The 54962-nt window shown below is 38.2% G+C and overlaps 1 pseudogene; it reads right to left on the reverse strand.

The window, feature by feature from the left end:
• Window positions 1-1792: 1792 nt before the first annotated feature.
• On the reverse strand, window positions 1793-48940 carry LOC124096656 (HLA class I histocompatibility antigen, A alpha chain-like; annotated as a pseudogene).
• Between the last annotated feature and the right edge of the window lie 6022 nt (window positions 48941-54962).

Genomic DNA, 54962 nt, shown 5'->3' on the forward strand with positions numbered 1-54962 from the left:
TTGTAATCCAAACAGCATCCAAACCGGTCTATTTTTCAATGGACATGTTGCTTTTTAAATGTGTAAGGAAAAGTTTAATACCTATGTGTTTGTCAGTATTCCATAATTGTGACTAATGTCTGGATTTATATTATTAATATATATTATGAGGGGGGAAAGCTTTATTTGTTATGGGAAATTATGGCAATAGAGAGGGACAAATGGCACTTTGAGATACAGAAGAGCAAGGTTTATGAAGCACATTTGCAGACTCACTGCAGTCTTTTCCAAAGGCTGAGCCCATCCCTTTGTTCTCAGTATCTTTTATACAGTACAGAAATCTAGGTTTCAAGTCTTTCTCATACAAGTATCCTTATCTTCCCCCTTTCCTGCCATAGCTGCTGAGCCAACATGATTACAGAATCCTAAACTAGCAGTTTGTACCTATTAACAGAGAGAAAAAGAAGCATCTCAGGAAGGAGTTGCTCTTCAATTTGGCCTTGGAAGTTTCATTATTTTCATCCATTGCTTTGGGACCTGTAGCAAAACAAATGCCATGGTGGTGATATGGCTCCCTGGCTGTCAAGCCACACAGCCAACCTAGTAGTACCACCCAGAAGAGGCAGTAAAGAGGTAGAGTGTCAGAGAGGTTGCTGGGAGGATTGGAGCCCAGACATCAAGCATGGCAGGCAGCCCTGTGGAGCCACCATGCAGGGATGGTGGTCCTGAGCCACTCTGAGCTATGATAGGACAACCTGCCATCCTTGGGAAGACAGGTTGGAACATGGTACTGTTGCCTGCTACAGAAGGCCACTTCATGCAGTGCTGCAGCCTGGAACCACAATCATATGCCATCCACAACTCCATCTCCTGCTTCCTGACCTGCAATAAGAAAATGAAAGTGGGGCAGACAAGAATGAAAGCAGCCTTAGTATGGTTCCAAACCCTAATTAGCATAAGTTTGGACCAAAAGTATTAGTACTTTTCCAAACACTAATTAGCATGAGTTTGAACCAATAACAGTATAGTTTTTTTTTTAAAAAAAATCTTAATTAGCATAAGTTTAGGCCAATAGCAGTGACACAAGTGCTATATAAACCCTTAGACTAGCACACTATGAGAAGGGAAAAATGTGTTATGGGGTTCTCTCTTGTGCTATAAGAGTTCTATTATTGTTTCTATTCTTTAATTAATCCTATTCTTACACCACTCATCTTAGTCCGTGGATTTCATTCTTGAAATCAGGAGACTCTATCTCAAAATAGATAAAAAGAGCTGAGGATATGAATCAGTGGTTAAGTGCTCCTGGGTTCAATCCCCAGTACCCCAAAAAAAAATCTGGAAAGAAGGAGAAATTGACTGTGAGCTGCTCTAGTCTGCTTTATCACTGGAAGACACAGCTCACTATTAAGAGCTGAAACACTTCTCACCTGCAGAGACCTGCAACCTTCTGCAGCCCACTCACCAGCATAAGTAAAAAAACTCTGGTTTCACCTGTCAACAGAAGTGAGTAATCAAGTTTCATCTCAAAAGGTGGGTTTCAATGGGACTTCACAGAAGAGGAAATCATTCACATCATAGAAGCCATTTATCAGTTACAGAAGCAAGAATGGGCTGGGTTCCCAATAACCCCTCCAAGGGCACAGCCCCCAGGAACCTAACTTCCATCCATTAGGCCCAAATCCTAAATGTTCCAGCACCTCCCAATAGAATCATGGTTTGGGGATCAAGCCAATGTGTGGGGGACACTCAAGATCAATGTTATAGCACCCTAAAATATATAAATCATTTTGAAAATTAAGAACGAAATTGGAAAGCTTAAAATAGTTTATTCTAAAACTAATGAAATCACAGTAATGAGCAAAACATGGCATTGATGTAAGAACAGACACATAGATCACATTTTTGAAAAAATTGCCAAGATAATTCAATGGAGAAAACGTAGGGTTTCAACACATGTTACAGGAACACCTGGACATCCATATGGGAAAAGGAAATGAACTCAATCATTTTGTCACATCATAATCAAGATTTAAATCACAACATATCTAATGCAATAAAGCTACTGAACATCATTTTACAAACATAGAGGAAAAATTATTGAAATTGTGTTAACAAAATTTTGACTACATAAAGTATAAAGCAAAAGGTACAAAATATAAAACAAAAGTGATGAAATGGATTGAATCATGCTTAATGCCAACTTTTAATAACCATAGTAAAGGAGATGAAAACACAAACCACAGAAAAGAAGAAAAACTTTTTGCAGGAAATATATTTGTTATACAGCCAGTATCCATAATATAAGGAGAACATTTCCAATTCAATAATGAGACAACCAGCCCTTACCTCCATGGACAAGAAATGTCAAGAAGAGTTCAGAGGCTAAGCTAGACAAGTCCCTAATAATTATTGAAAAGATGCTCACCATCAATAGTCTCCAAAGATGTACAAATTAAAATCACAATGAGATACCACCTCACCTCAACTAGAATGGATAATGTTAAAGAGAGTTGTGACAATACCAAACAATAACTATTATTTCAGTAATATCCAGTATTAAAAATGAATGAAATATTAATGCACACACAATAACATAACAAAGCTTAAAATAACTGTTATAGCAAAGATTATATACTATATGGTTGCATGTACATGAAATTTCAGCATATTCAAAATTCTATTCAGAAAGCAGATTGGTGATCACCTGGAGCTGGAGTAGAGGAGAGGGTCACACAAGAAAGCAGAAGAGTTCAGAGTTTGGGACAAGGGTACATAAGAACATATTCTGGTCATAGTGGTGGTAAATGATTCAAAACAACTTTACACCCCAAATTAGTGAATTTTATTTCACATCAATCTCTTCATAGACAAAAAGAGCAAAACAAGGTATTTATCTGATGAATAAAATTTGGCAGGATTCCTTGCTAGCAGTCTTTCACCACATGTAATTTGAAATGAAGAAAAGCCTAAAGTTTAATAGTCAAAGATGGTAACTAATTTGTACAGAAAGGAATAACTAGCAATAGAACATGACAATATTTTACATATATTATTTTTTAATATGTAAAAGGACAGATGACTTTTATAGCACAATGCATTACACTGTCTGGCTAGGTTTACAATGAACACTGATGTAGTATACATAGTGATATTACAGAAGGGTGGTTAACTGGAAACATGCTGCTATAAATTTCCTGTATTTTACTGAGTGTAAGTGTTACCTAAAGTAGGTTCTAAAAAATTAAAGATGTAGTTTTCAATTTCTAAACCACAATTAGAATGAATGCAAATAGATACAACTAATAGCTAGAAGGAGCATTAAATTCCATAACTGTTTTTGCATATTTTAGATGTTATTGAGAAAGAATTGTGGCCAGGGTACTCTGAGGTGTCCTGCTTATCTGTTTTCATGAACCCATGAACCTTACTCACTACAGAAGTCAATAGGGATGTTTAATTTATTTTTGTAATGTCTGCTGAATATGCATGTCTCTTGTGACAATGCAGGTGAAATAAATTATTGTTAATATATTTTTTCAATTTGTGCCTTTCTTCTTTACCAAGTTGTATGCTGATATTCTTATTCATTTTGATTAGGAATGTAGGCACTACAGAATATTGAATTTAAGAAAGAAGAAAATCAGATCCTGACATATTGAAACTGCTCTGGCACTTAGAGCTAGGGGTCAGAGTTGTTAAGAGCTATTGTGGTGCATATAGTGAGGCCATGCTATTCCCTGTTGGACAAAATGCATACTAAGAAGCAATGTCAGACAAGTTCATTCTGAAACACACAAAATAAGGTAAAACAAAAGTAGTACATAACAACTTTTTCTAAGCACCTTAAAAAGTTTAGGAATTGTGCAATTAACAGAACACTAGCCAGCTTCCTATATAGGTGGATATGAATAATAGCAACTTTTTTATTCTAATTTGTCTTATGTTATGGCAGAATGCGATTCATTTCATATTACACATATAGAGCACAATTTTTCAAGTTACTGATTGTACACAAATTATTTTCACTCCATCGCGTCTTATTTGGGTACTTAGGTAATGATGTCTAACTCATTCCACCATCATTCTAACCCCCTGCCCCCTCCCTCCCCTTTGCTCTACCTAAAGTTCCTCCGTTCTTCTCATGCTCCTTCCCCCACCCCAGCCCATCACCATTATGAGTCAGCATCCTCATATCAAAGCAAATATTTGGCCTTTGGTTTTTTTGGGGATTGGCTTGCTTCACTTAGCATTATATTCTCTAACTTCATCCATTCACATGCAAATGTCATGAGTAATGTTCCTTTGTGTATATATACCAAAGTTTCTCTATCCATTTATCTACCAAAGAGCATCAAGGTTGGTTCCATAATTTAGCTACTGTGAATTGGTGACAGCACCTTCTTTACAAATTTATTCCTGCTCAAGTCTGTACTTACTATGGCTAAGATTTACTTATTCATTTCATCCCATAATCTCCCTCTTCTGGACACCACCCAATCTAGAGTGAAATCCTACTTCCTTATTCATCCCCCATATCATCCAACCAAAGCCCCAGTTTTTATATAAGGATATTTTAACTGACTTCCATCCAGGAGTCAAGTGTATCTTTGTGGGTAGGAGACTGAATATTAAGAATACACTAGATATGCACTGTCATCAATAGTAACAGTGAACTAGACATAGTTATTTATGTTTCAATTCACAAAAAAAATTAAAATTCAACTGTTTAGTTGGCCAGCCACATTTAAATGCTAAATAGACACATGCAAGTAGTGGCTACCTTATTAGAAGGTGCAGAGATACAACAATTTCATCACTACGTAGTATTCTTACCAACAGTACTGCTGCCAGACTAAGCTTAGGTCCCTTCTAAATACATATAAAGGCTGATTATAATTAGTCATGACTCTCATGATAATTAGTAATGACCCTCATGACTAGAATTAGGACCTCCTAAAGCAGAATCCAGAGAGCTGCTGTGGCCAGTAGCCCTCTGAGGATGTAGTGAGAAGATGGCTGTCTATGACGAAGTTTCTCTCACTAGGAATGAAGTGTTAGCACCTCCATCTTGGATTTTTCAGTCTCCAGATCTGTGAGAAACAAATATCTGTTGTTAATAAGCCACCCGGTTTGTTGCATTTTTGATACAGCAACCTCACAGACTACAGTAACTGCACCACTACACCCACTTAAAATGAAAAGAGCCAATATTATTTCTCATGAAGACTGGTGTGCCCTGATATGGACACAGGCTTCCATAAGAGGTTATGAGTGATTATCTCTCTGGTGCCTTCACCCACAAACTGTTACCAATAGCAAAGAGAAACATGTCCCTTCATCTCTGTTCCCAGAAAAAGGACAGTTGTGGCATCAAATATTTAGGGGGTGGCTTGTCCTCCAGGGCAGAGCACCAGAGAATACAGCTCAGGAGATGATCTGGACATAATGAAGAGGCAAAGAGGATGGGGACAGTTGGGAACTCTCCTGGGTTTTCCGAGCAGCAGTGCTCAAAGTGGTCTGTGGAATATTTGGGTGTGCTTAGATACTCACTGTCACACTGTCACAAGAGTCACAAGCCAATTTTATAATGCTACCCAGACATTATTTGCATGAAAGTAAAACTTGCAGAATGGAAGCTAACACAGTTATTGTTCTCTACATCACCTCTTAGTTGCAGAAGACAAAAAAGTCAGTTGCAATTAAACATGTCCTGGTGAGATTGTTCGAAATTGTTAACTTTATCAATTATTTATTCTAGGGTCCTCATTTTCAAAATATCTCATGATTAAATGGAAAGCCCATGTGTATCACTTTCAGTGCATTCCAAATAGAATGTTTGTGTCAGCAAAACCATTTTATGAGCTGTATTGACTGCTTTTTTAGGGACTACCATTTTACTTGAAAGAATGCATGACACAGAAAGTGTGATTTCTAAAATTGTTGCCTGACACTGTCTCAAAACTAAGTGTGAGCTTGTTCCTTCAAGATAATGCACTGGCAGTATATTTGACAGTGATAGAATAGAAGCTCTGAAGAGAAAGAATTTTGAAGGACTTCTACCCACCACCCTAAATCTGACAGTTTCTGAATATGTACATCCTTTTCTGAGGCCTCTGTAATAATATTATCAAATATGGCTTTTGATCATCTGCTCTTAAGTATGCAACACTGTAAAAAGAATATAATTTGAGAAAACAATATATTTCTTTTTCTATACTCATATATTAGCACGAGATCTATTCAATGTGAAAGATAGATATATATATATTTTAACATGACAGAATATGAGCTATTGGTGAGTGTTTCAAGTTCCATATTTCAAAGAACCTTTAAGTGTTGGGGGCCACCCTGAATAGGAGCTGAGCTTGCCCCCTTAGCCTTGAATAATGAAGGTGTTGAAGTGGCATTGCATGCAGTGTGAAGCCAGTGGGCCTTACCTTCACTGGACAAGGAAGTGCAGCTCTGGGATTGGGCGTCACCCAATGGGACTGGCTACACCCCCTGTTTGTTGTAACACAATCCCTTGCCTTATTTGGATGGAATATTCTATGGAATGTCTTTTCTCTAACAAATAGAAGGGCTCAGGGTATGCTGGCTCTCTCGGGCCTTCTTTGCTCCTCTTGCTCTCCAGTGTGGGAGCTGACACCTGAGGTCTCAGAGCCATCCCTAAGCCCCACGAAGGGTATTTCTGTGTTTCTGTGGTCTTTTAGTTGCCAGCCAGCCCAATTAACACAGAGTGACCCTGAGTCCATCGCCTACAGGGGACGTGGGAAATATTAAAGTTAACACATGTGTCATTTTAATGTAATAGCCACGTTGCATAGTCAGTTATCTGACAAAGTTATTAAAACATTCCTCCTACAAAATGTGTGAGGCCAGATTTTTTTCCACTCACTTCAGTTTGCACAGATTAAGTGCAGAAGTATGTATAACAATCCAGGGGTCGTCTAATGAGACAGGCAAAAAATGACTTGCAAAATGTGTAAAAAAAAAAAAAACTGTTGACAAGCAGTGGGTTATTATTCTAAATGCATTAAAATCTTTTAAATGGTTTCTTTTCATATACTGTAAGCATACAGATATAATTCACAAAAGCAATATTACCTTTGCAGTTCACACTAATTTCAAGGAGAGTATAGAGGTCCAAAGCCAAAATGTTGACAATGGCTGAATTAGCCCCTGGGTAAGGATTCAAAAAGACAGTGTGACAAACAGCACTGGACCCAAGAGGATCAGTGTCAAGGTAAAGCTCCAATACCCAGGACATGAATCTTAGGTTCTAGACCAGAGGGATTCTGGGGTGGGAACCCTAGTATTGGAGATTCCTCATCTCCTCAAAGTTTCACTTCCCCTCTCCCAACATTAGTCAGATCCTTCTGCCTGGACACTCAGGGTGTGGACCCATTTCTCATTCCCTTTGAGTGCTGGGATTTTAGAGAGGCCAATCAGCATCACAGTGGTTCTCCTTGCTGAAGTCCTCAGACACACACCTGGCCTAAGATTATCCTCAGCTTCCACATGTCCCCAGGGTTCCACTCCCCAAGGTATTTCTACACCATGGTGACTTAGCCATGATATCAGGGGCATCACCACTGTCAACTACCTGGACAGAAAATGGCTCCTAACACTTGATTTTCCTGCCCCAAATCCTAGTAGTCCTCCTGCTGGCTCCTATCCAGATCCATAGATGTATGAATCAGAGTCTAATTATTTTTTTGTTTGACTGAGAAACAGGATGAGCCTAGGTTTAGGCAGGGTTGAAGAGGGGAGGACAAGCATCATTGGAGAGAAAAGCCCAGGCAAACCAGACCCTCAGTGTGAGAGACCTTGTTCTGCAGCTGCCACAGAGAAGCCTTTGTTCTGAGATTCCATTAATGAAGATATTGTCACTAGGTTAGGGAGGTGCTTTTGAGTGCTGTCATATATTGTGTATATGACAAACAATTTTTGCATTTCTGACCTATCTTGGAACTAAAACAGTAAAATTTCTATTTTTGTGGAGTCTGAGTTTTACTGGTAACAGGCAGATGATATACACTAAGCAGAGTAAGGAAAGTGTTCATGTTAGGAGGTGGTCAGTGTTACAGGGAATGTGATCCAGAGTGCTGGTGTGTGGGCACAGGGAAGATGACTATTTCTCTAGGGTTGCAGTGGGCCTTTGGGGAAGTTGGCAGATTAGAAGAACAGGAAGATTCTGGGAATGGTTTTCTAGGCAGGGGGAGCTATCAGTGGTAATGCACTAGAGCAAGCTCATGTCTATGCATTCTGGAAGAACAAGGAGGCTTGAGTGACTGGACCAGAGTCATTATGAGGAAGTTATCAGTACAGAACCTGTGGACCTGAGGTTTTGGAAGGACTCCTACTGCGAGTGAGGCAGCATGGGGCAAAGACAGACAGTGGGAAACTTCTTTCAAGAGCTCACTCTGGCTGCTCTGCTGAGAACAGTATGGAGAGTACAGGGGCAGGTGAGGAGGTGGGAAAGTGTAGGAACTAGTGAGTCCTCCAGAACAGACATGTCCCTAACATCACCTGGGTTGTGAAAGTGACTGGTTTCTACAGAACATTGAAGGTGGACTTGACAGCATTTCCTGATGGACTAAATCTGAGGTATGGCAAAGAGGAGTTGAGCAAGACACAAGTGAGTTTGGTCTGTGAAAGAATGATGGAGCTGCTCTTCACAGATACAGGGAGAACTCCGCAGGGGCACAGGTGTGGATAACTGAATGCAGAGCAGGCTCTCAGTGTAGGAGAAGCTGTGCTGTGAGGAGCACTAGAAATGCAGGTGAGGGGGCCAGTTGGCAGAGGAACAGATGAATGTGGAAATATTTAGACGAGGGAATGATATCTAGGAAGTATTGCCATTTAAATGATAGCTAAAGCCTTGAGAACTGATGAGGTCATCAAGGGAGAGATTGGCAGCAGAGGAGAAAGGGAAGAAGGACTGAGCCTGGAGCTCAGTGTAAGTGACCTGATCAGGCCCCAGCAGACTGCAGAGTTCTGGCCCCACAACTAGAAGCTGGTTGAACAGGGAGTCCCAGACTTTCCTGCATTGGGATCCCCTGTATGTCACTTTAAGGAGCAGATGTTCTGGAGTTGAGCAGGAGATTGCATATTTAAGAGAAGGTGGTGCTGGTTCTGCTGCTCTGCAGATCACACTTCTTACTGCAGTGGTAAGAAGGTAGAGCAGGATTCCAGACTGTGCATTGATAAGTGTCATTTTGTGTCCCAGCAGGTACAGGCAGATGGAAGATTTAAGAGGTGACTCTCAGCTCAGCGTAATGTAAATCTCCCAATAATGCTCTCTGAAATCACTCCCAGACCTGATTTACCTGTCACTTCTTTCAGAAAAAAAAAAAGTGCCAGTTTTTCTAGTTTAAGCATAAAGGAAATTATATATGTGTTTGGAGAGCTAATTTAGTTTTGAATAAAGTCAGAGAACCAGGCTTGACACCACAGCACCAGAAACAATCCATGATCCTTCCCTCAGTTAAGAAGCATTGATCCTGGTGCTCGACTCAGATGCCACTGAGACCTGATGCTGCCCTCTGGAATCTACAGCAAGGACTCCTGTCACTGATGCTCATGGATGGAATCTGGACATAACTGTTGCCACTAATGCTACCTTTGAAAGTCATTCTGCACAGTGCCAGCTTCTTGTGTCTGTACAGGTTGTGGGCCTGGTACATGTGGTCACCTGACTAGTAGAGCCCAAGCCTGGCAAATGCTCAAATGCAATAATGTTGAGAAAAGTGAATGTTCCTCTTTTATGCAAGGAAAAAAATTATGCCTTCTTCTGATATTTTATAAGTATGGAATTTCCCTACAGTATTAAGAGAGTTCAAGTGCTGGAGCAGAGGGTGAACAATGGAATTGCTAACATCAGTTTCTAGAACAGTGAACCAAAGGAACTTGATCCAGCCTATCACAGGCACCTGAGATCCACTGAATGAATTCTAAATAACATGTATCAAATTATCTGATAGTTCAATTTGGAGTCCAGCTTTCCTCTACTCCAATTTATGTTCTCAGATGAGCAGAGTGGCAAAGTCATATGATAAAATGATGATCTCATCAGTTTTCTTCCTATCTTTGTCTCTTGCTAGGATTAAGAACCCCAGATCTCTAAGATGTCTTTGGATCCACAAATGGTGTGACATTAATGTTAATTTTATATTTTGTAGTACATGCACATAGGGAGAGTGTCCTTGACATTCATCAGTTGTTTATCTTTGAATTCTCACAAATTCAAACACCCTGCCAGTGTAGCTGCCTTGCTACTCAAACTGATGTATAACTATCTGATACCCAAACTGTTCCTAGCAGATGCAAGGGCTCAACATATGGGCACATCTTTACTGGAATGCTCCCCATGTGGACAAGGTAAGGTAGAAGCTTACTTGCTTATTACCATATCTGTATGTATTTTGTTGTGTCTGGTAAGGAAGAAGGTAGAGAATTTAGCATCAAAATATAAAGTTTATTCTAAATCCCCTAAAAGAGGAGCTGTGCAGCTTTGGCTGGTTTAATAGGTATCTATTGTTTGTTTGAAGGCTTTATTTGAAATAAAGAAATAAAATAAAAGGAAGAAGAAGGAAGGGTGGGGGGGAGGAGGAGGAGGAGGAGGAGGAATGTTAGCAGTCAGTTGAAGAGACAGCAGTTTCTTCCCTGCAAATACAGGTGCTGCCCTAAAAGAGCCTCCCAAGCAGCAAACACCACAATGGAAGGAAAAGAAAAACATATTTATTCTCACACCTTAAACACAAAAATATATGCAAAAGTAGATAGTTCTTCAGATTGCACAACAAGGCCCCCAAAGACTGCAGTCTCTAAGAAAAAGGGATTGACAAGGTGAGGCCTGTTTAATGTTAATCTTTTCTTCCTGCTCTTCCTCCCTGCTCTGTTCTTAGTTGCTCTCATTATATCAAAGAAGACATTTGGTATTTGTTTTTTAGGGATTGGCTAGCTTCACTAAGCATAATCTGCTCTAGTGCCATCCATTTCCCTGCAAATTCTATGATTTTGTCATTTTTTAGTGCTGCGTAATACTCCATGGTGCATAAATGCCACATTTTTTTTATCCATTCATCTATTGAAGGGCATCTGGGTTGGTTCCACAGTCTAGCAATTGTGAATTGTGCTGCTATGAACATCGATGTAGCAGTATCCCTGTAGTACGCTCTTTTAAGGTCTTCAGGGAAAAGTCCAAGAAGGGCAAAAGGGAAATTGCATGGTAATGGAGGGAGACCCTCATTGTTATACAAAATTACATATAAGAGGTTGTGAGGGGAATGGGAAAATAAACAAGGAGAGATATGAATTACAGTGGATGGGGTAGAGAGAGAAGATGGGAGGGGAGGGAGGGGGGATGGTAGAGGATAGGAAAGGTAGCAGAATACAACAGTTACTAATAGGGCATTATGTAAAAATGTGGATGTGTAACCGATGTGATTCTGCAATCTGTATTTGGGGTAAAATTGGGAGTTCATAACCAACTTGAATCTAATGTATGAAATATGATATGTCAAGAGCTTTATAATGTTTTGAACAACCAATAAAAAAAATTAAAAAAAAAAAAAACAAGGTGAGGCCTGCCATTGTCCATCTGTCTTCCTCCAGAGTGTCCAGGACACAGTGCAGGGAGGAGGAGCTCTAGCAGGCCAGCTCTCTCAGTGAGTTGAGGTGAGAAATTTGTTAATTCCAGGAGTTCAGGGCAGCGAGAATGTGAAATGAAGGCACCTAGAGAAGGTCATTGAAAATAAAAGCAATGGAGTTCAGCAGGAGGCTCCCCTCAGTCCTCAGCTCCTCAGTAAAGGCACATTAGAAAATTATCCAAGGAGAGGGAAAGAATGACCCAAAATGACAAGAGGGAAAAATGGTACCTGGGGATACACAGAGCCAATGACAGTGTCTGTTTCCACTAGCAATATTGAGAAGGCTCATCGTTTTCTGGGCATTGGATAGAATACTCAGAAGGGTCTCCTGTCTGTAGTGGTGAATACTCAGCCTACACTAAACACTTTCTGATTTACTTAAGAAATTCTAAAAGACAGAACAAAAAAGATGAAATAGGTTCTGAATAACTCAATTTGCTAAAAGAAGTTATGGCGTAAATAAATGTCTAGTACTAACTTGGTTAACTCATAATGTCTGGCATCAGATTAAAAGTAACCCAGAAAAAAATGAGAGCAAGAAAATGCAATCAATCTGTATTTGGGGTAAAATTGGGAGTTCATAACCAACTTGAATCCAATGTATGAAATATGATATGTCAAGAGCTTTGTAATGTTTTGAACAACCAATAAAAAAAATATTCATTGTAAAAAAAAAAAAAGAAGCGATACCATTGGGAAATAAAAAATAAATAAATAAAACATGGCCAGAACCAAGTGAAAATAAAGAAATACAACAAAAATACCTGGTCTTAAATAAATTCCCCATTTATAGTTATAAATTAAGAAAATAAACTAATAAAAACTCAAAAAAATGCAATTTAGAAGACAGAGAAAAGCATCAATCAGAACTAACCTGGAACTGACAGTAAGGTTAAGATTAAAAGCTGATGATTTTAAAAATGCTTATGGTAAGTGTATGACATACATTCAATAAGTTACATAAAAGGCATGAAAGATACATAAGATATCAAAATAAAACTTCCAAGGAATAAAATGTCTGAGATATAAAATACACTGAATATGAGAAGGGATTAATGATAGACTGTATTGTAGAAAAGATCAGAGTCTTTGAAGGCATATAAACAAAAATTTTCCTTAACTATATAAAGGTATAATTTTATAATATAAATGAGGGGGGCTGGGATTGTGGCTTAGTGGTAGAGTGCTCAACTAGCATGGATGGGGCCTGAGTTCGATCCTCAGCACCACATAAAAATAAAGTTATTGTGTTGTGTCCATCTACACCTAATAAATAAATGAATAAATAAATAAATAAATAATATTTTTTAAAAATATACATGAGGTGTCTGACATATTCAGGTAGGATATGTTTAGTACTAATCATTGAAAGAGGAAGAAGAGAAAACAGAGGTATAGAGGTCGCATTGCTATGCTCCTATACAGTAGTTTCCAAAGTGGTTTCTAGTAAGACCAGATGTATCTGGTAAGTCCTCCAAGTGAACATTGAGAAAACTCTAGGGAAAAACAATTAAGGGAATTAGTATACTATAAAATATTCACTTGATGCATGCAGAATAAATACAGGAAGAATTTAGGAACTAAAAAATGAGACACATAGAAAATAGGAGTAAAATGACTGACAAATTCAACAGAGTAGATATTGACAATTTTTCCTTCTTTCTTTTCCTTTTTGTGTGTGTGGTTAAAATTCTTAAGATTTCCCCTCTTAGCATATTTCAAGTAAATAATGGAGTATTATTAACTAGAGTGACAATGCTGTATGTTCATAGATTGCATCCCCAGCACTTTTTCATCTTGCGTAACTTAAAGCTAGTTCTCTTTGACCAATACCTTGCCCCACACCAGATTCCACATAGGGTGAGGTCATGCAGTCTTTCTGGATCTGGCTTATTTCATTTAGCATAACATCTCCTGATTCATCCATGTTATTATCAATGAGATTTCTTTTTTTTAAAAGACTGAATGAATATTTTGTACCATTTGTTCCACAACAGACATTAGCACTTGAAATAGGTACTGCCCTAACAAAACTTCAAAAGGATGGAGTAGCTTGGAATTGGTCAATCAGGAGACTTAGAAGAACTTTGAAAGGATGCTTTAGGAGAACTAAAGTAAAAGAAAGACTGTGACTTTTTTAATGCATGGGACGGAGGCAGTATGAAATGAAAAGAAACTTAGAGAGCCACCAAGATCTATTAGCAAGAAGCAGTCAAGTGCCGCAGTCTGGCTGGGCACAAAATCACGAGCCACTCAAGCAGGAACAAACTTTATTTTTTTGAAACTGCCGGCAATGTCCGGTATGCACCCGGGAAGATTTCCGATCCACCCACGCGGCCTCCTCCTGGAACTGCCAGAGTTTCTCCCCTGGAACTCCCTCCTACTGTACTTCCCCAACTAATGGGAACTCTCCAGGAGTCCGTAGCAGGCCTAGGTGAACAGCAGGAGTCCAATATCCATATGAATGTAAATCTTAACATAATCATATCATCTCAATGGCTAGCTGGCATCACCTTTCAACCAAAAATGCCATGCATCATATACTTGGCTCTTAGCAGTCAAGAAGCTATATAACTGCATATTCATTTTTTTAAGTGCATCACCAAGAGTGACATAGAGCCAAGAACCAGAAACTACTGTCAGGAAAAAATAACACTTAGACCTAATTAAGAAACCTCCAACATTTACCTGGCTGTGTTTGAACAATGCTGAAGATCTGGGGCTCCTTTGTGCCTCTCAATTACCCTGAATTAAAAAGTCAAGAATGATTTTCTATGTCCTAGTATTGTGTATTGTGTATGCTAGGGTGCAGAGAGTACACTTTCATGAACCACATGTGAAGAGCTGCACTCACATCAATTCATTTAAGGAGCAGCATTTGTACCTGGACCTGGTTCAGAGGACGAGAATCTAGACTTTACATTGAGTATGTGATGAAATGAGATTTTTAGAGCCTTTGTATAACACAGTTTATTGTACCTGTGGTAAGAATACATAAAGTTTGTGGTCATAAGGATGATTAGAGGTAGGTGTGTTGGCACATACCTGTAAACCCAGAGGCTTGGGAGGCTAAGGCAGGCTGATTATGAGTTCAAAGCCTGCCTCAGCAACTTGGTGAGGTTCTGAACAACTAGGTGAGAAACTGTCTCAAAATAAAAACTTTTTTTAAAAGACTGGGGATATGGTGCAGTGATTATGTGCCTCTGGGTTCAATCCCCAGTACCAAGAAGAAAGAGAAGAAACAAGGATGACCATGGTGGTTTTCAAAAACTGAACACAGATTCCTTGATACTCAAGAGCAAGAAATAATTCCCTTCCTCAGGAATGACACTGGACTTACTAACCTCATTTTTATCAGAGATAATAAACCAGAAATGATGGTATGCATCCACAGAGAATGAACTGGGACTTCCTGTTGGCTCTGTTATCTCTTGGATCAGCCCTTCCTGGGTAAGCACATGTTAGTGGCTCATCATTTCAGGAGATTCCCACATGGTCAGGAGGTATGAGCTATGAAGGAGGTCCTTACATGCTAATCAAGCCTGCCAGTTCTGGCCAGTATCTTAATTGCAAATTCATGAGATACTCAGAGGTAGACACACCCAGCTAAGCCAATTATTGAACATCATTCACATAAAAGAAAGATAATAAATGCCTGTAAGTTTAAGTTGCTATGTTTTGTAATGATTTGTTACAAACCAACACCTATAACAAATACCCAGGAAACAACAGTTTGATCAACAGCATAATACTTGTTAGAAACAATGTAGTCCAGAAAAAATTGGGATGATATACCTCAATAACTAACAGAAAAAGGCTGATAAGTAAAAGCAATCTATCCACAAATACTGTCCTTCAAAATAAAAATGATTTCTTAAATTATTTAAATTGTTTTTAGAAACCCGTTTTAATTTTCTTGTTAGCAATATTGTTTTGCATTATATTCATACAAATTTTACTTAAGATTATGTATTCATCATAACATTTCATTCTACGTTCATTTAACAGTGCATTCATTCACATGAATATAGAAATCTTGCAAGTCTTCAACCTTCCCTCTGTACCCAATTTTAATATTATTAATTTATATTTAATATACCTATGCAAGTTTCAATGTCCACAAAAATGTTACAATTTAGTTTATTACACTAAAAACATATATATATATATATATATATATATATATATATATATATATATATATTTCTTACATAAATGGAAAAGGGTATAAAAAGGAAATAGTCCTTTGCATTTAGCCAGATAAATGGCACATCTGCTGCTCTTTGCTTTTCTGAATATTTGAGTTTGATTTGGCATCATTTGCCTTCAAATCAAAGAATTCATTTACAAATTTCACTTAGTCACTTAGTAACTGATTCTTTTATTTTAGGCTTATCTGGAAATCTGTTTATTTACTTTTCATTCTTAAAGGACACTTTTCATTGAAATATGCTTATGGATTGAATCTTTTGTTTGTTTAGAGCTTTAAAGATTTGCCCCACTTTCTTCTTGCTTATGCCTTTGCTTCTTCCAAGACAGGCAAAGACATCACAAGGAAGAGAACAGCAGCCAAAATGCATCATGAACCTAGTCTCAGAGATCTGCACAGAATACTAGGAAATCAACTGCAAAAACACAGAAAGCAATCTATATCTCTTCACACTGGTTTTATCCCTCGTGGGAAATCAAGGTTGGTCTAATGTTTGGGAAATTAACAGAAAGAAAGTCAACAGCCACATGTTCATTACAAAGTATCCAAAAAAAAGAATTCATCTGAATTCAGCTTCATTCTCTGATAAAATCTCTAGTCTATTAGCAATTGAAAATAACTTTCATTGAAGTTTTTAGAGAAAACTTGAAAATGTTGCTCATTTATTTGAGAAAGTGAGACTTGAAGCAGAAAAGAGGAAGACATTATTCAAAGGCAGAGCAGAAGGAAAGGAACCAGCAGGAACCACATGAGCAAGAGCAGTTCAGGAGGGATGGTGAGGTGGCTTAGTCTAAGATGTCCAGATTGATGGATGTGAACATGCAGACTGCAGAATGGTTTTGGACAGGGAAGACGTGCAGGGAGGGCCTGCTGTGTTACAGGCTGAGAATCTGGCAGAGCAATGACTTCTGTAGGAAGGTTGTGAACCGAAATCTGCAAACATAAAACAGCAAAAATCAATTCTTCGCAACCTAGCATTGCTATGATTTGAGTATCTCCCAACTGTCCAGGTAGATTGGAGGCTTGCTCCCCAGGGTGGTGGTGTTGAAAGGTGTTATGGAACCATCAAGAGTTGGGGCCTAGTTGAAAAGCTTGTGTCACTGGTGACTGGTGACCATTAGTAGTTTTCATGTGACTCCTTTGTAAGAAGTTGTTTTAAAAGGAACAAGCCTGGCCCACCCACCCCAGCCCTCTCTTTCTTTCTTCTTCTTGGCTTGAGAAGTTACCACTAGCTTTGACATAGGTTCCTATCACTGCCATCCACTACCTGCCAAGTGCTATGGGGACTTGGCCAGAGCTTAGGCAATATAGGCACTGTGCCCTTGATTCTCCAAAAATATGAGCTAAATAAACCTCCTTTTCCCCTAAGTAGCCTGTGTCAGGACTATCATTACAAAAATGGAAAGCTGACCAGTACTAGTACAGGTGTCACATAAGTATAAAAAGAGCATTAAGAGTAGAGTTAGGGGTGATGGTGAGTTACTGGTAAGTCTGGTAGTGCTGAAACCCTTGTACCCTTCCAAATACGTGCAAAGTATCACTATTGAATTAGTTGGTTTAACCCTTAACCTCAACTTATTTATCTCTTCTGGACCCTGCTCTTTTCTTCAGATGGAAGCAGGTAAATTTTCTGGACAAAAGCACAATATAAACATCTCTATGATTTGTCTGTTTCCTTCCTACACAACCAATATTTGAAGTCATTTAATCATCTCCAGCAAATAATAGTATTATAATAACCCCAGGATGTCTGGTTTCAAGCCTGTGAGAATGTGGTGTAGGGGTGGGTTATGAGTTATGCAGCGAGAGGAAGAGCCAATATATGGAGTTTGTGGAAAGGAACAGGATATGGCTATGTGAGTACCAAAACTCCTCTTCATTTTTAAGCATGGTTTGGATATCTGTAAAATGCTAGAATCAGTTTATTTGTTCTTTTGGGGGCATACTTGGAAAACCCCTATCCAGAATTAAATGGCAGGCAAATTATTATGATGCTAGTATCTCATTACTGGTAGAAAATTGAATTCTTGGTGGTGAGAAGTCTTAAACAAAAGAGAGATTGATTGAGGACCATCTCCCACCTGCAGGTTACCGGAAGGAAGTGTAGGGCCAATACTGAAAAGTGAAATCAACAGTTGCTGGTCCTGGTTAGATATTTTCCAATTATGTCATTTGATCTTTATAACAACTCTTCAAATAACATTCTATGCCATTTGGGGAAGTGATAATAAAAAAATGAAGATTGCATCCTGAGGTCAAAAAGAAAAACACATTTTTTTTTCTCTTTGGAGAATATAAACTTATTTTTAAATGTATTAGTGCTATAATCATACAAAGCATCCTTCAAGGTGATACATTACATGTATGAATGGGATCTGTAGATCTCATTTCCTAGCAGTTTAGAGCCAATATAAACTTACTATAATACAATGCAGCAAGTATTGTAATAAAATTGTTTAAAAGGCAACATGGAGCACAAATTGGTGGGACAATAAGTTTCCAAAGTTTGACAAAATTATTTAAATGTTTTACAATCCCATAATAACATTAAAAATTAAAATTTGAGTTTTCTGTGTATGTGAGAGATAGTTTCAATCATTAAAAGAGGAATTTTTTCATGGTGATTAAGGGAATAGAAGGGGCAAAGAAGAGATAATGAAATTATATCACAGGAGCAACAAAGGATGAATGATGCACCTCAGGAGAGGAGTCCTGTGTTCTTTAAGGAATGAGAGGGAATGTACAGACTAGAACTACCCACAAAGGCAAATGAGTTGTCTATCAGCAGATAAGATGGAAAAGCAATCAGGATGTCATTTTGGCAATCCCAGTGTAGCCATAAGGTAGGAAGTGACACTAGAATGGAGGATTTGGATTTACTGATCACTAATATTCTCATAATTATACCAGAAAATATCACTTGAGGAAGTGGGAAAGATTGATCCCTTTAGAAGAAATGTGCCTTCTCTTTTTTTCAGAGACAGCACCTGCGGGCTCAATCCTCAAACCTAGAATGTGCCTCATATGTCTCATTTCAGGCTAATTCCTATTTGGGAAGGCATTACAGCTTTTTGCATTGATGCATTTTGAGAAATACAAGCTTTCTGAGAATCCAAATTTCTTCATCAGCCTTTCTGTTCAACAAATAAGGATGGAGAGTGGAGCAGCATCACTTGTCTTCTGCAGACATAGTTGCCACAATGTTCTGATCTCAGCCCAGGACTTGAGGAGAAAGAGTATAAGGAGCAGGACAGCTTATGGCAATGAAATTTTGTGGAAAGAAATAAATTATGCCAGGCAGAGAGCCAAGGAGTCACATTTTGAGGTTGCAAAGCTGAGTGAAGAATAAGGATCCAAGTAATTGGTGTTAGCTGAGGGATGTCTTGCATGCATCTGTGGGAGTACCTTGTCAGCTTTAAAAGAGAAGGAAATGACTCTAATGCTATAATTCTGGTGCTAGATTCTCCCTGCTAGTGATGCATTAGTACCTGTGATGCACGAGATGGAAACTGAAAAAATCCATGATCACACCTGCTGATTGTCACAGTACAATTTTAGGGAAAGCCATATTACCATACTGATTATTTTGCTCTGGCAAAGCAGCACCTCCAGGAGCAATTAATTTTGATAATAGATTTGCATTTTGAATAACTGCTGAGTCTGCAGCACCTATGATAGTTATATGCACTCAATAAATATTTGTCAAACTAATTAATAAGTGTGTAGTACACTAAGAATTAATAACCTTAATCAATCCAAGAGATTTTTAGGATTCAAACCTAGTTCTGCCTAAGTGCTAAGACCAGGAATTAAAAATATTTGTTTATCTGAAATCATCAGAGTATCTGAATTAAAGTTTAGTGGACCTTCACTCTATGAATTCCAAACACTTCAATGCAATATTTTCCCTTCCAATACCCCTCCAAGGGAAAAAAAAATCCAATCAGAGTTACACTGGAGCTCAACTAGTTAAATAGAGTTATATAGTGGGATGTTCATAGCCAAGAGATCAGAAGTTTGGCCTAATCCATGCTTTGGTCAAGTGTTTACTCTTTTGATCTTCTATTTCTTCATCACCAAATTGGAGAAGTTGAAGACTCCAATGTGAGTACTTAGCCATTTCCTGGAACATGATAAATATTAATCAGCATTAATTTTTATTTTACTAAAATGGGCCACATGCCCATTTTAGTAAAATAATCAACAGACAAATGGATAAAGAAAAAGTGTTATATATACACATATATACATACATATAGTATATATGTGTACATATATGTACACATATATAAACACACACATACACACACACACACACAATGGAGTTTAACTCAGCCATCATGATGAATGAAACAATTAGATTTGCTGGTAAATGGATGGAAATGGAGAACATCAGGCTAAGTGAAAAATGCCAGACCCAGAAAGTCAAAAGTCAAATGTTTTCTCTCATATATGGAAACTAGAGCAAGACAAGTGGAGAAAGCAGGGGGAAGTCCCCTGAGAATAGAAAAGAGATCAGTGGAGTAAAGGAAGGAGACTGAGAGGGAGGGAAGAGACACAGGAAATGGAACCGTGGAGTGAATCTGACCAAACTTTCCTATGTTCATATACGAATATGCCACAGTGAATTTATCCTTGTGTATATCCACAAGGCACTAATTTAAAAAAAACATAAATAGAAGAAATTTCAGGAGAGGAAAAGGCACAGGGGGATGAGAGTAGAAGGAAGGGAAAGGAGAAAAACTGAGGAATGAATTGGAGAAGATTATATTTCATGTTTGTATAATTTTGTTAAAATTAACCTTAATATTCTATATAACTATAATGCATGAATAAAAAACACAGAAAGTAAAATAAAATGTTTTAAAAACTACCAATTTCACCAAAAATATAAATAAAAACATTTAACTATCCCAGAGAACAATAATTTCTCAATATGACTAAGCAATATTAACTTTAAAAAAATAGCCTGCTTATGGATTCTTTTCCAATTATCTATTGGAAGCAAGGCAAAGCCATTATTTGTTGAAGTTATTCTTGCATAAGTAAGTCACTGGATCAGGAGCTTGCCAATACACTGTTAGTGCTCTTCTACTCTTTGGGTAGAAAGTACAAGTTCTAGAAATTAGACTATAAATCCTATAGTTAGTTTTCATCACTGTGTATTCACTAACTGTTTCCCCCATGCCCTGATTAATGACCATATATGTGACATTATGAGTCAGCCCCCTGATAGCACCAGGCAAACACTTCACTGAAAGCCTGGCATGGTGCCTGTGCCCCTAATACAGGTGGACAACTTTGAAATAATCTAGACTTGCCAATTCCCAGGTAAGGGCAGAAAAGTAGAAATCCTTGTTTTGCATATGAATCAGGAGTAGGGAGAGTGAGTCATTCCTTATGTAGACAGGAACAATTCTACATAAGATTTATTGAAGTTTTTTATAGATATCCTTAGAATATAGAAATACCCATTAAGGGAGGAAAAAATAGACTAAGTGATCTTCCATCTTCAACACTGGAAATAAAACATTAGTAGCTAAGTGATAAAGTTCTATTTTACAACTTAAGTCTTGACCCAGGATAAAATCTTCATATACATTCCATGTAACCAGGAACTAGTGGTGCCTCCTTGGAATGACTTATTGTGTACAATAGTTGTCAACAACCCGCTACCTCTCCCTGAGAATACTGGATATTGGAGTATTGTATCTCATAAAATCCAAGGCCAGGAAAAGTACAGTGAGCCACATTTTTTTAATTTAAAAAAAATCACACTACTTTTTTTGCAGGTCAATGAAAATGATGGGAAGTCTTCATTATGAGACAATCATTGAGGCCACTTTAATGCATATTTCACTCTTTTTTTCTAAAGCAGCCATCTCTGGCTTTTATAAAAAGTGAACTTATTACAAGTTTAAATTTTAAAATTTCACACAGGTTACTTGACACTGTATTTTAAATAATCCTTATTGTGTCCCATGTCTTTATTGTGCTTTTATCAATATTCATTTTTAATAAATGATACAATCAATTATTGATCAGAAATATTCAGAAAAACTGCACCTGTCCTGATCACATACACTTTTCTCCCTCAATATTTTCCCTAAATAGTATACAATAACATAGCATTTATACTGTATTAGGTATTATATAAAACCTAAAGATGATTTAAATCATACAGGAGGGTATGTGTAGCTTATATGCAAATACTGTGCCATTTTCTTTAAGGGACTTGAGCAACGGACTTTGGTATACATAGAGGGTCCTGGAACCAGTTCTCTAGGGACAACTGTATTCAGAAAGCATGTGATATTATTCTTATGTTACAATTTATTGTTATATTGGGGATCCTGTACATCATTTAAACTTGTTAATTTGAATGCTTGAAGTTGTATTTACAATTGTAGCAAATGATACAATGAGATCTTATGTGCCCTGTACCCAACATCCCCATATGGCAACATATGAATACACTGCACTGTAAAATCACAACCTGGATATTACAGAACCTTACTGTATCCACAAGGATTATGTTGCCCCCTTTACAGCCATAGTTACTTCTCTCCCATTCCCCATGCTCACTTCCTCACTTGCCTAAACCTGTGGAAACCACTGTTCTTCATTTCTGTAGTGTTTACATTCGTAAATATCACGTAAGGAAGTAGACTTTTGACATGAAAGTGTAAGGAGCATTACTGGCCACTTCTGGACATTTCCTGAAGGCAAACAGCAAATGGTGAAGCCTCTATTCAAGAATATCTTTGAAAACTTAAGAAAATCAGGCTCTATGGTATTGAAGCCAAGTCTACTCACTCCCTCTCAGCTCAGCAAGACAGACTCAGCTCTAGACTGCTGCAGCCATGAGCGCAGGGCTCCCTGTACCCCCAGCTTCAAGCCATGGAACCTTATTCTTGAAGAGCAGGCCTTCACAGTTTCTCATTGTGCCCCAGCTACCTGCCAGCCATTTGCTGAGGCTAAGTTTTAGACACATGCACTTGAGAAGTAGGAGTTCCCCTCTTCTGCCCACCCCCACTTTTGGAATGAAGGGTCTACCTTGGGTGTGGCCTGCTAAGGATTCTGAGGGCCTGCAACCATTTTCTCAGCTTATGAGGTGGTGGCTCCACCCCAGGATAGGCAGGCTGAGTGAACTACTGGCTGGTTTCCACCCTCTCAGCCAAATGCTCAACTACTAGAGTCAAGCTGTCACTCAGAGAAGCTTACCATTGTCCCAATGCCTAGTGCCAGAACCCTGACTTAGAGATTTTGCTTGGTCAGAAACCACAGGCTCTGAAATAGATAACCTCTGATATATTCCCAAAGGAAGTGACTTCATTTGTAATAGAGCTTTGAGAAATCTGAGCCTAAAGTCACTCTCAAAAGCAAGAGAATTTGAGGTGAAAGCCAGCTGGGGGAGATTCAGGTATCTTATGAGGATACAGCCTAGACTGTAGGTTGGCTAGTTATAGGAGACTACTAGGGAATGAGACAGGTGGGAGGATCCCTCCTAGACTCAAGACAATTAGCAAACAAACACCTAAGAAAAATTAGTTCATAGGAGTCATGATTTTGTTGGATTAGTTTATGGAAGAAGTTCTGCCCCAGGGCACTGTTGAAAACAATGGCAAATAGTGAAGTTTAACAGCCAGGCATGGTGAGTGAAGAGCAGAAGAGAGTCCTACCAGTACCACAACCATTCCAGGGTCACTGTGGGCATAGCCAAAGCCAGGCCTCCATGAAGAGCAACTTGGAGGTTCAGCATTGTGGGGTGAGAGGAAGAAAATAAATTTCAATGAAATAATGAAACCATCAAAATATACTCAAATGTCATGTATATCTAAAAAGAACAAATAATTTTTTTTAAAAAAAAGCATTTGACAAAATACATCATCCCTTTATGTTTAAAACACTAGAAAAACTAGGGATAACAGGAACATACCTCAATACTGTGGAAGCTATCTATGCTAAGCCTCAGGCTAGCATCATTCTGAATGGGGAAAAATTGAAGGCATTCCCTGTAAAATCTGGAACAAGACAGGGATGCCCTCTCTCTCATCACTTCTGTTCAACATAGTTCTCGAAACACTGGCCAGACAAAAGAAATTAAAGGCATAAAGATAGGAAAAGAAGAACTTAAATTATCACATTGTGGGTGACATGATTCTATAACTAGCAGACCCAAAAGGTTCTACCAAGAAACTTCTAGAGCTAGCAAATGAATTCAGCAAAGTGGCAGGATATAAAATCAACATGCATAAATCAAAGGCATTCCTGTATATCAGTGACAAATCCTCTGAAATGGTAATGAGAACAACCACCCCATTCACAATATCTTCAAAAACAAAAATAAAATACTTGGGAATCAACCTAACAAAAGAGGTGAAAGAACTATACAACGAAAACTACAGAACCCTAAAGAGAGAAATAGAAGAAGACCTTAGAAAGGTGGAAAGATATACCTTATTCATGGATAGGCAGAACTAATATCATTAAAATGGCCATATTACCAAAAGTACTCTATAGGTTTAATGCAATGCCAATCAAAATCCCAACGGCATTCCTCGCAGAAATAGAAAAGCAATCATGAAATTCATTTGGAAAAATAAAAGACCCAGAATAGCAAAAGCAATTCTAAGTAGGAAGAGTGAATCAGGCGGTATAGTGATACCAGACTTCAAACTATACTACAGAGCAATAGTAACAAAAACAGCATGGTACTGGTACCAAAACAGGCGGGTGGACCAATGTTACAGAATAGAGGACACAGAAACCAATCCACAAAACTACAACTATCTTATATTTGATAAAGGAGCTAAAAGCATGCAATGGAGGAAGGATAGCATCTTCAACAAATGGTGCTGGGAAAACTGGAAATCCATATGCAACAAAATGAAACTGAATCCCTTTCTCTCACCATGCACAAAAGTTAACTCAAAATGGATCAAGGAGCTTGATATCAAATCAGAGACACGCCGTCTGATAGAAGAAAAAGGTGGCTACGATCTACCTACTGTGGGGTCGGGCTCCAAATTCCTTAATAGGACACCCATAGCACAAGAGTTAATAACTAGAATCAACAAATGGGACTTACTCAAACTAAAAAGTTTTTTTCTCAGCAAAAGAAACAATAAGAGAGGTAAATAGGGAGCCTATATCCTGGGAACAAATCTTTACTCCTCACACTTCAGATAGAGCCCTAATATCCAGAGTATACAAAGAACTCAAAAAATTAGACAATAAGGTAACAAATAACCCAATCAACAAATGGGCCAAGAACCTGAACAGACACTTCTCAGAGGAGAACATACAATCAATCGACAAGTACATGAAAAAATGCTCACTATCTGTAGCAGTCAGAGAAATGCAAATCAAAACCACCCTAAGATACCATCTCACTCCAGTAAGGTTGGCAGCCATTATGAAGTCAAACAACAAGTGCTGGCGAGGATGTGGGGAAAAGGGTACACTTGTACATTGCTGGTGGGACTGCAAATTGGTGCAGCCAATTTGGAAAGCAGTATGGAGATTTCTTGGAAAGCTGGGAATGGAACCACCATTTGACCCAGCTATTCCCCTTCTCGGTCTATTCCCTAAAGACCTAAAAAGAGCATGCTACAGGGACACTGCTACATCGATGTTCATAGCAGCACAATTCACAATAGCAAGACTGTGGAACCAACCTAGATGCCCTTCAATAGACGAATGGATAAAAAAAAATGTGGCATTTATACACAATGGAGTATTACTCTGCATTAAAAAATGACAAAATCATAGAATTTGCAGGGAAATGGATGGCATTAGAGCAGATTATACTAAGTGAAGCTAGCCAATCCCTAAAAAACAAATGCCAAATGTCTTCTATGATATAAGGAGAGTAACTAAGAACAGAGTAGGGACGAAGAGCTTGAGAAGAAGATGAACATTAAACAGGGATGAGAGGTGGGAGGGAAAGGGAGAGAGAAGGGAAATTGCATGGAAATGGAAGGAGACCCTCAGGTTTATACAAAATTACATACAAGAGGAAGTGAGGGGAAAGGGAAAAATAATACAAGGGGGAGAAATGAATTACAGTAGAGGGGGTAGAGAGAGAAGAGGGGAGGGGAGGGGAGGGGGGATAGTAGAGGATAGGAAAGGCAGCAGAATACAACAGACACTAGTATGGCAATATGTAAATCAATGGATGTGTAACTGATGTGATTCTGCAATCTTTATATGGGGTAAAAATGGGAGTTCATAACCCACTTGAATCAAAGTGTGAAATATGATATATCAAGAACTATGTAATGTTTTGAACAACCAACAATAAAAATTTTTAAAAAAGAAAAAAAATAAAGAAAAAAGGAATATAAGCAAAAAAAAAATTGGTTATATAATGGGAAATGACCAAATTTGTAAGACCTTTCAGCCAAAGACTGGAGGATAAAGCTCCTGTGTTTCAGTATATTAATGGGCCCCTAGTATAGAACAAATCTGCTGCCATTTTGAAGCTGAAGTTATTGTGACTGATACCAGTAAAGCATTCCAAGCAGCAGTGATTCTTAGACTTTATATAATTAATTAAACATTTTTTACATAATTGATAGCCTCTTCATCATTACTATTGATTTTTTGAAACATTGTTTATTTTAGAACTTCATATGTATTTAACTTTTACTTCTATTCAGGATTTTGGATTAATTTTTCAGTTCTTCATATCATATGGAATATATTAATAAAAATTTGTTATATTCTTTGTTTCTTATGTACTAGATTTTATTGGTATTGTGAGAAGAAACACCTTTTCTCTGCACAGTAGCTTCGTTCCTGTGAGTTTTCTTGACAGCTTAGTCCACCAGAGGCAAAAGATGTGCCCTACATTAATCCTTATTGGCTGGAAAGAACATGTTCAATAACAAGTTGTTGCTTCACTTAAACACAACTTCTGCAAAGGTTTCATGTTGATAAGTTCTAGTTCAGCTGTGCTCTCTTGGAGGAGATGAGGTAGTGGTGGGTTGTGGTTCATCAGAGAAAGGCTGGGCTGTAAGCCACTCTGAAAGGTGGTTTCTTTTGTGGTGTTTTTTTTTTTTTTTTTTTTGCTCCTTCTACCCTGAAACTATCTTTAGGATTTAGTTCTTTATACACCAAACTACTATTATTAATATTGCCATTAGAGACATCAGAATAAATTATCTCCATATAGGGAGCATGTGAGGAATAGATGAACTCTAGATAGGGCAGAGGGGTTGGAGGGGAAGGGAGGGGGCATGGGGTTATTCATGATGGTGGAATGTGATGATCATTATTATCCAAAGTACAGGTATGAAGACACAATTTGGTGTGAATATACTGTGTATAAACCCAGAGATATGAAAAATTGTGCTCTATATGTATAATGAGAATTGTAATGCATTCTGCTATCATATATAAATGAAAAATTAATTAATTAATAAAAATATCTCCATATAAAACAGCAAAATAATATGAAAAGAAACAATGCTTTTGAAAATTAAGCAATGTAGTAGGAAGAAAGCTAATTATTTTTAAAAGTTTCTCTCTACTGTGGAGGACTCGAATACCTGTGTACAGATAGTCAGTTGTCAGACTGACAATTAGGAAAACAATATTAACTTTTAAAAATCCATGTAGATGTTGAATGAAACTGCATTAAATGTGTATATTACATTCCTCTCTGGGAACATAGAAATCATCTACTTTTGTGCTCTCAAAAAAAGCTTTGTAGTATTCTCTTTGATTCTTTACAATCCTTATTAAATATATGAATTAGTATTTTATTGTCTTCGCTAATGAATAGATTTTTCTTTCCTTATAATTAAGTGTCCTTCCCATAGTTCTTCATGGCTTAGTCTGACAAAGACAATCCATGCTACCTGCTCCATGGTTCTAACTGGCTGGAGAGGGAAGTATCTAGTGTCTCATTTTGGCATAGTTTACACCCACCTTCTGCACAGGTTGCTTGTCACCAAGAATGACTAGAGAAGAGTGGGTGACAGAGTTTGGGGATTAGAGTCGGGAATTGTAGACAGCACAGAGGGCATTGGTGTGCCTTCCAGGGGAATCTGCTGCTTTGTTGGGAACAGTTTCCATATGCATAGAGGAGTGAGGGCTCAGCAGGGGAAAGGCTGGGACTTTGTGCTCTAGGTCATCATCCTGGGCTAGGACTTGAACCAAGGATGGCTTAGACCCACAGGATTGAAGGGGAAGGATAATTTTCAACACAAACATTTTAAAGTGTCTTCACTTCTGGAAACACAGAAGACACTTCATTTCTTTATGGATCTGCTTACTAAACTGTCAGTAAGCCCACGAATCAACTGCACTGGTGTGAATCTGATCTTTGCAGTTTCAGAGTCAACCAACAAATTCTAGGATGGGACAAGGTGGGAAAGAAACCAGGATGGGGGTGAGGGAATGGACCTAGATGTGTCTGGGAGCTGATTAGTCTTCTGGAAGTGCCTGGGACAGTTTTTAGAATCTAAAACACAAAATTTTTATTCTTTTCATATCCCTCCTTTCCTCCCCATTCCCACCAAAAATAAATAAATGCAGGTTTCTTTGACTTGTGACCCTGAGAATTTCTTTCAAGATGTGTGGGATCCTTATCAGTCAAGGTGGTGAGAAAATAGATATTGTGATGATGATCATAATTAATAATATTGCCCTGATGATGATCATAATTAATAATTATTATGATAATGCCTAATATTTATTGAACACTTATTAATATGTTTCAGACACTCTCCTAAGTGCTTTTACTCTATTAATTGGCTTATTTTATCTGAGATGCAGTGAAGTAGATCTATTTTATTACTTCCCCTTTTCATTTTACCAATTAGGACATTGTAGCATGAAGGGGTTGAATAGTTCCCTAAGGCTACATTTTTAGTAAGAGGTGGAACCTGAATTGAAACTCAGGCAATCAAACCTCAGAATGATGGGACAGAGGAACAACTGTGCTACTTTGAGGCCTGGAAGGGAATTTATGCCAACTTCCTCTGGTAGGCACTGGACCATTGTTAAACCACCCACTGAATTCTTCTAAAGAAGTAATTGCATAGGGCCCTGGCCATGCACACCTTCAACTGATGTCACCTCCCCCTTTCTGTCATGAGTGGGAAAGGGCTCTTTCTTCTCTTTTTGTTTCTTATGCCTGATAGTATTTGATTGATACCACATGAATGCACAGATGGATGTTCTTTGCCAGATTCAGTATAATTCAGGTGCTGGTTATTTGAAGAGATGATGCACTTTACAGTCCTCACAATCATCTGAGGCATCTGAAATTTTATTCAGTTAGATTTACTTCAAAATCTTACAGGTTCAAACACTTCGAAGCTGAAAAAAAATTTTGTTTCATCAAAAGCCTTGGTACACTTCTCTCTCTTTCCCCTGGGTAGCTTAGGAGTCATGGGTTCAAAATAAAAGGCTTATTGGGGTTAGGGAATAGTATTTCATCTTCTGTTTATCTGTGAGGAATTATGATGTCATTGTTTTGTATCCATGAGACAAATAGGTTAAAAAAAAAAAGAACATAGTGGTAAGAATGGAGAAGTATAATGACTAAAGATATACAAAATAATTGAAATGGATTTGAGTGCTCAATTAAGAACACAAACTTTGTTTCTAGCCATGATCCCAGGAGGACCATGAAGGCCTGCTGGAGAGGGAGAAAAGGAAGAGAAATTCAGTAAGGTGCTCCATATGCAAATTTCTCCAAACTGAAGTTTTTCAGGGCCACTTGCCTTAGATCTGCCTTAGATCTGACAATGCAATATCAAGAGGAGAAAAATGTGGTAGTTCTATCATTTTTTTAAAGAATTGAATTTATTTAATAGGATCACTGAATACAATGTTAATATACAAAAATTGATTACTAGCAAGAAACAAGAAGAAAAACTTTTCAATGTCACTTAATAGCACTTTGTAATATACTTGACAAGTGCTCCTAAAAATTTCCAAGGTAATCAAATACAGGGAAATTCTTTAAAGACTATCACAGACAAAAGGAACTTAAAGAAACGTGACAAACAAAAGTAATGTGGGGTCCTGGAGGGGATCCTAGAACAGAAAAAAATTAGGTAGGTAAACACTAAGGCAATCTGAATAAATCATGGGATTTGAATAGTAATAATATATTAGTATTATTTCCATTAATTGTAGTAAATGTTGCATACTAATGTAAGATGTTTATAATGGAAAAATCTGCGTATAGACGAGGAGATGAGGCAAATGGGAACTCTGTTTTAGAGGCTCAAATTTTCTGGAATTCTAAAATTGTTCTAAAAATACTTATTAATATAAAGGAAGGAAAAGTTGAAATTAGCTCAAGTACATATGGAGATTTATCACATAATAAAAGAGACATATTAAATCAATGAACTTTTCAAATAAATGGTGTTGCAACCAATGGTAGGCTCTTGGAAAAAAATAACTCTGTATCCATACAAGAAACAATTTAAAAACTTTGAATTAATATGAAAACAAAAAGTAAAAATATGAAGCTATATAACTGTTAAAAGGAAATTTGGATATATTCTTTTTATAAATTAAATGCAGGAGAATCTTTCTAATTGTGGTTCAAAAATTAAAATAAAAAAATAAAGCACATAATTTTTTATTTATATAGTATAGAACCTAGGGCTTTGCATATGCTAGACAAGCTCTTTCGCACTGAACTTTACCTCCAGCCCCAGGATGTATAAAGTTAACTACTTAAAATTTATAAACAAAAGCTTTAGTACTGCAAACATAAAAAGATCTCTGGAAATCCACAAGGCAAATTAAAAACTGGGAAAATATATTTTTACTATGCATTGCTAAAATATGAAGAATCAAAAATTAAGACATATGAATTAAAATACTGATATAAAAATATACAATAGGCTTGCACAGAAAAAAGTAAACAAAAGTATTTGGAGCATATGTTAGAAAGCAAATTAAAACTACACTTAAACTAGCACTTCATACTTATTAGGTAAGTAATAATCATCAAATATGAAAGCTTTATGACCATTGCCTGGAGAAAGATATAGAGAAACAGACAACCAATGCATTGCTGGTGACAGGTGAATGTCGTCCTGCTATAAAAAGTTTTGGCAATATCCAACAAAATGGTATATGCATAGACCCTTTAATCTACCAACCTCACTCCTAAAAATTTACTTCACAAAGAGGAGATCATGTGTGAACAAGTTAATTTAGTGTTTCATTGTTGCATAATATTAAGTAGAAAAAATGTTGAGAAAAACTGTAATGCCAACTGTTTTAGTCATCTTTTGTACTGCTGTGTTGAAAAGACCTGAAAAGAACAACATGGAGGAGAAAACTAATTTGGCCTGTGGTTTCAGAGTTTCCATCCATGGTTGACTGACTCCATAGCTCTGGGAAAGGTAAGTAGATCACCATGGTGGAAGGGTGTGGCAGAGGAATGTAATTCAGGACATGATATCCAGGAAGCATATAAGAGTTCTTCTATCATTTGTCATTTGTAGCCCCATGAATGTCATTAAAGTCCTTCCTGATATTATAAATATAGATATACACATCAGTATAGATATAAAACTTATACAGAATTAGAATTTTTGTCTTATAATCTTTTTTCACACATAATCTATGGTGGATAGTTTCATATATCACTGAGGAGTCTCATAAATATTATCTTTAGTGACTACTAAAATTCACCATGTTCTTGAAATGGTATTTACTAAAACAATTTTTTACTTGGAGACATACCATTTAGGTGGCCTGCTATCTATCTTCTAAAGCAAACTACTTGGAGTTTCCTCTTAAGAGAATTTGAATAGGCCCAGAAAAAAATAATTACACATTATGGACTTCATGGTCACTCAGTAAAAGAGACAGACCTTGTAGTATTAGCCCAAATCCTATCAAATCCCATCTTTGCATTCATAGCTATTTTTAAATCCCTTTTAAAAGCTACCTATGGGAAGACCCAGGCCAACATCAAAATGGAAAAAAAATTGAAAGCATTCCCTCTAAAAACTGGAACAAGACAGAGATGCTCCCTTTCACCTTTCACCACTTCTATTTAACATACTTCTTGAAACACTGGTCAGAGCAATTAGACAAATGAAAGAAATTAAAGGGATATGGATAGGTAAAGAAGAACTCAAATTAGCACTATTTGCCAACAATATGATTCTATACCTGGAAGACCCAAAAAATTCCTTCAGAGAACTTCTAGAACTAATAAATGAATTCAGCATAGTAGCAGGATACAAAATCAACACCCATAAATCAAAGGCATTTCTGTATATCAGTGACAAATCCTCTGAAAGGAAAACTACCCCATTCTTAATAGCCTCAAAAAAAAAAAAATAAAATACTTGGGAATCAACGAAAGAGGTTAAAGATCTATACAATGAAAACTACAGAACCCTACAGAAAAAAATCAAAGAAGACCTCAGAAGATAGAAAGACACAGACCCAGCTATCCCTCTCCTCAGTCTATACACAAAGGACTTAAAAACATCATACTACTGGACACAGCCACATTAATGTTTATAGCAGCACAATTCACAATAGCTAAATTGTGGAACCAACCTAGATGCCCTTCAGTAGATGAATGGATAAAGAAAATGTGGTATATATACACAATGGAATATTATTCAGCATTAAAAGAGAATAAAATCATGGCATTTGAAGCTAAATGGATAGAGATGGAGAATATAATGCTAAGTTAGTCAATCCCCCCCAAAAAAAACAAATGCTGAATGTTTTCCCTGACTTAAGGATGAGGATTTATAACGGAGTTGGTGGGGGGCATGAAAGATTAGATGAACTCTAAATCGGGAAAAGGGAGGGAGAGGAAAGGAGAAGGCATTGGGAGGTAGGAAAGATGGTGGAATGAGATGGACATCATTACTTCATACATTACATGTATGAAGACATGAATGGTGTGACTCTACTTTGTGTACAATCAGAGATATGAAAACGTGCTCTATATGAGTAATATGAATTGTAATGCATTCTGCTGTCATATATAACAAATTAAAATTTCAAAAATTGTAAAATAATATCAAAAAACACAAAACATTTTAAGGGAGTAAGAAGGATAAAGAAAAGAAAACAAAACAAAACCTAGATAAAACGGACAATCAGAAATTGAAAGCAGCTTTAAATATATACATAAAGCAAAACAAAGCCAAACAATTTTTTTTTATTATTTTCACAGAGATTGGAGAAGGCAGCCTTCCTTAGATGGAACGGCAAAGCCCTTTTGAAAATTAACAGCACAGGAAAAGATTTACTACAATGTAATGTATTTACCATAGGATTTCACAATATTGATTAATTTTTAAATTTTATGAAGAGTTTCAGCAAAAATTATTGTAAATCTATAGATTGTATCTCCATTGAAGTTTATGATCTCTTTTCATTAATTCGTATAATTTGTTGTTTTCTTTTCTGTAAAATATCACTTTTACTTTCTCTTAATTATATGCATTTCTTATGAAAATTTTTCTTTGTTATTTTCTATTATTCTTTTTTTCACATTTGGGATCACTGTCTTTATTCACAGGTGACTTGACAGTATTTGCAGAAAATGTCAGATCAAGGAATCCATAAAAGAATTGTTAGAATAAACACATTTAAAGTTTGTATGATCAAAATCTGTATGTGTGTGTGTGTGTGTGTGTGTGTGTGTGTGTGTGTATATATATATATATATATATATATATATATATATATATATATATATATATCAGTTCTATTTCTACACTGTAGTAAGAAGGAACATTAAATAAAGAAATGGATTACAATAATTTTATTTATAATAACCTCAAAAACAAAATCAGAGATTAACAAAAATCTTCTAAATCTTCTATTATTCTTTATCTTAATGGAATTTCTCCTCTTGAAACTCTGATTATGCCTTCTTGGTAGTGTATTCTGCCAGAGACAACTGATGCTGCCCTCTCTCCTTTGCCTTATTAGCTGGAAAGAAAAGTATTGAATTATGTGTCATAGTTTCCTGGAAATGTGATTTATGGAAAGAGTTACATCATCATTATTCCTCTTTAACCACAACCCTAACCAAATAACCACTTCCTATGCTCAGACAGCTTCTTGTTTCTACAAACATTGTTGTTTTTCTGAGGTTCTCAAGGTTCTCAATTCATTCTTTGGCCAATCCTCCAACATATGAAGAAGATCAGAACAAAACTATTCACAAGTAACAGCATCAGAAAAGTATAGTTCAAAAGTATGGTCACTATAACAGAACTTTCAACAAGACCCTGTTGTACAGGACACTTTTTGGGCATATGAATCTAACATACACTAATTACATTGTAGAAGGTTTCCCAAAAAAAAGAAAACAGATGGGAAGTCCATGGCAATAAGCACAACCTGAAGTTGTTTGGTATGACAGTGAGAGTGGTGGATAGCTCTGGGCCAGCCACACAGAGCTGCTGTCTCCATACCTTAGAGGAGTAGAGCTTGAACAGTGAGATTGCATTAACCAGGGGACTGGATATGTAGAGGTCACACTTGAGCAGAGATTAGAACAATGCTGCCTGCCTGTTGATCTAGTGGCAACAAAAGAGCCCCCTGCTAGAAGCCAGTCCCTTGAGTCTTAAGACCCATGCATATACTGGGCCTTGAATAAGGGCACAATACAATTTTTGGAACATGAATTCTTCAGGACCTGAGCTAAGTTAGCCAGGCCTTTACTGTCTCTCACTGCACCCAGTGGCAAATCAGAAAAATTTGGCATGATTTACTTTGCATTACACAATTTGCAAAACATATAAATATGCCAAAATAGATTATACTGTCTTGTGTAACTAAAAAGAACAAATAAAAAATTTTAAAAATTTAAAGGGAAAACAAGTGATGGCTGATATTTTGAGCCAAGATGGTTTATAAGTATTCCTGACTCAAGAGCAATATGTAATGGTAACTTGGGCATGAGAATTGGTTTATTAATTGCCATAGAAATTTACCAGTGACAGATAATACATCTCACTACCCACTTCATATATGTTTCCTTCCATTGCTGAATAAATATATACATAATACTAAGAATTTTGCAATGACTGTTACAGGGAAATGCTAACTTTTAGCACTCTTGGATTTTCTCTCTTGCAATTTTCTCTCAATGCTGAATGTTTTCTCTGATATAAGGGAAATGATTCATAGTGAGGCAGGGAGGGGGAGCATGGAGGAATAGATGAACACTAGATAGGGCAGAGGGGTGGGAGGGGAAGGGAGGGGGCAGGGGGTTAGCAAGGATGGTGGAATGTGATGGACATCATTATCCAAAGGACATTTAAGAAGACATGAAGTGGTGTGAATATAACTTTATATACAGCCAGAGATATGAAAAAAATGTGCTCTATATGTGTAATAAGAATTGTAATGCATTCTGCTATCATTTTTTAAAAAATCAATTTAATTTTTTTTAAAAAAAACATGAATATATTTGCTCTTAAAAAAAATCTCTATCATTTCTAAAACTTCCCTAAGATCATTTGTAAACCAGCCCCACCCCCAGCCCACAAGCAGTTACTAATCTGATTTCTGTCACTATAAATTAGTCTGTATTTTCTAAAATTGTATCAAATTGAATCATACAATATGAACTCATTCTCTGTCTTCTTTCATTCAGCTTAATTATTTTGAGGCCTAAGCATATTGTTGTATATGTCAATGATGTCTTCCTTTCTATTGTCTAGCAGTATTTCATTGTATAAATATACCACAAGTTCCTTATCTACTCACCTGTTAATGGACATTGGAGTTGTTTCTGGGATTTGGGCTATTACAAGTAAATTCTTAATAGCCCATACAAGTCTTCCTATGTAAATTATTTCCCTTTCTCTTGGGTAAATAATTAGTAGGGAAATGATTGAATCATGATGTTTTATTTTACTTTTTAAAATATTGCCCAACTATTTTCCAAAGTAATGGTACCCATGATGCATTTCTAACAGCAGTATAATTGAGTTCCAGTTATTTCACAACCTTGTCCACACTTGGTATAGTGGTCTTTAATGTATCCATTTCAATGTCAATATAGTAGCATTTTGCTGTGGTTTTAGTTTCCATTTTCATAATGTCTGCTGCTATTGTATATTCTAATGTGCTTAATTACCATCTTTATATCTTCCTTGATGAAGTGTCTGTTCAAAATCTTTGACCACTTATAATCAGGTTGTTTTCTATTTTTGCTAAGAACATACATGTTCTTTATATATATAATATAAAAGATCTTTGTCAGACATTGGTAAATATTTCTCCCATTTTGTGATTGCCTTTTTAATTTTGTAATATATTTTTTCAAAAACAAAAGTCTTTATTTTGATATAGTTAAACTGGTTGATTTTTTACAGTTTCTTATTTCTGTTTGTTAGTTAAGAAGTCTTTGCCCAAGCTGAAAGTACTTAGATTTTCTCCAATTTTCTTATTGAATTTTCAAATTTTTCACTGTTCTTTAGGAATATTATATATTTCAAGTTAATTTTTGGTTGTGTGAAAGTCTAGTTGCAATTTTCATATACATATATTCAATTGTTCTGGCACTATTTGTTAAAGAAGATTAGTATTTCCCCCATTAAATTGCTTGGGTGTGTCAAAACTTGTTGACATGCATATATTGCTGAAATATATGTAAGTAGTCCTCTAACACCATACCATCTTGATGTTGACAACATAAAAATTCATAAAATCAGATATCATACACTTCCACCTTTATTCTTTTTACAAAAGTATTTTTCCTATTCTATCACCTTTGAATATCCATTCAATCTTAAAAATAAGCTTATCATTTGTCTTCAATAAATCCTATATGTATTTGGATTGCAGTTGTGTTGATTTTATACAAAAGTTACGGAAGAATTATGTTAACAATATTGATTCTTCCACTACATGAACATGGTACATCTCTCCATTTATTATCTTAATTTCTCTCAACCATGTTTTATACTTTTCAATATAAAAATTGTCAGGTTCATCTCTGAATGTTTTTTATTTTTGATGATACTACAAGTTAAAATTAAAAATTTCAATTTTTTTTAGTTCATTACTATTACATAAATATAAGTTAAAAAGGTTAATTTTTATTGAGTTTATACCTGAAACATTGCTAGTTTCACTTTTTCTTTATCCTGTTTGTTTGTTTTTTGTGGACTCCATTAGATACTCTGTTGTAGGGGCTGACAAATTACAGTCAGCAGGCCAAATCCAGCAAACCACCTGTTTTTGTACAATCTATGAGCTAAGAAAGGTTTATACATTTGTCAATGGTTACATTTGAGATGATTGTACAAGTATCTATATAGTATCCTTGATTTTATGTCTTAAACTACAAAGCTGAAAATATCTGTTATTTACAGAAAAAAATTGCCAGTCCCTGTTCTATAGTCAATCATGTTACCTATGGAAAAAAACATACTTTTCCCTTTCCAATTGGCACATCTCTTATTTCTTCTCTTGCTTTTTTCACAATTGACTAGGAGTAGGAACAGCAGACATTCTTTGCTGAGTTTCTATATTAGAGCAAAAGCTTTATTCTTTCACTATTGAGTTTGATGTTTGTAGCCCTTTTTCAGATTGATAACATTTATATTTCTAACTTTCTAAGTAAGTATTTCCATTGACGTTGACTTTGTCAAATTTTCTTTTTTGCAAAAATTGAGTTAATGATTGTTTCATTCATTTTTTCCAATAACATTATAAACCACTTTGATAAAGTTTTTCATGCTAAAACAGCCTTGCATTCCTTGATTAGTTGTGCTTCATTATTCTTCATATATGTTGTTGAGTTTGATCTACTAAAATTGCATTGAGAACTTTTCATCTATGTTTATGAGGATATTAGCTCATGAGGGTTTTCTTGTTGTATATTTAATTGGGGTAGAAGATTAATGATGACAAGAGTTGAGATGTATTCTCTCCTCTTTCATTTTCTGGAACAATTTATATAATGATGTTATGGCTTCTTTAAGTGCTTTGAAGACTTTATCAATTAAATCACCTGGGAAGACCTGAAGCATCCTTGAAGAAAGGATTTTAGCTAAAATTTCAATTTATTTATTAGGTACAAGGCTGTTTTAGGCTATTCCTTTTTTGGGGGGTGGGGTACTGTGGGATTGAACCCAGGGGCACTTAACCACTGAGTCACTCCCCAGATCTTTTTTATTTTTTACTTTGAGACAGAGTCTCACTGAGTTGTTTAGGGCCTTGCTAAGATGCTGACGCTGGGTTTGAATTCAGATCCTCCTGCCTCAGCTGCCAGGATTACAGGCATTCACTACTGTGTGGGGTAAGTTACTGCATTTTCTTGAATGACATTTAGTTGTTGTATTTTTCAAGGGGTTTTCCTATTTCATCTAAGTGGTCCAATTCATAGGCATAAAGTTTTTCATAAGTTTTTTAATCTCTGCACAATCTGCAATGGTGTCTCTTCTCTCATTCTTCATATTGGTAAATTGTGTTTTTCTTTCCTGGTTAGTCTCACTGTAAGCTTATCGATTTTAGTGACCTCCAAAAAAATCAATTTTTATTTCACTTAGTTTTCTCTCATTTCTCTGATTTCCATGCCAATGATGTGCACGCTATTATTTCCTTTCTTCTGCTTAATTTGGGCTTATGTTGATATTAAGTTTATAATTTCTTATTTTGTCCTTAAAAAAGAGGCTTTTTTAGGATTTATAATGCAATGGAAAGGGAAGTAATACAAGGTTTTCTAATTTCTTAGGGTAGTTTCTTAGTTCATTGGTTTGAAATCTCTCTTCATTGATGGTGTATTTAATTTTGTGATTATTTATTGAAACACTGCTTTAGATGTATGAATTGTGATATATTGTGTTTTATTCCATTCATCTCAAGATAATTTTTTAAATCCCCTTCTGATTTTCTCCCCTGACCCATGTTTTATTCAAAAGCACTGTGGGTTTTAGTTTTCAAATATTTAATAATATATTTTTGCAATTATTTCTAATATTATTTCACTTTGGTCAGTAGGCAAACTTTGTATAATTTCAATCCTTGCAAATTCATTGATCTTTAGATAAACCCCAAAGAATCATTTAACATAACTAAGATTCCATTCATGTTTAAATTACCCAAGAAAATAAGAATCTATGAATATTTTTATGATTATGTATGTATGAAGGTCTTCTGTTTTTACTAAAACACTTCTCTATTCTTTAATATTTAAACTATATGAATTCTTCTCATAATTTTTAAATATATATTATAAAATAAAATATGACTTGTTGAAGTATCAAGAATTCATTTGACAGTGGCAGAGAATTATGAAAACAGTACGAAAAAGGGTTTGGGTTTGCACTATAGGGAAGGCAGTAAAGTTTCTTTTCTAAGCATGTAATTTTATATAAGCAATCTCCTAGCTTCTGAGTCTGCAAGCAAAAGCAGAGTTGAAGTCCTTCTCAAACATTCAAACCCACAGGTCAGGTAGCGTCATTTACTAAAAATATGCTGGAATAGTCAGTGAAATCAGCTGACCTGGTTGCCAGGCTCTGGGTAGATCTGCTGGCCTTTCCCAGGGAGACCTGGGAGGGGAAGGGAGAGCAGCAGTGCGCCTGGAACTCCTAAAGTGCAGAGTCTCCCCCTGCTGGTGCGCATGACCTAATTAATACCCTTCAGATTGCCAATATTCTAGGCACCTTGAACTTCTCCCAGCAAATCAATGTATTTTAGCACAACTTTTCAAAAGAAAGACCAAACATAACTCAAAAAATGTTTACTATAATTTAAATCTCTGAGAGTGTGATGAGAATTTTGAATCTGCCACGCAAGGAAAGTTTTGAAATAACGCTCTCCTTAGCAATACTTTTCCCCACTATTTCCCATGGCTGTTGCTCCGTTTTTCTTCTTTCAGAAAAGAAATATTTTCTGTCTGGTTCTTATCCTTTTACATATAATTATTGGCCTATTTCCTTTCTGAAAGTTATAAAACATTTTAAATATTTTTTCCTTTTTCATTTGTTTCTGATCTTGTAGTTAAAAGAATTCATCACTACCTATGAATATGCAGCTTTTCACTATTACTGTTTAATTCCTGTAAATTATGAATTAATCTTTTCCATCCAAAGACTTTACTCAGGAAAAGTTTTCTATTATTTTTTCTATTTTATTCCTAGTGTCTTTTTCTAGAATACCTGTTACACAGCAATATATTTTCTTAATTGTATGTGTTTCAGTATAGATGGAACAGGAGTCTAGTTTTTATTTCATCTTTCTCTCCCATCCTCTGGTTTTTCATGACTGTGACACCATTACCCAAATATTCTAAATTGATAGCTGTTTAGTACTTCTGCATCTGCCTTAAAGAGTGCCCTCTTCTTATACTCAAGAATGAAAGCAATTTAGAAATGAAATAACCTTAGCACTGTCTTATTCTTTCCTCTCTTCTTTATGGATTTCACTATGTGTATTTTTCACCTCTTTGCCTGTCCTCTGTACCAATCACTGCACAACTGTGGCAGATGCACCACAGGAAGATCAAATGGTTAGAGAATTCAGTCACACAAAGGATCCTCTCACCTGTCCTCTCCGCTGTTGTCCCTCAACCACCTCAGCAGAGAGCACACAGAGAAGAGACTGTTTCAAAAAGACTGATGGATGTTGCTTTTCACTCTACTTGAGTGAATCCCCCTGAAATACACTGAAAACACACAAAGGTTTAAGAAATGTGTTTGCCTACAATGAATGGGAGAAAGCACAGTGAAGCAGGCTTGTGGACTCACAAAATTCCACTAGCAGGAAGTGAACTGATAAAACTATTCAGTTGCAAACACATGCACCTTCCATGAAAAGAGAAGGATGATTCAGGGCAGACCCAAAATCCAGAGAATACAGCCAAGAGCCACTGAAACCTGAGAGTAAGTGGCATTGTCACCCTGCAGGAAGGAAGCTGGTCCTTCCCTTCCACATCTGTGAAAGTGGGGGTGTGGATTAATCCCAGGCCTTAGAACCTAGCCAAAGGGGTCTTGTTAGAGTTTTCCCATCTGGAATTCAGAACTGGCATGGGCCAGTGACTCCCTTTTAACCTTCTACTTTCTCCCTTTTTGAACAAGAATGCCTGTAGCTCTTACCCTATGCCTGCCCCACAAGTATAAACTGGGTATGTTAGAGGTAGATAATTTGTCCCTAGTCACAATTCCACAGATGGAGAAGAATCCTATCCCAGGAGTTGTACTGAATTTTTCCCAGGAGCCTCATCTTAAGTTGGACCTGATTTACGTGAAATTTTGGACTGTGGGCTGTTGTTACCATAGAATGAGACTTTTGGACTTCGGCATAAAATGAATGTATTTTACACATGAGAGACATATAAGCCATGAGGGCTAGAAGGTAGATGCATGCCAAAGTGACCCCTAATGAGTAACACCCTTGTGTAACCTCCTCCCCTCTAGTGCAAACAGAAACTGTGACTTGAATTTAACCAGAATGATGTGGCAAAGGTGATGAGGCTATGCTACATAACAAATGTAATAGGATGTCCTTCCTTTAGCTAGAAGTTATAGGGCAAAAGTGATAGAATATTGCTCCATGGTTGTGTTTTGTTATGTGAGACTTTATATTAGCATGCTTAAGAGATTTTCTCTTGCTGTCTTTGAAATAAATTTTATGTTGTGTTAGCACCTGTGAAAGTCCATGTGGCCTGTAGCAGCTGAGTGTAGACCCTGGTCAGCAGTCTGCATGAAACAGGACCCTCAGTGCTTCACCCCTAAGTAGGTGGATCTTGCCTACTTGAGCTTGGAAGTGGATTCTTCACTAATCAAACCTCCAGTTAGCAATGCAGCCTGGCCTAGCTTGATTGTAGGCTGTGAGACCAGAAGTAGAGGACCCAGGGAAGTTCCAACTGGACTTATGGCCTACAAGAATTATGAGGAAATATATTTGTGTTATTTATAACTGCTGTTCATGGTAATTTGTTTTGCAACATTAGGAAACTGAGGCAATCACTGATACTCATTTACCTATTTATTTCATTATCTATTTCTATACTGTTTTTATGCCATTTTACAATGCCCTTTGTTATGTTTTAACTTCAAAATCTTATTAATTTGTCATTTAGTCTTCATTTTCAATGGATTTTTGTATTTTTTTTTCTTTCCTGAGTTAACTCACGTCTTTCCGTATTCTGTTCATTTCATTTCTAATTTGAATTTTCCTTCAGTTCATGAATGCTTGATTCCATCTGGGGCCCGGTGTTACACTTCCCTTGGGCTTCATTACTGGTGTTAAAGTCATTCTTGTTCTTCCCTTCATTCTTGTATTGGAGACACTATATGCTAGCTTGCAGAGGCTTTAATAGATCACATCTATTAAAATAGTTTTTGGTTTATTCTGTGAAGTCTATTTTCCTGTGCTATGCACAGTGATTTGTATATTAAGGGAAGGATTTTTGTGGATTGCTGAGTTTCTTAGTTCAAGATGACCCTCTAGTGCTAGTACAGGGCAGTGCAGTTTCAATAATGTATCAGAAGTTAATTGGTCTGATTTTGTGATTCCTTTTTTTTCTAAAAATACTTCAATCCCTCCACTTACTTCCTTTTTATTTTTACTGTTATGTCTCTTACAGGAGCCCAAATTATTGAAGTCCCCTCTCTACTCCCAAGATCAACACCTTCCCAAGTCTATCACCTCTGATTCTCTCCACCTTCAAGCCCCTTTCATTAAATATCACAGCAAGTGTGGAATGCAGCATCCTGTATTCTAGGTCCAAGGCTAGTTTTCAAAATGCCGTTACTCAGAATAGAAGGGTATTTTCACAAGGTTGATTTTCTGCCTATTCTTCTGAAGCCCTTCATGCACTACCTTCTTCTCCAGTCAGTCTCCATTAGATTAGTCATTAAACCAGTATCCAATGTGACTTTGATAGATTTGGGTATTTATTTCCCTACTTATACATTGATTCAAAATACATAGTACTTTCTGCCTTTTGGTTATATTGTAACAGTGGGTTACATATGAGTTTCTTGTCTACCTTGGAACATAAATCAGAAAAGGACAGTTAGAACATTGTTAGCAAAGTGAACACATCAGTTGGACCAACACTATATCAAAATTCAGTTAAAGTTAGAGCTAGAAGGGAAATTAATCCCTTTAAAATATGTACACTGGGACTTAAGAAATGTTTAGTGATATGAGTTTCAACCTTGAGAAGGTAGAAAAAAGTCATAGACCTAAAGAAGTATAAGAAAATAAATAAATAAACTAAAAGCAGATACCAATGAAAAAGAAAACTGGCAAACAGCATTATCAAACACTAAAGATGATACTGTATAATGATTAATAAAAATGTATAAACTTGCAGGAAAGAAGAGAGAAAGACAAATTACCAGTGATAAAATGAAAGTAGGTCTATCATTACAAATTCTACAGACACCAAAATGACAGAGGGAGATTTATGAAGAGCTTATGCCAACTAAATGAACACCGTATTTTTACATATGATTTAGGTTACATATCAACTAATTATAAAGTAAGACTTACCATTTCTGTTTTACAGATAAGATCACTGGTCTAAAATTATGTACATCAGTTGTCCAAAGCTATGTAGCACCACTATAGTGGCCCATTTCTGGAAGTTTCCATCCCCTGCAGGCCTGGTCTCCACAAGTTCCACGTCTTGGGTCTGGTCTTCTCCATCCCAATGCTAAGTCAGGGTGATCTCCTTAGGGTAGAAGCCCAGGGCCCAGCATCTCAGAGTGACATCTCCTTCAGGGATAGGGTGGTGAGTCACATGTGTCTTCGGGGGTCTGAGGGAAAGAACAGGGAAATTCCGACATTTTGGCATTTCCTCTTGGGCCACTGAAGCAGTGCTCACATGACTATCACATGACCATCCTGAGTGATAGACAACATGATTCAGGTGGGCAAGAGAGCACAAAATCTAGACACAAGCCAGGATGCAGGCTTTGGCACAATCTATTCCTTGGAAAGTTCTAGAATCAGATTGAGAATACCCAGTGGAAGAGTCTTCAGGTCCCTGACAGAGACTTCAGATTCTGGTCTTGATAGAGGTTGGGACATGTGGAAAAGCTGGAGTCAGACCTCCAAGGATGTTAGGCTGGAATGAACCTGACAGTCTATCCTTGATGCCAAGACTGCTGATGGGAACCTGTGGTCAGGTATTTATTGCCTTTCCCACCAGCCAGGGAGAGAGCGACCAGATCCCTTACTTGTCCTTAGAGAAAGCAGCCTTCAGTTCCTCTCTAGTACAGAACTTGGGAATCCACGCTCACACCCTCCCCTCTGGACTATGAGCAGGGAGATGCTCTACAGTGGGCACCATTCTCCTCCCCTCCTCCTGGGAACTGCTAGAGAGATCTACAGGAGATGGGGCAGGTGTTCAGCAGCTGCTCATACCTGTGCGCAGCAGCGACTCCTTCCCTTTCTCCAGGTAGCCTGCAAGATACTTCCAGCAATCTCCTTCCAGGTAGGCCCTGAAGCTCTCTGCGTCACCAGCTGCCTCCCACTTCCTCTTGGTGATCTCAGCCACCACATCTGCGGTGGTCCAGGTGCGCAGGTCTTCATTCAGGGCGATGTAATCCGCGCCATCATAGGCGTCCTGAAGGTACCCGCGGAGGAGGCGCCCATCCGTCCCCACGTCGCAGCCATACATCCTCTGGAAGGTGTGAGAGCCTGTCCCCGGCCCTGTCAGCCATGGCCCATCCCCGCCCACCCTGCGGGTTTTTTCCTAAACTGAAAACGAAACCGGTCACAGTGCCCAAGGGTGCTTTTTGGGTAGAGGGTCCCCGCAAGTCCCTCAGCCTTGGAGTGACTCGGCCTGGAAATCCTGAGGACTCGGGATCGTCTGTGAGGGACATGAGGGGTCGCGACCTCCTACAGGGGACGGGGTCACTCACCGCCTGCGCTCTGGTTGTAGTAGCCACGCAGGGTGTTGAGGCTCACTTGGTGACTCTGTAAGTTGCACTTGGAGGTCTGTGTCTCCCGTTCCCAATACTCTGGCCCCATCTTCTCCATCCATGGCGCCCGCGGCTCCATCCTCAGACTCTCAGCATCGCTGTCGAAGCCCACGAACTGCATGTCGACCATGTAGCCCACGGAGATGAAGCGGGGCTCCCCGCCCAGCCGGGACACGGAGGTGTCGAAATACCTCAGGGAGTGGGAGCCTGGGGAAGGGAGCCGCTGAGACCACCCAACCAGGTCCCAGGTTGACTACCCAGGAGGAGAGGAGCGGGGTCCAGAGACGCTAAGGGGGCTGTGGGAGCAGAAGGGCAGGACGTAGGGGCGGGAGGGGAGGGAAGGGAAGGACCGCGCCATGCTGGGGAGGGTCTGGGCTGGGGGCGGCGGGACGCACCTTCCCCAGGTCCTTAGTGCTCACTGGATGGTCCCCTCGCTCCTCCCACATGGAGGCTATTTCCCTCTCAATCCTGTGCTCACTGGCCCAAGTGTCCCTCAGGGCCAAGGCCCCCAAGAGCAGGAGGAGCAGCATTTGGGGCGCCAGCACCCTCATCCTGCAGCAATGTGGAGATTCTGTGAGTTGGAGTGGGGGAGAGGGGGGAGGTCGCTGTGGACTTTAAAATTCAAACCGCAGTGACAAAGATTGGCTTCTTTAGGAGAAGACGACATGGGAGTGAGAACTGTGGCCCAGTCAGGAGTGTCCAGGCAGAATGACCTGGCCCAGGTTGGGAGGAGAAAAAGTGGACCCAGCTATTCCCCTTCTAGGTCTATTCCCTAAAGACCTAAAAAGAGCATGCTACAGGGACACTGCTACATCGATGTTCATAGCAGCACAATTCACAATAGCAAGACTGTGGAACCAACCTAGATGCCCTTCAATAGACGAATGGATAAAAAAAAATGTGGCATTTATACACAATGGAGTATTACTCTGCATTAAAAAATGACAAAATCATAGAATTTGCAGGGAAATGGATGGCATTAGAGCAGATTATACTAAGTGAAGCTAGCCAATCCCTAAAAAACAAATGCCAAATGTCTTCTTTGATATAAGGAAAGTAACTAAGAACAGAGTAGGGTCGAAGAGCATGAGAAGAAGATTAACATTAAACAGGGATGAGAGGTGGGAGGGAAAGGGAGAGAGAAGGGAAATTGCATGGAAATGGAAGGAGACCCTCAGGGTTATACAAAAGTACATACAAGAGGAAGTGAGGGGAAAGGGAAAAATAATACAAGGGGGACAAATGAATGACAGTAGAGGGGGCAGAGAGAGAAGAGGGGAGGGGAGGGGAGGGGGATAGTAGAGGATAGGAAAGGCAGCAGAACACAACAGACACTAGTATGGCAATATGTAAATCAATGGATGTGTAATTGATGTGATTCTGCAATCTGTATATGGGGTAAAAATGGGAGCTCATAACCCACTTGAATCAAAGTGTGAAATATGATATATCAAGAACTATGTAATGTTTTGAACAACCAACAATAAAAAATTAAAAAATAAATAAATAAAAAATAAATAAAATGGGGAAAATAAAAAATAAATAAATAAATAATCAAATGTGTATTCTAAGTAATAAAGAGCTCTGTAAGTGCCAAAGTTTGGCATTATTATAATTGTAACATCTTGTTGGTGGTGGTGGTGGTTTTTTTTGTCTCAGAAAACTGGGATAATGTGTGATGGAAAATCTGGGGACTTAGAAATAAGTTAGTCTCAGCTGGTCAGCCCATACTCCAAGTCCTGTCACATCTAACCATCAAAACAGTAGAAGGAGGGCAAAACAGATTAAATTACATCATTCTTTAACTCTCTCTGCTTTTCTGTTCCATTTCGACAATACCTTCTTAATCTATAACTCATGCCAGTACATATCAGCCTCCTTTCTAGCCCTTTATACGGTTATGTCATGGTCACTAAAAAAATCATTAAAGTTTAACCTCCCCCAAAAAAATCCAAGCAAAGAAAAGTATTTTAAAAATGACACAGGAATTTTACCGAAGATGGCCGCTGTGCACGGGGGTTGCTGAAGTGCTGAGCGTGGTGCTCAGAGCAGTGGCTTTAATCGAGATTTTGCACAGCGCATAAGAACCCCTTTCACCGTTAATCTGTAGCGGACCACTTTGCCAAGCAGCAGGAAGAACAAAGAGATCGAAAAAGAGACGCTTGGCTCCCGGACGCTTTGCCGCCCAAAGCCGCAGGCGCTTTGCTCCCATCTGCTTCCTCTTTCGCTTCACTCCGGGCAGAAAAGGTGAATGTGTAATCAGCAGATGATTGTAAGTACCCGAGGCAAAGAAAGCTCAGTGCTCCCTGCCTTTTTTTTTTTTTTTTTTGAATATTTTTTATACAGGGAGAGTTTGTGGATTGGGATCGTTGGCTGGGCTGCGGTTTCTGTGCCGAAAATCCACTCCGCGGGAGCCGCCATTTGCTTTCTGCTGGCTGTCTTGATGGCTATGGCTACATTGTCTGGCAGCCGCACCTAGAGGTTGGAGCTGGGCTGCATGCCGAGCCCTGTCCTCCAAAGGCTGGACCGCAGCCTTGAGCGCCTGGGTCGCCTGTTCGCCGCTGCACCCTCGGGCAGAGCCTGCTCTGGGGTCGTTCTGCATGCCCCTGCGAGGGGACCCGTGCTTCAGAGGAGGGAGCCGGAGAGCCACGGCGGCAGCCGCTTGGGCCCTGGGGGCTGGGCACCGGTTCTTTGGCGCAGCTACGGTCGCGGACGAGCACGGCACCCCTGAGCGTGGCCCCAGGGAAGAGGCGACGGCGGCAGGGTTTAATTTCTAGAAATCTGGACTGGAAACAGAAGCAGCAGTTTGTATAATCCCAAGAACTTGCTTATGCCAGGAAGCTGTAAGGGCAACATGAATATCATTGAGGAGATCTAACATGGCAGCGGGCGGGGAGAGATCAAGTCTCTGACCTCTTCAACTGCGCGGGCATAGGGAGCTATAAACTGTATAAATTCTGTTTGCCCAGGATCACTAGGCAATGCTGAGCTGACGTGGATCTGGGGTGTACAGTCTGGGCCCCTCAGAACACACACACCGAGCCCGGATCGGCTGCATCCAAGCTCCGGTTCGCCTGCTTCTCGTGACTCAGCACTAACAATCCCGCTGAAATAACTGGTTGGCCCTTATGAACTTACAGAGGTAAAAGCCAACAGAGCCTTCATAGGCAGTGGCCACAGGATTGAAACGGGGATTGGGAGAGACAGTCAGGACCCACCCGTTGCACTGGTCACCCGGCAAAGGGAACGAACGGTCACCATTTACATGTGATACCACCTTGGCAGAGAACTGACGTCACGGGCGGAGGAGATAACTGCATTGAAACCAGCGCAACAGGGCTCCCAGGAGCAGCAGATATGGCGTGTAGCCAGTATTGTGGTGAGCGTCACAGGTGAGCGTGGCCTGGCTTGAGGAAACACAAGAGAAGGCCCTAGGCACTCAGGATTGGAGACCCGCCCAGTCTGTGAGGAAGAGCTGCTGCACAGTGATTGGTTCCCACTTAGTGAGAGGAGAAGCTTGACCCAGTGGGCACAGCTCCACCTACTGGAAGAGAAATTAATCAAACTCTATGACTGCATTTATTATTATTATTATTATCATTTTTTTTCTTTTTCTTTTTTTTTCTTTCACTTTCAATTTTGTATTGTTGTTGTTCTTTAACTTTTTTAATGTTTCTAATTTTTTTTAATTTTTTTTATTATTATTATAATTTTTTTAATTTTAATTTTCATTATTTTTATTATCATTATTATTTTTGTAAAAAAATTTTTTTTCTTTTCTTTCTTTATTTTCTAACTTTTTTGTGTGTATTTTGTTTTTGTTTCTTTTGTCTTTTCATTTCTTTTCAATTTTCTTATTCCCCCTTCCTTGAATCCTACCTGCCTACTCTCATTCTCTTTAGTGACTTCTTCCCTTCCCTTCTAATATCTTTCCTCCCAAGCATCAAATAAATTTATAAGAGTAAACAGTAACTCAGCAGTCAAGCAGAACAAGAAGTAACATGAGCAGCATAAAAAAGCAAGGAAGAAAAGGGGTACAAACAATGAAGGACAGCCTAAATATTCAGGAGGACCTAGAGTCAGCAGAAAAATGGTCATATAAAGAACTCAAGGAACACCTTAGACAGATGGAATGGAACCTTAAAGAGGATACGAGACAGCAAATCCAAACAGTGAAAGACCACTTTGAAAATCAATTACATAAACAGATAAAAGAAGAAGTTAAGCATCTTTATCAGGAGATAGAGATTATAAAAAAAATCAAACAATAATTCTAGAAATGAAGGAAATGATAAACCAAATTAAAAACTCAATTGAGAGTATCACTAACAGAGTGGAGCAAGTAGAAGCCAGAACGTCAGATAATGAAGACAAAATATATCATCTTGAAAAGAGCCTAGCCAACTCAGAAAGGCTGGTTAAAAATCACGAGAGAAACATCCAAGAGATATGGGATAACATAAAAAAACCAAACCTACGAGTCATCGGGATAGAAGAAGGTACAGAGATTCAAACCAAGGGAATGAGTAGCCTGCTGAATGAAATAATTACAGAAAACTTTCCAGAAATAAAAAAGGAAACGGATATACAAATTGTAGATGCATACAGGACACTGAGCACACAAAATCACAGTAGACCAACACCAAGACACATTGTTATGAAGATATCCAATATACAGAACAAAGAGAAAATATTAAAAGCTACAAGAGAAAGGAGGCAGATTACATTCAGGGGTAAACCAATAAGGTTAACAACGGATTTTTCATCACAGACACTGAAAGCGAGAAGATCCTGGAACAACGTATTTCAAACACTGAAAGACAATGGATGCCAACCAAGAATTCTGTATCCAGCAAAATTAAGCTTCAGGTACGACAACGAAATAAAAATCTTTCATGATAAACAAAAGCTAAAAGAATTTGCAGCCAGAAAACCAGCATTGCAAAGCATCCTGAGCAAAACACTACACGAGGAAGAAATGAAAAACAATAACAAAAATCATCAGTGGGAAGTGCCTCTATAAAAACAGAGGGTGGGGGGAAAGCTAACCATGGAGAAACAAACTAAATTAAATTAAAAAAAAAAAGAAGGTAAATAATCAAACATGGCTGGAAGTACAAACCATATATCACTAGTAACTCTAAATGTTAATGGCTTAAACTCTCCAATAAAGCGACATAGGCTGGTAACATGGATTAAAAAAACAAATCCAACAATATGATACCTCCAGGAGACACATCTGATTGCAAAAGACATACACAGGCTGAAGGTGAAAGGTTGGGAAAAAATATACCACGCACACGGTCCTCATAAGCAAGCAGGGGTGGCCATCCTCATATCGAATAAAATCGACTTCAAGACTAAGTTAATCAAAAGGGATAAGGAAGGACATTATATACTGTTAAAAGGAACCATTCACCAACAAGACATAACAATTATCAATATTTATGCACCAAATAATGGTGCTGCGACGTTCATAAAACAAATTCTCCTCAAGTTCAAGATCAAATAGACCACAACACAATAATTATGGGTGACTTCAACACACCTCTCTCACCATTTGACAGATCCTCCAAACAAAAGTTGAATAAAGAAACTATAGAACTCAATATCACAATCAACAACCTAGACTTAACTGACATATATAGAATATATCAACCATCATCAAGTGGATATACTTTTTTCTCAGCAGCACATGGATCCTTCTCAAAAATAGACCATATATTATATTATGCCATAGGGCAACCCTCAGTAAATATACAGGGGTGGAGATAATCCAATGCATTTTATCTGATCATAATGGAATGAAACTGGAAATCAATGATAAAAGAAGGAAGGAAAAATCCTACATCACATGGAAAATGAACAATATGTTACTGAATGATCAATGGGTTACAGAAGACATAAAGGAGGAAATCAAAAAATTCTTAGAGATAAATGAAAATACAGACACAACATATCGGAATCTATGGGACACAATGAAAGCAGTTTTAAGAGGGAAATTCATCGCCTGGAGGTCATTCCTCAAAAAAAGGAAAAACCAACAAATAAATGAGCTCACACTTCATCTCAAAGCCCTAGAAAAGGAAGAGCAAAACAACAGCAAATGTAGCAGAAGTCAAGAAATAATTAAAATCAGAGCGGAAATCAACGAAATTGAAACAAAAGAAACTATTGAAAAAATTTAAAAATGACACAGAGTGAAATCTTTAAAATACTTCCTAATCATCATTTATTTATTTATCTAACAAATGTTACAGAATTCCTACTATGTGCCATGAAGTTTACTAAGTACTCGATGTACAGAAGGGAATAAGACATAACATACCTATTTCTCATCAAGTATACAATATCATGGAAAAGACAATTTGCATGAAAACAAATATAATTTTTGGTTAATTAAAATTTAAAACAGTCAATTTTTAAAACTTGTCTCTCAATTACTTGAAGAGGGAAAAGACAGAAATGGGGACTTTGACATCAGACTATGCAAAACAGGAAACCACATGCTATTAGTCCCTTTACCCAAATTTGTATGTTCAAATCCTACCTTCTGAAGTGATGGTTTAGGAGATTGGGTTATTAGACTGAGACAAGAGCCCTTTTAATATATTTCTAAGACTTCTCACTGGCTTTTTATTTTTTCTTTCTTTTGTACTAGGGATTAAACTTAGGGGTATTTTATCACTGAGTGTATCTCCAATTTTTTCTTTATATTTTTGCTTTGAGACAGGGTCTCATGAAATTTCATAGGCCTTGCTAAATTGCTAAGGCTGCTTTTGAACTTGTGATCCTCCTGCCTCAGCTTCCTGAGTCACTGGGATTACAGGTATTCGCTATTGCACCTAGCCTCACTTGCCCCTTCTGCTACATGAAGTTATAGTGAAAAGATGGCTTTCTAGAGAATAGGCTCTGCAAAAGTCACATCTGTTGGTGTCCTTATCTTGGTTTTTCTAAGCCCCAGAATTAAGAGAAAGAGACTTCTGCTATTTATAATTCAACCGGTTTATAGAATGTTGTTAAGACAACCCCAAATGGACTAAGATAGAAAATATGTATCAGGAAAAGGGTACAGTACTAGTGTAACCAGTATGGAAAAAGCTTTGGAATTGCAAAATGGATACAGGATGCAAAGATTTTCTGCTGTGTGCTATAAAAAGTCCACACAATCATGGACAGAATGTGAAGGATGATTCTTCCGGAGGCCCAAAAGAAAAAGAAGAGAGCTATAAAGAGTGAGCCTCAGTCTCCTTAGTGAATACCTAAGAAATACCTAAGAATCAAAGTAATCCTGAAAAATTGCTTGTAGATTTTCAGAAGTAAAGATTAGTCTCATGAGGCTTCACTTGGAAATGAAGAACATGTTATTAGGAACTATCTGTGGTACAGGTGATCCTCATTATGGCAAAGAATGTGATTGAGGGATTCCTCCTCTTGGGTCCCCTTCTTCCTCCGGGAGAAGTCTTTTCTGCTGTCCTTTAATAAACTTCTAATTTCTACTCTGATCTTGCCTCGGCGTGCTTCTTTGGTGTTATTCTTCAACATTGGGGAAGCAAGAACTCGTCACCAGTCAACAGCGGTAACATATTGGAGGTCCCAGACCGAGATTCTACACCAAGGTAAGTGCACGCACCCCATGTCTGTTTGAGGTGCATCTTTCTCTCTCTTTCTTTCTGGAGGGTAAGGTGGGCACCCGACAGCTACTTAAATGCAATTAGTGCAGCCGCCACTCTTCAAGACTCGGGTGAGAGGTTTCCCGGCCTAGGCAGCTCTCAATCACCTGTTCAATACAGAGCAGGCATGTTGGGTTCTGCCAAAGCCACTTCCAACTTTTCTGTCTGGGCCCGGAGAGCAATTGGCATGAGTACACAGTGTCCCGAATCCCAATCTGCCTCGGATGCGTGGAGGTGGAGGAAAGAGTTTGGAACAACTGCAGAATTCCGGTCTGGGCTACACTCAGACGTATTCTTAAGGTTCCTTTCTCTTGAGCCCCCTCCTGACAGCCCTCAGGGGTATCTAGGGTGATCAGTAGATGAATGGCACTGAGGGAAAGCCCCAATCACATTTGCCTCCATATGGGCTATGCAACACTCCCAACCCCGCATCCATTCCCTCCTGGATGCTCCCCTTCCTTCACAGGTCAGAAATGTTAACAATTGAGGTTGTAGGACTGAGAGAAAGGCATGGGATAATTAGCAAAACTTGCCCAAGTTCCCTAAGATGCATAGGTACTTAAGTTGATATGCAAATAGAAGAAGCCTGGAGCACTCAGTAGGAGACAGATCTGAGGCCCAAGAAAAAAAAGAGTAAAAGTGTCTTTTTATGGGCACTCAAATTCTGTATTTTTTTTTTTTGAGCTCATGATTTTGATCCTACAGACAAGTTAATGTTTTTCTGATAAGTTCTATTTTTGATCAACTGGAGTTTTTTTTTAAACATTGCAATGAGATTTCACCTGAGAAAGCTACAAGGCCTTTACTATTGTGTTGTGTTACACTTGTGTTACATGTTGTATATCGGTATGTCTGTATGTGTGTATGTCCATATATCATGCAGTGATATGACAATTGACAGATGAGGAGCGCTCATAAAAAATTAAAAAATGGATCCAAATATCTTTGATTCACGTGATTCAAATGGTTCAATTTAAATTGGGTAAACAGATGAAAGTAAAGATGTCTTTAAAATTAAGCTTATAAGTTTTTCTAGATGTTCAAAAAGGCCCTAATAAAATGTTAAATCTGCTTAAATTCAAAAATTTACAAGTATTGTTTCAAAATGTGAACAGAAGGAGGTTAACAGATAAAAAAGAGAAACTAGAAGGTTCTAGATATGGATTTAATAGAGGGAAAATGTGCTTCTGGATAAGAGTCTATATGATTAAGAGGGTTTTAAGTAAATGATATAAAAAAGGTCTGTGTAAGTTGCTTATAAGTGTAAGTTTTTGAGCAAGTAATCTTAAAGAAAGTAAACAGCTGGTCAAACAAGTGCTGTTGTTTTAGAGAATTGTGCTATGTTATTTCTTTAAAAGCTAAACCTGGTTAATATACAAACATCAATGTAATTGTGGTGTTAATGTGTCCATATCTTCCAGGTATACAAGTCTGTAAGGTAGAAGCTTTAGAAAGAGCATTATATCAAGCTGGTGTTCTAAAATTGTATGGTAATTTTAGATTTAAAAAGAAAAACATGTTGATTTATTTATATCATTTGTGTTCTATAACTGGACTTGTTATCCATAAGATATGTAAAGTTCTATGTTACTTTTTACACTGAGATACAATTTAAATGTATTTTTAAGTTAATGAGAGCCTAATCTGTGTGAAGGTTTTATTGCAAAACACAAAAGTACATTACTACTTTTCTACAAAAGGTTAAAAGCTTTCAGCTTTTCTTGAATTCATGTTTTAGGTGTGATATTATATTGTGTTAGCTAATATTCATGTGAACTTGAGCAACAATTTATGTAGGCTTTGTAAAATTATGTTTAAAAACCAAAGATCAGAGCCGCACCCTCACCCCGCGCCTGCAAGGTAGACTGAACTGTGACCACCCACAGAACAGGCGCAGCGGCCTGCTGAGAGGCAGAGCCACCCCCTCCCCCCCGCGCCTGCAAGGTAGACAGAACTGTGACCACCGACAGAAAAGGCCCAGTGGCCAGCGGAGGGGCAGAGCTGCCAACCACGCCTGCAAGGTAGGCGGGCCTGTGACCCACCGGCAGAACAGGCGCAGCGGCCTGCTGAGAGGCAGAGCCGCCCCCCTCCCCCCGTGCCTGCAAGGTAGGCGGAACTGGGACCACTGCACAACAGGCCCAGCGGCCTGCTGAGGGGCAGAGCGGCCCTCCCCCCCCGCACCTGCAAGGTAGGCGGAACTGTGACCACCAACGGAAAAGGCCCAGTGGCCCGCGGAGGGGCAGAGCTGCCAACCACACCTGCAAGGTAGGCAGGCCTGCAACCCACCTGCAGAACAGGTGCAGCGGCTTGCTGAGGGGCAGAGCCGCCCCCTCCGCCTGCCCCTGCAAGGTAGGCAGAACTGTGACCACCGGAAGAACAGGCCCAGCGGCCTGCTGAGGGGCAGAGCTGCCCCCTCCCCCCCTGCAAGATAGGCGGACCTGCGACCCACCCACATAACAGGCCCAGAGGCCTGCAGAGGGGCAGTGCCACTGCCTGCACCTGCAAAGTAGGAAGAACTGTG

The sequence above is a fragment of the Marmota monax genome, unplaced genomic scaffold, assembly GCF_021218885.2.
Source record: "Marmota monax isolate L192 unplaced genomic scaffold, Marmota_monax_Labrador192_F-V1.1 WCK01_AAM20220418_F8-fsc00548, whole genome shotgun sequence".
Classification (NCBI taxonomy): domain Eukaryota; kingdom Metazoa; phylum Chordata; class Mammalia; order Rodentia; family Sciuridae; genus Marmota; species Marmota monax.